Genomic DNA, 72,089 nt, shown 5'->3' on the forward strand with positions numbered 1-72,089 from the left:
ATCACTCTGCATCCTTCAATTCCTTGATGGTGGTACTAACCTCAGCAATACCCAGGGATGCACTATGCTTTCGGTTTACTGTTTTCCTAGGTAGAGGAATGCAGTGATTCTAAGTGTCATGTCTCACCATGATAGCTCTCATTGCACAAGTTATAACAACAATGTGGGGATTCTTCCAGGTATGGAGTATCCTATATAATAAAAGCCTAATATGCTAAGTGCCTGGTGGTCTGGTCAGCCATTCAACGAATCAAAGCATAATATGCTAATGATATGCTAAGGCCGCTCAATCACTCGCTATGGCATGCACTAATCACCAGGGGGCAGACACTTCGATTGGTAGGTTAGCTTGCTGCTGGGGTCCAGCTGATCAGGACTGAGTGAGACTGGCCAGACATACCCTGGAGCCCTCCCTCGGTCCCTTCCCAGCTAACCAACCTCCTATGTCTCTCCCCAGCCCCGATTGTGCACCTGTGGGGTCCCTTGACCTGGCCTGCACCCTCTCGCAATCTGGGACCCCTCGGGGGATGTCAGAGAGCTGGTTTCAGCCCAATCCCATAGGCCAGGCCAGGCCAAGGGATCTCACTGGTGCACGAATTCATGCACCAGGCCTCTGACTGGCTTATTTCACTTAGCATAATGCTCTCCAGGTCCCTCTATGCTGTCTCAAAGGGTAAGACATCCTTCTTTTTTTGCTGCTAGTAGGCTAATTTTGAAGTTGATAATTTTATTTTTTAAAAATAAATCTTTATTGTTCAGATTATTACAGTTGTCCCCCTTCTTTCCCCCCATAGCTCCCCTCCACCCAGTTCCCACCCCACCCTCTGCCCTTACCCCCCCACTGTCCTCATCCATAGGTGTACATTTTTTGTTGCCGGGTCATACACATGGAAAATGTAGCTATTTCCATCCGTGACGTGTCCCTGTGTTTGGACTCACAGGGACCGTCTCAGCCTCACAGGGGCAGTCTCAGCCTCGCAGGGGCCATCTCAGCCTTGCAGGGGCCGACTCAGCCTCACAGGGGCCGTCTCAGCCTCACAGGGACCGTCTCAGCCTCACAGGGGCCGGCGCAGCCTCACGGGGGCTGTTGCAGCCTCGTAAGGGGCGCCGCATCCCATGTTGGGGGTGAAGGTGAGAGACAGATGCTCCTCTCGCTGTCTCTCCTGCTGCTCCCTTGTGTATTGCCAATGCTGGAAGTTTCTGAGCGCAGTCTGCAGGTGCTGGACATCATGCTTTAACTGGTCAACACGAAGTTTGGCATTCTGTCTTTTGTTGGGCGGCTCCTTGCTGGACAAAATCTCCAGGCGTTCTTGGTGGCTGAATATCTGGTATGCTTGCTTGGATTTCATTTTCTACTAAGTGCAAAGACTGCTTGTCTGCCGTCTCCCAGCGTCCCATGTGAGACTGGATCTGGTGGACCTGCTTGTGCGTTTGCTGGTACAGTGGTTCCATGTCGCCGGCCCAGCCGAGTCTGGCTCCGGCTTCCTCCGAACCTGATTCTGCTTCTTGAGTGTGTCCCTTTTGTATGCGAGGAGTTGAAATCTACAGTTTGTTGAGTTAGGCTGCAAAAGCGCAGGTGGTTCTTTTTGTGCCACTGGCACAGCTTGGGCGGGGATGTAAATTGAGTAGAGAGGGGTCTCAGGGAATCACTGGGGCAGAGAAAACAGCAATAGCATCTCCGAGACTCCTCGCCTCTCCGCGACTCCACGTCTCCCCATCCCCGAGTGCTGGTGAGCACTCCGCAAGAAAGCCACCCTAGCTCTCCGACCCACTGCAAGGCTGTCCCGCCTCTCCCCGTAGGGGTCTGGGACCTCAGAATCCCGCCCCAAACAAGCTCAGTGGATTCGAGAGTTTGTAACCCCTTTTGATTGAAAAAAAACCGCGCATCCAGTTGCAGCCCACCTGGCGCGTGACTCCGTACCTCTGTTCTTGGTGCCTCTGCACATCCTACTCAGTCTCAATGCTCTTCTTTCTTTCCTTCCAGTTGTAGAACTTTCACTGGGCCAGCTTTCCCATGGTTCTGAATGATAGCTGTTTTAGCTTTCCCATGGTTCTGAATGATAGCTGTTTTGTCTTATAGTTGGTATTTTCAATGTTGTTGTGGGAGGCAGCACGCACAGGTCTGTACCTTACGCCACCATCTTGGTTCCTCTTAAGTTGATAATTTTATATGGCCCTTGAATGATGTTATACATACCCAAATGGCCCTTGGCAGAAAAAAGGTTCCCCACCCCTGGCACTATAAGACGGACCTGAGCTAAAATTCTATATGCTACTACTCTGACTGGAGGAGTGTGGCAACATTTTGGGTCTCATGGAAATAGTATTGGTTCAGAACCAGTGTTCAGAAATCCCTGAAAATTCTAATTATTTCCTTTTCCACAGTGCAAGTTTCCCTGGTAAGGCGATTTTTTCCCTTTGACAAATACTGGGAGAAATATTTACAGTATGTATTTTGGGGGGTAGAGTAGTGGGGCCCTTTCTCAAGGTGACCCAGTATCTCCTTCATTTGAGGGTTTCTTCATCTGTAAAACTGGCCCAAACCTGGAAATTGATTAAGAGCGCTCTACTTTTAAATTCAAGTTAGCTTTTTGTTTACTTAATCTAGAATTCTTCCACTTATACAGATCAAGTAAGAATATACTAGGCTGCTCATTTAGTTCACTTCTAAAAACACCAGGACATCCTGGCCCGGTGGTTCAGTTGGTTGGAGCACCATCCCATGCACCAAGAGGTCACTGGTTCAAATCCTGGACAGGGCACATGACCAGGTTGCAGGCTCAATTCCCAGGGGAGGGGGGGGAGGAAGGGCGTGCAGGTGGTGTCTGACCAATGATTCTCTCTCATCATTGATGTTTCTATCTCTCCCTCTCCCTGAAATCAATAAAAACATATTTTTTAAAAAATGATAAAACAGATAACACTTTTTTTTATTCTCAATAGGGAAATAGAGGGTAATTTGCACAAGAGCCACTTGTCCTGACCAAGATATCAAGGTTAAACACAGCTCAAACAACACTCTTTGAACCTGCTTTGGTTCTTCATCACAGTGCTTGTGCTTGAATGTGTACGCACCCCTATGTTCATAGCAGCATAATTCACCATAGCTAAGATATGGAAACAGCCTAAGTGCCCATCACTAGATGAGTGGATGAAAAAGCTGTGGTACGTCTATACCATGGAATACTATGCAGCGGTAAAAAAGAAGGGTCTCGTACCCTTTGAGACAGCAGGGAGGCACCTGGTGAGTATTATGCTAAGTGAAATAAGCCAGTCAGAGAAAGACAGGTATCACATGATCTCACTCATTTGTGGAATCTAAAGGGCAAAATAAACTGATGAACAAAATAGACCCAGAGACATGGAAGCATAGAACAGACTGGGGAATCTCAGAGGGAAGGCTGGGGGAGGGTGGGTGGGTGGGAAGGGACCAAGCAAAGAACCTGTATGCATATGTATACATAACCCATGGACACAGACAATAGGGTGGTGAAGGCCTGGGGCAGGGGTAGGTGGGAGTGGGCTAGAAGGGGTCAATGGGGGAAAATGGGGGACATAGGTAACACTTTCCACAATAAAGATTTTAAAAAAAAAACATAAAAAGGGCACAGCCTTCTGGTTTCCCTTCTACATGTAAGCTTGGAAAGCAGCCATCCTGTTCTTACACAAAAGAAAGATGAAAAATCAATTCTTATGTTTATCAGAAAATTGAGGTCACAAGGGCAAACCACTTCCCTGGAAATTGAAGAGACAGGCAAATACAGACCAATGCACCATCCCAGGAGCAGAAACTGCTCCTGGAGCCAGTGGCCGGTAGTAATACTTAGAATAATTGCTACAGATTTATCACGGATTAACAAGATAAAAAATCCTGGAAGCCCAGCCTTGGGGGAGGGGGGGGGTGACTTCCATTCTTTCCAGAGTTTCGTTCCAGAAACCCATCCAGGTTCTCATTGTAAAGACCATAGAAAAATGCCTGCATTGTTCCAGAGGGGAAGCAACGTGTTTTGATATATGGTCGAGTATTCCGTTCTTCATAACAAAGGCCTGCCTCTGAAGGAAATGATTTTACCAGAGCCTCATCTACCCGTGGGAGTGGAAGTATCCAACTTTAGCCCTGTTTAGCCTTCAAAGTGGGAGCATGATAATAGGAAACTCCGACCCCCCTTTATCCTTCCTGTTTCACTAAGTGGTAAAGAAAAGCTGAGAAGTGCTTGTGGAAGTCACGAACCAGGGGCAGAGGGTCACTAAAATGCTGAGGCCTAATCCTAGGACTATAGAGCACTTCCGCTCCCTGCACACCCGACCACCCTATCAACAGGTCTTCTCAGTGGTTGAGGGTCAACCTAGGAACCAGGAGGTCACGGTTCAATTCCCGGTCAGGGCACATGCTTGAGTTGTGGGCTCAATCCCCAGTGTGGGGCGTGCAGGAGGCAGACCATCAATGATTCTCTCTCATCATGGATGTTTCTATCTCTCTCTTCCTCTCTCTGAAATCAATACAAAAATATATTACAAAAATAGGTCTCCTATACCATAACAAAGGATTGCAGTTAAAAAAAATTGCAAGGCTTAGATCTTATTTTAAATGGAGATTTTGGGGAAACCCAACACCTAAAGCCACAGAAAGGGGGGGGGGGCGTTTAGCCTCTGACACCTACAGCTACAGAAAACCATAAATCTGGTCTGATTTCTAGCCTGATAAAACCAGACACTAAAGGTCTTAAAAGTCATGCAGTGAGCATCACAACCAGACTCTGACATAGCAAATATTTAGGGATTATCACGCTGAGAGTGAAAGAGAACTGTGGTTAAGACTGCTAATGGGAAAGCGGACAGCGCGCAAGAACAGATGGCTATAGTAAACCGAAAGAAGGAAACCGAGACTCAAAAGGACATCGTAGAAACAAAACAACTAACAAATTTACAAAGCCTTATGAGATGCTCTTTAGAAGAAGTAATGAATACGCAATAGAAACCGAGTAACAGATGATACAGTACCGATGAGCTCTCCCTGCTGACTACCCATGGCTCGACTGTGGCTTTAAAATTGAATACCTTCAGCCAAGTGTGTAAACTTATCCTATATACCGTAATAAAAGGGTTATATGCCAATTGTCTCCTCGACAGGGAGTTTGACCAGAGTTCGACCAGGGTTGGGCCGGCATGCCAACCACCTACAGCCCCTCCCCCGTCCCTCTCTGAAATCAATAAAAAAATATATTTAAAAAATTAAATCAATAAAAATACATTTAAAACAAAGAAGTGGTCAGAGGTTGACTGAGAGGAAGACCCAGCATAATTGAAAAATGATGGAAAGAGACTGAGATTAAGGAAGGGTAAGGAGGGCCAACAAAAAGTGCCAAAGCTGATGAAGGAGAGGAGGGGTGAGAGCTGGCACGAAGCAGGTAATGAATGACGGAGTGAAGAAGTGATAGGGAGGAAGAGAGAGGAAAGAGGGAGCGGGGGAATTGACCAGGAGCAGGAGCTCAGTTCTGTCAGAGACTGAAGACATGGGAGGAAAAGAGTGAACCTTGAACCTAGTAGGTGGAAATGGACATTGACCAAGAATGATGGAGACAGCCAGATGGTGATGGAAAATGATGAAACTTGACGGAGATGGTTGGATAGAGATGGAAATAATGGAGAATACAGGATGCGGGGTGTTGAGCTGTCACCAGCCTATGGTTGCTGACTGTGTGCATGGCCTGTGGGTGTGGGATCTCTTGGGGGTATCTTGGCTGAATCTTCACTCTTTTCCCATATATCCCTTTAGCCCCCCCCCCCGCCCCGCCCCGGCCCCAGCCTGAAGTTCCCACTCCAGGCCATCCCTCCGAACCTGACAGGGCAAAGCTGATGGACCATATCCCAACCCCCAGATAGGTCCCGCTACCACAGCTGTGGCAAGGGGTGGGGAGGCCTGTTCCAGAAAAGCTGCCTGAGAAGCCTGGTGTTCAGCTCCTACTGAAAATATTCTACCTGGAGTTGAGTCCCCAAGCCCCTCCAGCCCCAGCCCCCAGGCCAGAGCTCGGGATCGCAGTCTGGCTGGTGCAGGCCTCTCTGTGTTCTTCTCATACCCAAATTTCTGCTATCAGACTGGGTTCCTCTTGATTAGGTCCTCTGGGCTGCCCCTTTTACGTGCAACATAAATCTTTTCGTTTTTTAAAGCAAGGTTGGGGATAGAGAGTGCGGGGGTGCTATTCTTTGTTGTTGTTAATCCTCAGCGGAGGATACTTTTCTATTGATTTTTAGAGAGAGTGGAAGGGGGAGAGACACACAGAAACACCGGGGCGAGAGAGACGCATGAATTGGTTGCCTCCCGCACGCATCCCGAGCAGGGCCTGGGATCAAGCCTGCAATCGAGGTACGTGCCCTTGACAAGGAATCGAACCTGGGACCTTTCAGTCGGAGGGCCGATGCTCTATCCAGTGAGCCAAACCGGCTAGGGTCACATGCAAAATATATCTTTAGTTTGCACCCCACTGCCCCCAGATGTGGTGACTGACATAGGCTGTATAAGCACAGTTAGTTCAAAATCTGACCTGGGGAAAGTAGGGAGTCAAGAGGGGAGGGTGGCATAAGGTGTGCATAGGTGAGAAGGCAGTTGACTCAGGGTGGGCCAAGCCCTGGGCCAGGTTTTGCCTGAGGACTCCACATTCCAGTGGGAAGTTTCCAGATCACAAATAACTGAACCTGGGGCATGGCGGTAGGTCTGACACATTCTTCATTGGTTCAGAAGCCTTTGCAGAGAGAAGAGCTTTTTGACACAGACAATGGGGCGGTGAGGGCCTATGAGGGGGACAGGAGCGGGCTAGAAGAGGTTAATGGGGAAAAGAGGGGAACCTATGCAATACTTTCAACAATAAATTTTTTTAATATGAGCTACAAATTTTTCAAAATATATTTTTATTGATTTCAGGGAGGAAGGGAGAGGGAGAGAGATAGAAACATCAATGATGAGAGAGAATCATAGATTGGTTGCCTCCTGCACCCCCCCCCCACACACACACACTAGGGATCGAACCCGCAATCCAGGCATGTGCCCTGACCGGGCAGTCCGCAGGCCAGTGCTCTATCCACTTAGCAAAACCGTCCAGGGCAACAATAAAGATTTTTAAAATGGAGAGAGGAGCTTTTCCTGAAAAACTTACATTCTGGTGTTATTCCTAAGATGAACACTAGATGGCAGCACACAAGAGCTTGTTTATCCTGATGACCTCTACTCCGATGTTATTCCCAAACTGTACACCAGATGGCAGCAGAGAATAACCTTTTCTGGTCACTTGCACTCCGGTGTTATTTCCACAATGCACACTAGATGGCAGCAAAGAGCGTTTCCCTGCCTTAGGGGCTCTGCCCACTTGGCTTTCAAGTGAGAATCCAGATCCTTGGTATTAAGCTCACTTTGAAATAACTCTGCTTTAGGCTCGTCACATGCTTTATCTCACCTACTGTCCCCATGTCCCAGATGAGACAGAGGCAATTATTTACGTCCATTTTACAGGTATTTCATCTGAAGACTGATTCTAACAGTCTGAAGCCCAGAACTGAACCACAATGGCCAAGATGGGCCAGAAGAACATGCACACACAATATCGTGGACAAACAGAAGAATCCGAATAGTCTTTGCAGCTTTGGGTGGAATCTTGGTCATTGTTCTTGAATCTTGGTTGAATCTTGGTCATTGAATCCAATCTGCACATAACAGAATGGTTCAGCTTGCCATGCACTCGGGCTGGTTTATGGGGTGGGTCCAGGGCAGGCTGCTGGGGGCAGATCCAGACCCCTATAACAATGACTTCCCAACTTCTACACCCTGCCTGGCCTCTGGCCTTTTATTTATTCTTAAAATGTTTTTATTACTTCAGAGAGGAAGGGAGAAGGAGAGAGAGATAGAAACATCAATGATGAGAGAGAACCATTGATCGGCTGCCTCCTGCACGCCCCACACCGGGTATCGAACCCGCAACTCGGGCATGTGCCCTGACTGGGAATCGAACCGTGACCTCCTGGTTCATAGGTGGATGCTCAACCACTGAGCCACGCCCGCCGGGCAAGTTTTCTGGCCTTTTAAAATCTGTTCTTTGGTCCAGAACACTGGGCTGCTTCTACCCTTGATTCCTTCTGATGTTGCAACTGACAAGAGCTTCCTAGCTGCTCAGAAAGGAGTCTGGGGTGGAGGTTTCCTTATGGGGGAATGCCTGAGCCTCAGACAAACAGAGCTGAGCCCTAGCCAGTTTGGCTCAGTGGATAGAGTGATGGTCTGCGGACTGAAAGGTCCCAGGTTTGATTCTGGTCAGGGGCACATGTCTGGGTTGTGGGCTCAATCCCCAGTGTGGGACGGGTAGGAGGCAGCCGATCCCTGATGCTCTCGCATCATTGATGTTTCTATCTCTCTCTCCCTCTCCCTTCCTCCCTGAAATCAATAAAAAATATATTAAAACAAAACAAAACAAGAAACACAGAGCTGACTATTGGCCCTACCACCCACTAGCTGTGTGACCTTGGAAAGGCAGTCTCCTCACCTGGCACATGGTGGACAATGGGTTAGGGTTAGGGGTTAGGGTTAGGGTTAGGGTTAGGGTTCATAACATATACATTAATAAGAACTTAATTGGTTCTCCGTAGATGTTCAGAAAAGCACCAAAAGCCAACCAAATCCACCAAAAAATGGGATTTCCTTGACCCTAGAAGTTATCACCAGGATTTCAAGACTCATTCTCATGGCCTTCTTCAGACTGTCCCACATGGGGACAATCGCTCCCTCTCAGGGTGGCTGTGAAGATTCATGAAGTAGCGTGTGTTAGCTTCTGCCCAAATTTATTGAATTTATTGGGATGGCACTGGTTAACAAAATTATACAGGTTTTAGATGCACAATTCTACAACACATCAGCACTCACTCTCCCTTCTTAGTCCTTTATCTTTTATGGGGCCAGAGAAATACAAAATGTAGCAGTCTCCTTTTTTACACAATAAGCTCTTCTATTAGTGTCCAAATAGCCAAAGCCCTCCAAGTCCTCTTTTTTAAAATATATTTTTTTATTGATTTCAGAGAGGAAGGGAGAGGGAGATAGAAACATTAATGTTGAGAATCATTGATTGGCTGCCTCCTGCACACTCCCTACTGGGGATGGAGCCAGCAACCCCGGGCATGTGCCCTGACAGGGAATTGAACTGTGACCTCTTGGTTCATAAGAGGATGCTCAACCACTGAGCCTCGCCAGCCGGGCCTAACTCTTGCATCTGTGCTAGCTTTACCCTCAGGATAGTATTAAGCACAGCCTCTTGCTGGTCTATGCATGCCTGCTCCTCTTCAAAGACATGGTCCCTGTCTCAGCCCAGGCCAGCATCCCCTCTGCTTCCTGTCCCTCTCCCATCCAACCCCCACACTGTGACCAGTTTGATCTTTCTAAATTACGGATCTAATCCAGTCACTTCGTGTTTACTGTATAGGACTCCTAACAGGTCCCCCACTCCCCCAGCCTAAAGAATAAAGTCTCTATCAGCACAGCATTGAGACTCAGGCCAGTTTCTTCTCCTGGCCTCATTCCCATCATACCACCCAATTCAGTCGCCCACCCGGTCCCCGCTGTCAGCATTAACCTCTCTCTCTGGTTGGACGATTAGTAAGGGCTTTAACAGATGGAGGCGCCAGCATCAAGACTGAGCCTGCATGTGGGAACCTCAATAAAATATAGACTGCAGTGAATAATAAGGCATCTGTATTTGTCCATTAATTGTAACAATTCTATTAAAAAACCAGAAAGACAGGAGAGGTTAAAAGTGAAATAAGTCCTAGCTGGTTGCTCAATGGTTAGAGCACTGGCCCATGGACCAAAGGGTCCCGGGTTTGATTCTGGTCAAGGGCACATACCTCGGTTGCAGGCTCGCCCCTGGCCCTGGTCACGATGTGTGTGGGAGGCAACCAATCGATGTGTCTCTCTCACATCGATGTTTCTCTCTTTGTCTCGCCTCCTCCCTTCACGCTCTCTAAAAATCAATGGAAAATAGCCTTGCGTGAAGATTCACAACAATAAAACAATGACATAAGATGAACGTATGGAATCGAACTGGAAACCTAGAGGAAATGGGCGATTTCCTAGTAAAACTAAACACGAGGAAACTGGACCCTAAAATAAGGGCAATACGATCAGATGAATTCCACATCCAGGGCCCCCCCCCACCCCCCACCGCTGGTTCTCCTCTCACTGTTTTGGGGTTTCCCTCTCCCAGAATGGAGAGCAGGGACAGAACTGTTCAGCAGCTCCCCTAAGATTCAACCCCACACATGTCTTCATCTCCCCGAGCTGAGCCTGCCCAGTGAGAACATCGTACTGGAGGGAGTCTCATGGACCCCCCCCCCCCCTTTTTATTGAATTTATTGGGCTGACACTGGTTGACAAAATTATACCAGTTCCAGGTGCACAATTTCACATCTCGTCACCTGTACACTGCATTGGTGCTCACCACCCTAAGTCAAGTCTCCTTCCATCACCATTTATCCCCTCATACCCGCCTCTACCTCCCTCCGCTCCCCCTCCCCCTGGCAATCCCCACACTTGTTCGTGTCCATGGTTGTTTTCCTTTTGATGATTTCACCCAGATGTGGGATCTGATGAACAGAGTGAACTGACAAGCAAAACAGAGACAGGCTCACAGACAGAGAGCAGGCTGACAGCCGTGACGGCAGCGAGCTGGGTGGGGCGGGTGGAGGGATTGAGCACAAAGTCTCTGGGATTATTAATTCTGATATGTCAGCTCGGGCTTTTTTGATTGCTAGCAACCGGACACACTAACGAAAGTCAGAGAAATTCAGTGTTTAAAGAGGTAGCAATAAATGATGACTCGCAAGGGGTTAAGTTGAAGAGTGGGATAGGACCTGACAGGCCTGGGTTCTCACACTCTTGCAGTGGAACCTGGTCCCTCTCCAATCTCCATCCTACTAAGTGCCTTGGGGGGGGGGTGCTGTTCACAGGCACAGCCTCTCCCCCCACATGGAGAGTGTTCAGCAACGCTGGGCTGACCCCCACTCACTGGGAAGGGGTTCTCCTTCCCTTGGGATCCATGAAAAGTCACAGCTTTAAAATGCCAGTTGGGCCCAGTCAGGGTGGCTCAGTGGTTGAGTGTTGACCTATGAACCAGGAGGTCATGGTTCGATTCCCGGTCAGGGCACATGCCCGGGTTGTGAGCTCGATCCCCAGTGGGGGTGCGTGCAGGAGGCAGCCGATCCATGATTCTGTCTCATCAGTGATGTTTCTCTCTCTCCCTCCCTCTCTGAAATCAATTAAGAAAATATTTAAAAAAATTAAATGCCAGTTGGGTACTGAAATATCAGGGGAATCACTTTGTAAAGTATATGATTGTCTAACCACCACACTGTACACCTGAAACTAATACAAAATAAAACTGAATGAAAAAAATAAGTAAAAATAAGAATATCAAACATTCCCTTTGGCCAGGTTTGGGTCACATTCTCATCCTGGAACCTATCAGAGCACCCAGAGTATGGATTGGCTCGGTGTGGGTTCAGCCCTTTCGAACTGTTTAGACTGGAAGCAGGTGAGGAATTCCCACAGGAAAGCGGAGGTGCTGGATTTGGGCATGAGAACAGCTTGTGGGTTGAGAAAAGCAGATTCCACACCACCGATGGCCCACTGCGGAGGTATGGAATCTGAGGCCCAAGAAGGAAGGGGTTCACTTAGGGTCAGGAGCTCAGCCACCCATCTGGCTCTCTCTGTCCTCCCACAATGGCAAGAAGCAACTGCACTTGCTGAAAAGGCAACGTTGTTGTTCGTGGTACACTCAAAGCTTCTGTCTTTGGAAAAGAGATACATTAAAAATCACAACATATTTTGGATTCAGATGTTTTTAATAAACAGCAAGAATCCAAAATAATTTTGTACAATGTATCCTGACCAAAAGAAGGCTTTAACCTATCTGAATAGCCTTTCTCTGTGAGATCAAGGAATTAAATTGATATAGTGAAGGGCTATGGGAACAACTTGGTTTTCCTGGTCTGGTACCATGGCTCTTGCCAGAAGCTGGGAGCTTCATAGAAATTCCTCTCCCTGTACCCTATTAGGATTATGTTTTTCCAGTGAAATGAACGTGTGTGAGACCTGGAAAGCAGAAGGGAAGTGGAGGCTAATAGTCTGATGGTTATGGCGATCAGACATGAAGATGCTGAGGTGCCTGGTGTACCCCAGCTTTTTCTCAATTGCCTTCACTCCATATCCAGCTCATCCTCCTGATGACTGACCCCGTGACCCATTTGAGTGCAAGTCAGGTACTGGGCATCAGGTCTACTGAGGCTGTGGCTTCCACACACCTTTCCACGTCAATCTTCACAACCACTTTGGCAAATAGATACATAGCAATCCTCCGGTTTCTCAAGCTCCAAGCTGTCCACCACCGCCATGCTTAGCACAGTTCCTGATTCCTTGATGGCTCCCTCTAGGCCAGCGGTTCTCAACCTGTGGGTCGCGACCCCTTTGGCGGTCAAACAACCCTTTCACAGGGGTTGCCTAAGACCATCCTGCAAATCAGATATTTACATGACGATGCATAACAGTAGCAACATTACAGTTATGGAGTAGCAACGAAAATAATTTTATGGTTGGGGGTCACCACAACATGAGGAACTGTATTAAAGGGTCGCGGCATTAGGAAGGTTGAGAACCACTGCTCTAGACCTTTCCTTCAGTGTCACACACCTGTGTAAACTTGATTCCTGCATTAAGCCACTCATTTCCGTAACACTTGTCTTGGCTGTTTTCCCCATTGAATACGAACTGAATCACCACCGCCACTCACCCCCTTTATTCTTCTTGAAAAGATGGAAATGTCAGAAAGAGACCTGCTTCTGATGTAGAACATTGTGTGTGTGTCGGGGGGAGGGGGGGGTCTAAGGCTGCTGTTATTGTTGTTGCATCTATTTCCATCACCATACCCTGGGAAGCAACTCAATTCCGTCGTCAGTCTCAAGGTCAGGAAGGATAGGTACGCGCAGAGCTAAGCAGGGAGAAACCATTATCTGATGGAAGCCGTATCCATTCATTCTGAAGGAAACGTATGGATTGTGACCCTGTTTGACCTTGTGGCCAAGGGTTTGAGGTAGAGAGACATACTTGTAATCCCTGGGGTTCTTTTGTTATGTCTCAACCGTGGTCTCAGGATGATGGTTGTGGAGGCTGCATGGCCATTTCAGGATCTTTCATTGCTTTCAGTATGACCTACCATATTTTATTAATAAGTTCTTTGTGCCTTGGTTTTGTAGAAATTTGATAAACCCAAGACCATGCTATTGTTCTGTACTGAAAGGCTACAAGTCATACGTTTTATACATTTTTAAATTGATTTTAGAGAAACATTGACGTGAGAAACATTGATTGGTTGCCTCCTGCATGTGCCCTGACTGGGGATCGAACCCACAACCTGTGTATGTGCCCTGACCTGGAATCAAACCGACTACCTTTTGGTGAATGGGACGATGCTCCAACCAACTGAACCACACCAGCCAAGGTACAAGCCATACTTCTTAATGTATTTTCAGCATAAGTAAAATACCTTTATTCTGTAAACTATGGCAAATGTCATTGCAAGAAATGAGATTCCAGGAAGAAATTCTAACACAAGCAACTCATCAGATTACTCTGAAATTTTATTAATGCCTTCAGTTTGTGCATCATTCAAAACAAGATATGTGCTTTTAAAAGCATTCTTACACATAAACAGATCAAGGGACTGTTGAGGAATTTATCCCTAAAACATGCACATCAGTTCTTTTCAGTTGTGTACAAGAAAGGGAAGTAACTTGTAAGTCTTTTTCTTTGGATTAAAGACATTTGGAAGTTATTATTCAGGAATGCCAGCTGTTTTCCTGGAACAGATGTGTTTCCCAATAGGAAATGCTGATGTAATTAAAAGGCCTTAGTGTTGATAAACAGGACTGGAAAAACATTCGTGCTTTGTCTGATCACCAGGAAGACTTCCAGGGGCCCTAACGTACATGTCAAAGAAATGAATCCGGTAGCAGGAATCGAACGGTTTAGATTGAAAAACAGGTAGCGTGAGCCAGATTATGTGACATATATATATATTCAAGGCACATGACGAGGCTAAACAGGTGGCTGGGGTTTATTGACCAAATTTGTTCTTTTGTTGGGAAAATAATCAAATGTAATTTAATTTCCGTTTCCTGGCACTTTTTGATAAATGCAATTAGATCTTGGGCAGCAAATGTCCTTTCAGATACACATTCAAGGTGCATACCAGCTAACAGATGTCAGAGTAGCCAAAACAGTAGGACTCCAGTTTTCTCACAGTGCATTTCAATGAACGCCAAGCTGTCTTGTATTGTTTCTAGACCTCATCTTTCCTACTCTCATTTCACAAAAGGATTATTCAAAACGAGGTAGCTGAGGAACTGACGAAACCACAAAGGATGCCCAGACTGTTATTCAACAGCAAACCCTGGAGTTGACCGTTGACTATGTTCTGCTTGGGATTTTCCCAGACTGGCAAACAGTCCCCACGCTACCTCCCTTTGTCCAGCAAACATGCCAACATATTCGCCGTGATTCTCTTCTTCTTTGGCGTCCCTCCATGACGTATCCCATTAACGATACAGGTGCTCTAAATAGCAACTGAAGAAGAACATATAAACAACATAACCTTCAAAAACATTGACACTAGCCTCTTCTCAACTCAACTGTGATGGGGAAACAGAGAGGATCAGGCTCTGCGAGGTCTGTTAATGGTCAGAGCTTTCTTCTGGAAAGTGAATACTAGGAGGTCAAAGATGATTCCCTGTGCTTCTAATGGGCTAGCAAAAGGTTCCCCATCTGATGAGATAAAGTGTCTAATACTTCACCTGCCCGGGCTCCTAGAAGCAAGCAGCACCAGCAGTGTCATTACACTTGCCCAAATAACAATGAGTCTCCATGTATATCGTTTTGGAGCACCTAAAACCCTTCAAGAACAACAAAAACGAAGATGAGATGTTAGCAATACTATCTGTGTCTCGCACACTTCTGCGTGCGTGCACGAAACGCGCCTATAGTTACAGGAGCTAGCTCCCAGGACTGGTGCTTTCTGCCTTGGTGATAGCTCTGTGCAATTACAAACAAAAATATTTCTCTAAGGGGATGACAGTAGTTAACCAAAGAAAGAAACAAAAAGCCCATTAAGGCTACTGCTGCAATGAATGGCTCAATGTGAAGTGTATTGGAATAAATTGGTTGACAGGACAGAAATCAATCTGGATGCATAGAACAAGATTATCAACAGAAAAAGAAAGAGGAGGGTTCAAGAGACTGGCAGACACCATCTGTCAGTATGAAAAGGCTTAAGACGCGTGGAACTTTTAACTTCTTGTTCTTGCATGTCCTTGGTTAACTTGTCTTTATTTCTTCACGCAGTTTGGCCATGTAAACCCACCACAGAGAGGTGACACGATGATATAGATGAACACCTGGAGGGAGGAAGGAGGCAATTTTATTTTCTTGAATCTATCATAGGCTCCTAAATAATATATAAAACACTGGAAAGACCAACAAATACTTGTCCTATCAGAGTAGTAGTTATGCAATAATACAATACACTAATCTAGTATTTTCAAAGCTAGATGTTGAATTAAAACAATCTGTTCTGATATAATTCTCACCGAATTTTTAAAAAATGTTTTCATTGGTCTTTAGAGAGAGAGAAAGGGAGAGGGAGAGAGAGACAGAAACATCAACAAGAGAGCAACATCGATCAGCTGCCTCCTACACGCCCCATACTGGGGATCAAGCTTACAACCCGGATGGGTGCCCTGACCAGGAATCAAAGGGGTTCATAGGTCAACACTCAACCACTGAGCGACACCAGCTGGGCAATTCTCACTGATTTGAATTCCACTACGCTTTCTTCAGTGGGAGAGAAAGCAATGGGATTGTTTCTCTTTACCAGAAACTAGAAAGAATCCATTTATATAACCAACTCTTACTGATACATCATTAATAGTCATAGAGATCACAAATAATAATTCCCTCTAAGTATGATTTTACTATTAAGTACATCCTTAGTCTTACACACGGATCAGTTTTTCATTATTAGGATAAAAATGAAAAAGCATAAGTAATACATTTATATTACCTACGAGCAAGAATGTTGTTACTAACCTTTCAGTGGATAATGACACAATAATCACAATGACCAAATCAAAGGCAAGCTGATGATAAAAGAAAGCAAAAACACTAGCCCTCTTATAGATGTGTTCGCTCTTTAGAATACTGTAATTTGAAATCATGATATGTATATTTTTATCTAATTGGGGTGACACTGGTTCCCAAAATCATACAGGTTTTAAGTGTACATGCTTGCTCACGTTACTACATTCCAAAAAATAGATTTATTTTAGACATTAGGTCCACTGTATTAAATTAGTCATTTTGTTTGGCTTTAAATTACATTTTGAGACCTTTAAGTGACTGATTTAATTATTTACATGCTTGGGGAAAAAGTTGATAAATTCCCCCTCCCAAAAGTCATCAAAGTGTTTTGCCTTACTTCTCTACCAATGTTGGGGGGTGGTTTACAGAAAATTCTGGTTATTAATGAATAGAGTAAACCCCTCACATCATGTTCATTCACACACACACACACACACACACACACACATCAAGTTCCAACTTGATATAAAGTTGCTTGCCAGATGAAAATATAAGGACTTTTAAAGCTCAAGTACAATATGTTAGGTGAAAACACCTTTTGGCAAAGATTGGTATTGCATGTAGAGTACTGTTCTGCATGTAATAAGTAATCAATAACTATAATGTGAATTGAACAACAAACCAGCTTCATAAATTCATCTAAATTCCCAGAGCAAAGAAGAAGGAAGAAAAAAAAAGCCGAGGAGCCTAGAATGTGCCACCTGAGGATCCTGAGCAAGAAGACATTGAAGGCCATGACGTACCCGGCCGGCATGGCTCAGGGGTTGAGTGTTGAGCTATGAACCAGGAGGCCATGGTTTGATTCCTGGTCAGGGCACATGCCCAGGTTGCGGCTCGATCCCCAGTGTGGGGTGTGCAGGAGACAGCCAAACAAAGATTCTGTCTCATGACTGATGCTTCTCTCTCTCTCTCCCTCTCCCTTCCTCTCTGAAATCAATCAAAACATATTTTAAAAAAGAAATGAAATAAAAAATAGCTATATAATTTCTATAAAAATAAAAATCCCATTACATATAAACAACTATATCTCTGGGAGGTCAGTTTTATGTGTCAACTTGGGTAAGGTACAGTGCGTTGCTTTCTTCTGCACATGTGATTAAAACTCATAATCAGTTGACTTTCAGGCTGGTTATCCTACATAATCTGAACGAGCCTGACTCAATCAGCGAAAGGGCCTTCCGAGCAAAGCTGAGGTTTCCTTGATGAAGAAGGAATGCCGCCGGCGATTTACAGCTTGCTTCTTCCTGCGTCAGAGGGCCAGCCTGCCCTTCCTCACAGCCTGCCCGACAGATGTGGGACTTGCCCAGCTGGCGCCCACCGTCACGTAAGCTATGCAATTCCCCGCGCTATCGCTCTGATTATACATCCAGAGAAATCCCCGGATAGGATGCATTTGTGAACAAACAAGTTCCGTGAAAAACAAGTTAAACTTTTTCGTTCTTAGAAATTGACAACATGATTATAAAAAATAAATAAATCAGAGGTGGATAGCAGAATGAACAGAGCTAAAAGTAAATTTATTTTGTTGGAAGAGCTAGCAAAATGATTCTCCTGGAATGTAATGCAAAAAGGAGTTTAAATATACTAGAAAGGTTACTATACATGCAGGATAGTGCAAAGAGGTCCAATATCTGTTCACTTAGGGCTGCCAGTAGGAGAATGGCACATAGACTAATTTCTACTTATAGATAAGAGAACTACTAAATAAATATTAGGAAACTGAACTCATCATGCATTAAAAATACTACATAATAACCCCTTGGTATCAATCCCAGAAATAAAATAGTTAATTATAAATGCATTTATTACTGTAATTCAATACATTAATATTAAATGTAAATAGTTACATTATCAATTCATTGGGTAGAGAAATATCATTTCCTAAAATTAAATGCCTATTCCTGATCAAAAGTTTTAGCAGTCTAGAGATAAAACGAAAGTTCTTTAACTTGACAATAAAAATCCAACAAGTATTCATAGTAAATGTCACTCTTCTAAATTAAATATTAGAAGCATTTCATTTAAAACCAAGAACTAGCCTGGCAGTGGGTCAGTGGTTAAGCATCGACCTATGAACCAGGAGGTCACAGTTCAATTACCAGTCAGGGCACATACCTGGGTTGTGGGCTCGATCCCCAGTGTGGGGTATGCAGGAGGCAGCCGGTCAATGATTCTCTCTCACCATTGATGTTTCTCTCTCCCTCCCTTCCTCTCGGAAATCAATAAAAATATATTTAAAAAAATAAAATCACATGCAAAAAAAGACAAAAACTTACAATGGATACGATGATAATGATGACAGTAAGCTTGAGATTCTTCATACACATGGCTCGGGCAAGATTTCTGCTGGTTGTTCTGAAGGTAACAGACTAGAAAAAAACATGAATTGTTTGAACCCTGGCACTAACTATATGGTTGATTTGCAGCAATACCTCCAAAATGTTTACTTTCATTCATTGTTTTGTCCCAGTGTTCTTTACCCCTTCCCTCTCTTCCCCGGTAGAGACGGTCATTCATAATCATTAGTTCCCCAAAGCAGGACTCTGCCAGGTCTATGGTAAGCAGTATAAGCCCTCTTCACACCCCAGCAATGGGTTTCAAGTGAGTCATTACAGAACCCTGGGGTTTTTTATTCCTATATGGCGCCACCCTTCCTCCAATTACCACGTGCTTTGATGAAAAAACTGTTATCCTTCTAAGACCTACTGTTAACCAATGTTCCTGTAAAATAGCAAACAAAATATTTAAATAGCTCTTACTCTGTAACAGACACTGTCAGGCACTTTGCATACATTGCCTTATTTAAGCCTCAAAACATTGTGAAGCAGGTACATCTCCATTTTACAGATAATGACCGAGGCACAGTTAAGTAACTTTCCTAAGGTCACACAACCAGGAAGAGGCAGAGATGGGATTCAATCCTAGGGAGCTGGACTCTAGAGCTTGTGCTATTAAGTACTGCGATCCCGCGGCTGGTGAGCATGAACATGAGCGCTCACTGATCTGCTTCAAGGTGTAAACCTCCACTCTGCAGTTACATTTGTAATCATATATCCATCATCTCCCTCACAACCTTCATCCACTAACCAGATGGAGAACGCCAAGGCACACGTCACTGTAGCATAAGTAGGTCACGGGGACACACTGACTACTTTAAGGCTCAGTGGCCCTTCCCAATCCCTGCCTCTTGCTTGATATAAGGAAAGCTCAAGATGTCACAGTAGCCCAATCAGTGTGGCTCAGTGGTTGAGTGTTGACCTATGAACCAGGAGGTCACGGTTTGATTCCCGGTCAGGGCACATGCCTGGGTTGCGGGCTTGACCCCAGTGTGGGGCGTGGAGGAGGCAGCCGATTGATGATGTTTCTCTCTCTCTAAAAAAAATCAATAAAATATATTGATTAAAAAAATAAAGATGTCACAGTAAGCAAGAAAGTGACTGCAACTGTCCAGATTTCAGGATTCGTACTGGGTCTTAAGTGGCCTGAAAACGTCTTTTTTCATGTTTTATAAAACCTACAGAGAACAGATTGGTATGTGCAGTTGAGGTGCTAACTGATGTAGGCATCAATCCAAAGCTTGAAAAATTGTTTCTGTAAACTGAGGAGGTTTTCCAAACCGAAGCTTCCTTAGTGGCTATTAATGGTTGTGGCTCTTTTTCTATGCCTCATTGTTATCCTCGTAATCATAATGTAATCACATAAATAGGTCAGAACAAAACACACTACAGTATGGAATTTAAGACATTTCCCCTTTAAGTTAGCCATCAACCACTTCTGTACTTTACTTCCTGAAAAATACGATCATATCCTGTACTTACCGAATCCACGAGATTTTCTGTTTTATCTATCAATAGTTCCAATCTTTCTCCTCGCTGAGCTACCAGGTCTGAAAATGTCGGAAAAACGGAAAATAACATGTTTATATTAAAGACGTGCTATTTTTAATCTTTGCTTTAAGCCCAATCTGACTTTAATTATGGTTGGTCTGCTGGAGAGCTTACATTTACTAGAGAAGCACTTCTATGTTTAATTAATAAAATATATTAGTAAAGCTTATCAACTGAAGTGGGGGCTGGCGGGGTTTTTTTTCTGTAAAGGGGCCAGATCCTGAATATTTTAGGCTTTGTGGGCCAAACAGTCTCAGTCGCAATCACTCAACTCTGTCAGACAGGCAATATGTAAACAAATGGGCATGACTGTGTTCCAAGGAGACATTATGTGGAAAAATAGGCCAGATATGATCCATGGGATGTAGTTTCCAAACCCCTACATTAAGAGTATAATCTGAGAGTGAAAAAAGACACTGTTAAAGTGAGTGTTGGACACCGCGAGGACTGTGGTTTGAGGAGCTCCACAGACCCTCTCTCCAACAAAAGTCTGTATCTGGCAAAAATTATACAACAGCCCAGCTCAGTGGTTGAGTGTCAATCTATGAACCAGGAGGTCATGGTTCGATTCCCAGTCAGGACACATGCTGGGGTTGCAGACTCGATCCCCAGTGGGAGGGGGGGGGAGGGAGGAGGCAGCTGATCCATGATTCTGTCACCATGGATGTTTCTATCTCTCCCTCTTTCCCTTCCTCTCTGCAATCAATAAAAATATATTTAAAAACAAACAAACAACAACAACCATTTAAAGTCTCTGAGCCCTGGCTGGTGTGGCTCAGTTGGCTGGGCATCGTCTCAAGCACCAAAAGGTCGTTGGTTCGATTCCCATCAGGGCACATGCCCAGGTTGCAGGTCCTTGGTTGGTCAGAGTGCATACCAGAGGCAACTGATCAATGTTTCTCCCCCACATTGATGTTTCTCTCTCTTTATCCCTCTCCCTTCCTCTCTAAAACAAATAAAATATATTTAAAGTCTTTGAAAACTGTGACTGTCCTAAGGACATAACCAAATGAAGAAACATTTAGACAAGAAAAATCAACTAATTCTCGGTAAGAACAGTGAGAGTCTATGGCATTTAATCTATTACCTGCTCCATACGTCACTCAGCTCAGGGAGATGGAGGCTCTACTTCTGGCAAGTAAAGCCTGGGGATTGTCTTTCTCCTCAGGTCCCAGGCCAAGACTATACTCTCTCCCCAGGAGGGGGTAGTAGGGGCAAGTCACCACCCTTTCTCCTCCCACCCTGCCCCATCTAAGGCTTAATGATGCAGAAGCTCTACTCTGGCAAGGCATGTTAGAGAGGTCTAGGGCTCCAGTCCTCTACCTAGCCCCACCACACAGGGCAGAAGCTCTACCTCAGGTGGCAGGCCAAGAATACTGGACCTTGAGTGTCCCTGCCCCAACTCACTCCCAGGCTGGGAGAGGCAAGCCAAGAAGACCAGGGTTACCCAGGACTCCATAGACAGAGCAAGTGTGTCCCTCCAGAGAAGCAGTCACTGTCCTTCCCATTGATTTCAGAAAGGAAGGGAAAGGGAGAGAGAGATAGAAACATCAGCGATGAGAGAGAATCATGACCGGCTGCCTCCTGCATGTCCCCCACTGGGGATCGAGCCCGCAACCGGGGCATGGGCCCTTGACCAGAATCGAACCCAGGATCCTTCAGTCCGCAGGCCGACACTGTATCCACTGAGCCACACCAGCTAGGGCAAGAGCACAGGTTTTATTTGGAGCAGAGTGTGGGGAAGTGCAAGCCTAAGAGTGCTGTCAAAAACAATAGACATTTTAGCCTGGCCGGTGTGGCTCGGTGGTTGAGCATGGACCCATGAACCAGGTCATTGATTCCCAGTCAGGGCACATGCCCGGGTTGCAGGCTAGATCCCCAGTAGGGGGTGTGCAAGGAGGCAGCCGACCGATAATGATTTTCTCTCGTCATGGATGTTTCTATCTCTCCGTCCCTTTCCCTTCCTTTATAAAATCAATAAAGACATATTAAAAAAACAATAGAGATTTTGGAGGTAAGCAAGTAAGATGTCAGTGGTAGCATCATGAGAATCACAAGATAAACCACAGGCCAGGAGAAGTTTAACAGAGAGCTAAGAAAGAGACAGCTAAGAAGAACCATCTGAGGTAAGAAAAAATATCTAAGACAGCCCACAGAGACAAGGGAGCCCAAATCTAATTAGCTCAGACTGGAGACATTTAAGTCTAGGGAACTACTGGGAAAAAATAGAGCAATTAGCCTGCACTTCGTGAAGGTTAACAGCAGAGTGAGACACCAACAAAAGCAGACTAGCTAGAAGCATAACAGGAAGCCTGGCCAGTGTTGCTCAGTGGTTGACCGTCGACCTATGAACCAGAAGGTCACGGTTCAATTCCTGGTCGGGGCACATGCCCAGGTTGCAGGCTCGATCCCTAGTGCAGGGCGTGCAGGAGGCAGCTGATCCATGATTCTCTCTCATCATTGATGTTTCTATCTCTCCTTCCCCCTTCCTCTCTGAAATCAATAAAAGTATATTGAAAAAAAGAGGCATACCAGGGAGATTAAGAAAAGAGACAATCAAAACAGCCATGTCATTTCAGGGTGACTGTGTGTATGCCCAAGGTTGTTCCCTCGGAGAAGTGACATTAGAGGCTGAACACCATGGGAAAAACAAGACTTCAAACAGTAAAGCCCAGCACAATCGCTACACAAATAAACGAGCAAACCACAAACTCCGGGGTTTGGAAATCAGTATCCAGAGTTGCTGCAATATGTTATCTAAAGTGTCCAGTTTTCAACAAAAAATGGAGATAAGAAAACAAACAGGAAAGTGTGAGCCACAGACAGGAAAGAGAGCAGAGATTAGAAATGTACATTGGGGGGCTTAGCTGTGGGATTCAGGAATGGAATGAAATCAGAAATCAACAACAGAAGGAAAACATATGGGATGAGGTCAAAGCGGTGCACAGAAGGGAATTTATAGCAGGGAATATATAAGGAAATTAAACACCCACATTAAAGCGAAGATGTTAGAGACTGACTTGGGCCCCTCCCTCCACTAAATTCCTACACTGAAGCCTTGAAACCCTAACCACCACTAAGATGGTATTTGGGCATGGACCTTTGGGAGGTCATTAGGTTTAGATGAGAACGTGAGGTCTGTCTCTCTCTTTCTTCCTCTCCCTGCCTCCCCCCGCCCCCATTCAAGGACACCGTGACAAGGCAGCAATCTATAACCAGGAAGAGAGTTCTCAGCCAAGGGAAGGAAATAATACAGATCAGGGCAGACAAAATTAAATACAGAACAGAAAAACAATAGAGAAAACTAATTAAAACCAAAAGATTTTTTTTTTTTAAAAAAAATCAGCAACATTGACAAATCTGCAAAAACTAACCAAAGAGAAAAGAGGAAAGACTCAAATTACTAAAAGAATCACTATCAGCTTCACAGAAATTAGAGGGATCCTAAGAGAATACTATGAACAAGAGTATGTCAACACATTTGATACCTTAGACGAAACAGATAAATTCCTAGAAAGACACAAACCACCAAAACAGACTCGAGAGGAAGTAGATCTGAATCTGACCTACAACAAATTTAACACAGAACAGAGGCTGAATAAGTAATTTTTAAATTTTGCAACAAGAAGAGCCCAAATTTTCACAAACTCCTCCCAAAATAGAAGAGGAGGGAACACTTCGCAATTCATCCTAAGAGGCCAGTAATAGTCTGGCGTCAAAACCAGACAAGGACATCAGAAGAAAACAACAGATCAGTATCTCTTATGAACATAGACTTTAAAAAAATCTCCAATAAAATGCCAGCACATGAATCCAGCAATACATAAAAAGGCTTGTAGACCACGATACAGTGTCATTTATTTAAGAAATGCAAGGTTGATTTACTATCCCACATCAATGACTGCAATATACTGTATTCATAGAATAAGGGACAAAAACCGTATGATCATTTCAGTAGAGGCAAAGACGCACTTGACAAAATCCAACACCTTATCATTACAAATCACTCACCAAGCAGGAAATAGAAGGGGACTTGCTAAATCGGATAAAGGGCACCTAGTAGAGAACCACAGTTAACATCATACTTAATTGTGAAAGACTCCCTAAGATCAGGAATAGACAAGGATGTTTACTCTTGCCACTTTTTAAAAAAATAATTGTATTGATTTCAGAGAGGAATGGAGAGGGAAAGATAGAAACATCAATGATGAGAGAGAATCATTGATTGGCTGCCTCCTGCACACCCCCTACTGGGGGTCAAGCCCACAACCCAGGCATGTGCCCTGACCGGGAATTGAACCGTGACCTCCTGGTTCACAGGTTGATGCTCAACCACTGAGCCACACCAGCCAGGCAACTCTCGCCACTTTTATTCGACATTGTACTGGAGGTTCTAGAGTGGGCAACTGCATAGGAGAAAGAAAATGAAAGGCATCCAGATTATAAAGGGAGAATTAAACCTATCTTGATTTTCAGAATGTATGATCCTATATACACACAATCATAAGTAATCCACTAAATGCAGTAAAATGAGTTCTACAAAGCTGCATGATAGAAGATCAGCATATAAAAACCATAAGCAATGAACAATCCAAAAATGGAAGAGAAAAATTCCATTTACAATAGCATAAAAAAATACTTGAAAACAAGGCAAGAAGAATGTTAGAAAATACTATTAAAGAGAAATGATTCTGACACTTTGTCAAATGGTAAGGAAGACTTTATTCAAGACTCTAGCAGTAGGGGGTCAAGACTATCACAAAAGGGGAAAGATTGAGCTCAACTCTGAATATAAGCAGGACCAGTGGGCAGTGTGCTGTGATGGAATGGCACCTTGTCCAGGGGGGGTTCCCGCCTTGCACCCTGAGCTGCCAGGTTAGGTCCCAGGCACATGCAACCCTGACGTGGAATAAGTGGGTTGAAAAAGAATTTTACTTGTTTTTATTAATCTTTCTTAAATGTATGTGTAGCTCATGTTTATTTCAATGCTTGATATTCGAAGTGTTTGGGGTCTTTATTTAGAAGTTTGTTGATGATTTTGTGACCAAAATATGCCGTAGGAACTTATCTCTTGTTTATATCAATTAGCTTAAGGTAAAACTGGTTTCACTATACATTGTTTCTCTTAAAGTCACAGTTTCCGAGAACCTACTGACAACGTTAAGTGAGGACTTACTGTATGCCACTCAAAAATAAAAAAAATTAATTTGAAATGGACTAAAGACTTAACATTGGTGTTTGCAATATTTTTTAGACTACGACACCAAAACATAAGCCACCAAAGCAAAAGTCAACAAGTGGGGCTACAGCAAACTAAAAAGCTTCTGCACAGCAAAAAAAAAAACACCGCAACAAAATGAAAAGACGACTTACAGAATGGGAAAAACGTATTTACAAACCATATATCGGACAAGGGGTGTCCCAAAAATGTATACACACATTTTGAATAATTATAAAGGCAGCGTTTATTAAAATGCATTTCATTTTCAAAGTGGAGCTATCAGCTATTACAGTGTGTATACATTTTTTGGGACACCCGGTATATAAATAATTCCTATAACTCAGTAACAAAAACAAACAAACAAGCTGATTAAAAATGGACAGAGGAACTGAACAGATATTTTTCCAAAGACTTACAAATGGCCAACAAGTACATGAAAAGACACTCAACATCACTAATCATCAGGAACAAGCAAATCAAAACCACAGGGAGGGGCGGGGAGGCCACAGGTGGAGCCAGTCTGCTGCGTGGCCGCAGGCCGCCATGGGCTATCACCAGATTGATCAGCTGGAATGTGTTCAGGGCAGGCTCTGTGCCACCAGCCACGTCAGCCCCTCCTGGTCTCCCTCACGGCTAATCCCCAAGGCTCTGGGTCTCTGCTCTCCAGATCTCACCGCACCCTGCACAGCTCAAGGACAGGCAATGAAATCTGCAGATGCAAAGCAGTGTCAATAAAACCACCCTGGAGCCTGCAGAAAAGAAAAGAAAGAAAACGCGCATCTTTTGGAATGACGTCACCAAGAAGACAAGAGATACAAGCAAATGGGGGAAAAGGGAACCCTTTTGCTCTGTTGGGGGAAATGTAAATTGGTTCAGCCAGGTTTCTCAAACGATTAAAAATACCACCACCATGTGATTTAGCAATCCCACTTTGGGGTATACATTCAAAGGCAATAAAACAAAGGATTTTGAAGAGTTATCTGCACTCCCATGTTTACTGCAGCACTAATTCACAATAGCAGAGACATGAAAAACAACCGAAGTGTCCATTAATGGATGAATGATGGATGAATGGATAAAGAATATGTCACACACACACACACACACACACACACACACACACACACACACTTGAATGATGGATGAATGGATAAAGAATATGTCACACACACACACACACACACACACACACACTTGATTGATGGATGAATGGATAAAGAATATGTCACACACACACACACACACACACACACACACACTTGAATGATGGATGAATGGATAAAGAATATGTCACACACACACACACACACACACACACACACACTTGAATGATGGATGAATGGATAAAGAATATGTCACACACACACACACACACACACACACACACACTTGAATGATGGATGAATGGATAAAGAATATGTCACACACACACACACACACACACACACACACTTGAATGATGGATGAATGGATAAAGAATATGTCACACACACACACACACACACACACACACACTTGAATGATGGATGAATGGATAAAGAATATGTCACACACACACACACACACACACACACACACTTGAATGATGGATGAATGGATAAAGAATATGTCACACACACACACACACACACACACACTTGAATGATGGATGAATGGATAAAGAATATGTCACACACACACACACACACACACACACACTTGAATGATGGATGAATGGATAAAGAATATGTCACACACACACACACACACACACACACACTTGAATGATGGATGAATGGATAAAGAATATGTCACACACACACACACACACACACACACACACTTGAATGATGGATGAATGGATAAAGAATATGTCACACACACACACACACACACACACACACACTTGAATGATGGATTAATGGATAAAGAATATGTCACACACACACACACACACACTTGAATGATGGATGAATGGATAAAGAATATGTCACACACACACACACACACACACACACACACTTGAATGATGGATGAATGGATAAAGAATATGTCACACACACACACACACACACACACACACACACACTTGAATGATGGATGAATGGATAAAGAATATGTCACACACACACACACACACACACACACACACACAGGAATATTATTGAACCAAGGGAAAGAAGGAAATCCTGCCATTTGCAATAACAGGGGTGGATCTCGGGGCACTATGCTTAGTGAAATAAGCCAGCTTGAGAAAGACAAATATTGTATATTATTTATATATGGAATCTAAAAATGCCAAACTCGTAGAAACAGAGAGGAGAATGATGGTTACCAAGGGATGGGGGTTGGAGAAATTGGGGAGATGTTGTTAAGGGTACAAACTTGCAACGAGAAGGTGAATATGTTCTGGAGATCTAATGCACAGCCCACTCATTATAATCAACAACACTGTATTATATACTTCAAAATTGCTAAGAGACTAGATAGTGTTTCTCACCACAGAAAGTACTTTATGTGACAGAGATTAGCTACAGCTAAGGTGGTAATCACTGCAATATATAAATGTATCAAATCAATATGTTGTACCCCTTAAACTCACAGGATTTTGTATGTAAATTATATCTCAATAATGAAAAAAGAGGAGTGAGGGGATGGTCAGTGCATGGAAAATTACTAGGAAGTGAAACCAAGGGAAGGGAATCTTGCTAAACTGGCCTAAAGCATCTCTGTAAAGGGCAGGCCAAAGATTTACACATCAAAGGTAGGGGATGAGGAACTTTGGTCAGCTATCAAGGGTGATCAGATATCAAGGGTAGGGGATTGACTTAACAGGATTCTTTGCTAAAACTGGCTTAGGCAGGCCAAGGACAGGGCCCAAGGATGAAGCCTGGTCAAACAGAGGGCTCAGAGGAGCCTGTGTAACCTTTGGTCAAGCATAGTCTTTGTCACGTAAGACTTGTACACGGCAAACTACAGAACATCTTTAAAAAAAACTTCAAGAAGACCTAAATAAATGAAAAGGCATCTCATGTTCATGGATCAGAAGTTTAATATCCTGAAGCTGGCAATATTACCCAAATTGACCTACAGATTCAACACGAGCCCTATCAAAATCCCAGCTATTTTGGTTTCAGAAAAACTGACAAGCCTACCTTAAAATTCTCATGGAAATGATACTCAGGCTAGCCAAAGAGATCTTCAAAAAGAACAAAGTTGGAAGACTCATACTTCCTGATTTTAAAACTTACTACAAATCTACAATAATCATGATAGTGTGGTACTGGCCTAAGGATAGACACATAGTATTGGCACAGAACCAAGAGTCCAGGAAAACCATACATTTTGGCAAGGATGTGAAGAAACTGGAATGTGCATGCACTGCTACTTACTGGGAATGGACAATGGGGCAGCTATTTTAGGCAGGTCTGGCCTTATTTAACATGTGAAACATGCCAGGGGAGGAGGGTGGGGGCTGGGTGGAGGTGGGCAAAGGGGGGGAATGGGAGACATCTGTAATAGTGTCAACTATAAAAAAATTTTTAAGAATTAAATAAAAGCAAAAAATGTTAAACATGGAGGTCCCATGAAACCTAGTAATTCTACTCCTAGGTATATATCCAAGAGAAATGAAAATATATGCTCACACAAAAAGTTGTATACCAACGTTCATAGAAGCACTATTCATAACCAAAAAGCAGAAACCACCCAAATGTCCATCAACTAATAGATAAATAAAATGTATCAATACAATGGAATATTCAGCCATAACAAGGAATGAAGTACTGATGCATGCTAACCTCAAAATCATCATGGTAAGTGAAAAAAGCCACGATACAAAAGACCACATGTTACATGATTCCATTTATATGAAATGTCCAGAAAAGGCAAATCTATATAGACCAGCGGTTCTCAACCTGTGGGTCGCGACCCCTTTGGGGGTCGAACGACCCTTTCACAGGGGTCGCCTAAGACCACCAGAAAACACATATGTAATTACATATTGTTTTTGTGATTAATCACTATGCTTTAATTATGTTCAATTTGTAACAATGAAAATACATCCTGCATATCAGATATTTACATTATGATTCATAACAGTAGCAAAATTACAGTTATGAAGTAGCAACGAAAATTATTTTATGGTTGGGGGTCACCACAACATGAGGAACTGTATGAAAGGGTCACGGCATTAGGAAGGTTGAGAACCACTGATATAGACAGACAGGAGGTTAACTGCTGCTTAGGTCTGGAGTTTGAGGGGACTGTAAGTGGGTATAGGATTTCTTTTGGGGGGGTGATGAAAATGTTCTAAAATTGATTGTGGTGATGGTTGCACAACTCTGATTATAGTAAAAACCATTGGACTGAATACGTTAAATGGGTGAATTGTATGGTATGTGAATTGTATCTCAATGGCGCTGTTAAAAAATCAAAGGAAAATGTTTAGAAATGGTTTTGCTACATTTTTAATTTGTTGTTTCTGTTATTCTAAAAATAAACATTTAAAAGGAGTTGATTAAAAAGCTTCATTTTCTAGAAACATGCATCTGTAATCTATATATATAAAACCCTAAGCGACCTGTCAACCATTCGACCAGCTGATCATTTGACTGGTCGCTATAACGTGCACTGACCCCCAGGGGACAAATGCTCAACGCAGGAGCTGCCTCCTGGTGGTCAGTGCACTCCCACAGCGGGCGTGGCTGCAGTGGTGCGAGTGTCTCCTGCCTCCGCAGCAGCGCTACTGAGCTGCGATGGCTGCAGGCACAGGGGGGCTGGGATGAGCAGGAGTGGCACAGCGCCTGGCTCAGGCTGGGGCTCCTCCCTGGCCGCCTGCCACTTCACGCACTACTACATCCTTCGGGGGATGTTGGACTGCCAACATCCGACAGTCTGACATCCCTCAAGGAGTCCCGGACTGCGAGAGGGCACAGACCCCTCTGGTGCACGAATGCATGCACTGGGCCTCTAGTAAATAATATTATAGTTGGCTGCTTCCACTTTCAGGTAAAATAAATACATTCGTTGACAAAAAAAAAGAGGAACAGAGGAAGCTATTTTTTCAAAAGGTTCTCTAGACTGCATCTAGACATATAATTAAAATTAAAATCAATGAAAGGACATCACTTCAAATACCCAAGAGACATACACATCCAGAACCGCAAAAAATGTTTTTGCCTTTTGACTATTAATCCCATTCCTGGGAATTGAGCTTAAGAAAATCATAATAGCCACAAAACCATTTCTAACAGAACTATTATAACACAAACATCTAAATCAGTGCTACCTAAGAGTGTCTGCTGCTGTTTTAAGTCTCTAAGCAAACTGTTCAGTCTCACTGAGATTTTCACAGTGACACATTCTCAATGAAGGGAGCACATCATTGAATTACAGAACCAAAGTGTAAAAAATAAAGACATGACTGGTAACCTATGATATAACTCAATGAAATGCTGTATGAACATAAAGTAGACTAACAACAGCCAACAGTCACTCAGCTCTCGCTATGTGCCCGGAACTGTACAAAGTGACTTACATACATTACCTCTTTTTTTCCAGGTATCTTTAGGTTCTATTATCTTTTTTTGCAGATTAGTAAATAAAGCTCAGAGAGGCTAAAGGACTGATCAAGGACTAACAGCAAGTAGGACGTGAAATCAGGCATGTATGACTCCAAATCTTGATCACTGTATTATACTGCCTCCATGAAATGGAATATAAACTGTGATTACAACTAAGTATACATGTGGATAAAAAGTTAAAGGAAGAAAAATGGAAAGAAATCTTAGGATGGTGAGACCAAGAATAAATTTTTAAATGCCTTTTTTTGCCCAGCCAGTGTGGCTCAGTGGTTGAGCGTTGACCTATGAACCAGGAGGTCACGGTTCAACTCCCGGTCATGGCACATGCCTGGGTTTGGGGCTCAATCCCCTGTGGGGGGCATCCAGGAGGCAGCTGATCAATGATTCTCTCTCATCACTGATGTTCCTATCTCTCTCTCGCTCTCTCTCCCTTCCTCTCTGAAATCAATAAAAAATCTATTTTTTAAAAAAGAGCTACAAACCTTCTAAGGAGGTTAAATAGTTATACTTTAAAGTATCTACTGATAATATCAGCTATCTGTGTATCTCCAGTCAAAACTGATTAAATTATGCTAAATCCTTGAACTGTTGTGAGGGTGTAGGAAATAGGTCTTGCTAAGTAAACTAACAAATTTAGATTATAGAACAATCATAACTACTAAAAAGAAACCATTCAAACAGTAGACAGTATCACAGGCAAGTAATCTCTGTATTTCAGCTGACAATTAGCTTCCAGTAGTAAGAATAAAGAAGTTTGGTTTCAGTCTCTCTAGACTAGAATTATTTGACCCTAATCAAGTAATCTATTATCATTTTTGCCCACATTCACGTGGACTGTGTCATGAAACATACCTATGTTTCTGACCATGATTCCTTTCAGCTCATCCACTTGGGCTTGGGTCTCCATCACTTTGTCTAGGCCCTTGTTTTCAGAATGATGCTTCTATAAGAAAATAATATTGATTTTATGGTACCCAGACATTATTTATAATAGGAAAACAAAAAGAAGAGGAATGACAATGAAAGTACTATAAAATTATGTGTCTATTGATATAAAAAACATGTCAATTCATTTAAACATTGTTACCAGACCTAGGAAAAATCCTACATAATAAAAGGCTAATATGCAAATTGTCCCCTTGACCAGGAGTTCCACTGGGCATTCAACCAGGGGGAATTCCACCAGGGGGCAGGGCCAGCCAGCCAGCCAACTGCTCGTGGCCCCTCCCCCCGGTCGGCCCCCCCCCAATTGGACCCCCAACCCCAATCAGGGCGGGCCAGCTGGACCCCACCCATGAATGAATTTGTGCACCAGGCCTCTAGTATAAACATAAAAATGTTACCAAATGAAATATGTGTTATAGTATAAAAATGCCACCTTACTCTAAATGAATTAAAGCTAAATGTATTATAATATATCAAATATACATCTGAGACTCTTGGAACAGAAGTAGGGGGTTCAGACTAGGAAGAAAGAAGAACAGAAGACTATAGTTGAGGCAAGGGGGACAGGACAGGGAAAGGATACACTAAATTGTTCCCCACTACTTGGGTATGATGAGATAGGAGATGGCCCAGCTTCTAGGCATCTGTTGTTATACTGTTGGGATCAAGTTATGCATCCTATTTTGATTGGCTTTTTATAGGAGCTAGAAATGTAAGATACTGATAACAGTATACATTTTGAAATTATCCATAGCGAACAATTATTGAGTGCTTGATATACAATATTCCAGTCACTTAACTGTGCTAAATGCTGAAAGTAGGGGGTATTATTTAATTTGCTCAAAAACTCTATGATGAAGACGCTATCATTATTATAGCCATTTACAGGTAACTATTCAGAGGGTCACACACAGAACTGGAGCTAATGACAACCACCTAAGTTGAAAGTTTGCTGCCAGCTTCCCTTGTTTACTTTTGTCTGTGCATTAGTATGTTTTCTGTTGGTGACATTTTACATAATTTCACATATATGAATGTTTCCTAGTGGGAAGCCTAAAACAAATCAACTGATTGAATAATAAAGATTTATAACTATTTAAAGGAACTTCATCCCTAGAGCAATGCATATTTAGAAGTATAATACTCAAAAAGAGCATTAAAGCCTGGCTGGCGTGGCTCAGTGGCTGAGCGTCCACCTATGAACCAGGAGTCTTTGGTCAGTCCCCAGTAAGGGCACATGCCCGGGTTGTGGGCTCGATCCCCAATGTGGGCAGTGTAGGAGGCAGCCAATCAGTGATTCTCTCTCATCATTGATGTTTCTATCTCTCTCTTCCTCTATAAAATCAATAAAAAATATTTTTAAAAGCCTCACATTGAGCAAAACAAGAAAAAGAGTACATAATATATTGTTCCATGTATAGGAAATAGAAAAGACAAAACTATAGTGAAAGAAAATAGAGCAGTGTTGCCTGAGGCAGAGTGAGGGAGAGGACTGACTGCAAAGGGGCGGTGAGGGAACTTTTAGAAGTTTTTCTATCGGAAAAGGGTGCTATTTCCCAGGTGTATACATATGTAAAACGTCACTGAGCCCACAATTAGGCATGCCTACAGATAAACAGACTTTCAAAGGACTGCTCTGAGTTTTTCAAAAATTAAATTTGTCTCATCGGGTGGTAGAAAGTCACTGAATAGGGTGAGGGGCCATTTGGCATGTTGAATGGATTTATGCGTTATGTGTAGTTTAAGTAGATGATCTTTAATGGCCTTCTCAATCCTGAGATACTCTATTATTAACAGAGAATATCACCAACTATTAGCTTTCTACCCTAAAATGACCCCTTTTTGTGAGAGAAATTGTATTATGGTGGCATATAATAACATAATCAGAAAACTGTATTGCAGGTCAGGGTCCTCTATATTCACGGTGCTTTGAGGTAATAAAGGTATGAATAAAAATACTAATCGTGAGAAAGATCTTACCAGCTGTGCAGCCAAGACACTTGAGAACTCACTATTCATGGCATAAGGCAACGCTGTCTGCGCTCTTGAACCATAGGTAGTCTGGAACCGCTTCTTTATCTCATTCAGAAAATTAAAGGCCCGGGAACGTTCAAAATCCTGAAGAGAGACCAACACAGAGTTCAAAAGTAAACAAAAGATGACATAGATGATTAACAACCATAAGAACAGCTAACATTTACTGAGCAATGATTCCATGAGGAAGAACTAACACTGACCTCATTTTACAGATAAGGAAACAAAGTCTCGGGAAAGGTAACTAACTAGCCAAAGGTCAGATAACTGGTAAATGAATGAGCCGAGAGTCCACTCCAAACATGTTTGATTACTGCCAAGTGAAGATAACAGGAACTAGGTGAGCTTCTTGAGAGCAGGAATTGGGGTTTACTTCCTCCATATCTTTCACAGGATCTTTTAGATGGCCCAGCTCAAGGTGTTTAATAAACCCATAATAACAGTACAGTCATTCATAACAAAGATAACACTACTAAGATAAACTTTGAATTGATTTTTTTTTCTAATAGTGGTGATACATTTGAAAAGATCAAATGATGTCCTCTTGTCTAGTCCCAGCTAGTCAAAAAGTATTTATATAATATATAAAGACTTACACACACACACACACAGACACACACACACACACACACACACACACAATCATAGCTCAATAAATGTAAGACTTAGCTCTGAGAAATTTAGTGATATTTCTCATCTACCCCAAGTCCTTTTACACCTGTCATTTCAGATACAGCTGGATTTTTCAAAATAATTTTTAAAAGTACTGTGAGACCAGGGATAAAAGTCACTGTGGTGACCACTGTGGCTGACACTTATCTCCACTTCACCAGTTGATTAATCTAAGCCCAGGGTTCTTACACTGGGGTCAGTGGTCCCAATTCAAGGGGCCTATGTACTTAGATAGAAAAAAAAAAGACACTGTTATTTTCACCAATCTTTAACTTATATTTCAATTTTGAATGTAGGGAACAAACCAGAGTAGTATCATTAGATGGTACCTGCCACCAACAGAAATCTTTTTTTTCCATATACTATCAGTTCTAAACATCTCCAAATATTGTTATAATAATAAAATTATCATTATTAGTTGTTAGACCCATGGCTAGATTTTGTTAATGAATTCATAAAGAAGCACATACCTTAAAACCTGTGAATACTGTCTTTCAATATTCTTGGTTTATAGTCATGTACTTTATTTCATATTTTAAAACATTCTGGGCGGGGCCCATGAATGTCAGAGGGGATCTGTGACACAATAAAAGCTAACACTCATGTCAATTCCATACCTCTGGTCAGTGATAAATTTATAAATAAGTATGTAGCCTAGTCCTAGCCAATGCTGCATGAAAGGAAGTCTGCTTTGAAAGCAGGGGGAGGGGAGAATGTGCTTTTGGGAAAAGCTTCCTCATTCCTACAATAAGAGACTGGAGAAAACCTAGTCCCCAGCCTCTGGGAACAAATAAGTAAGCGTGTGGCTACATGCAGGCATAGGGGGGATGGGGACTGTGTCTAGGGAGGAGCTGACACTAAGTCAGACAAAGGACCTTGAGAACATCAAGTTACTGAGCACAGAATTTACAAATACTCAAAAGCAACCTGCCAATGTGAACTACAGCCGATCACAGTGTCTTGTGATTTTCCCAAAGTTCACATACATTACAAAAAAATTCACTATTAATTGGAGGGATGAAATAATTTAATTTACTATTTCACATAAATTTTGAGAATATTTGACACCAAAGAGTCATAATTATGAACACCAATTCTCACTATACAATAGGATAAATGTAGAAGTTGCAAGGAGTTAAGCTAAAACTCTACCAGAACCAAGCTGATTTGCATATAACCAGATATCAACTCTGCTTGTCATTTGCTGCTTGCTCTATATGATAAATGTAAAGTATACAAAAAAATTTCCAGCTATGGACAGTTATATCCATGTCACCTTTACCCACCATAGATATAGATAATTAAGACTAAGAAATGACTCTATTAACAGTACACACAATTAAATAGCAATATGTCCTCAAGTTACTTACATCATCAGTAATACAAAGGTATATAATCCTGTCTTGGCAGATGTAATGAAACAAGTAACTGTAGGATAAAAGATATAAAAGTTATGTGGTTATGAGTAATATCTCTTTCTCTTTTGTCTTTTTCTATGTATAAGCAAAATCGTACTGCTAATGTGACCATATTATTTACAAATACTGTCTATTCTCTCTCTTTCCCTCCCTTATGCATACCTGTTTCTCTCAAGTCAAACTGATAGGAACAAACAAGAAACTAAAGAATGTCTCTACTCGCCCGGCCGGCGTGGCTCAGTGGTTGAGCATCGACCTATGAACCAGGAGATCATGGTTCGATTCCTGGTCAGGGCACATGCCCAGGTTGCAGCTCCATCCCCAGTGTGGGAAGTGCAGGAGGCAGCCGATCAATGATTCTCTCTCATCACTAATGTTTCTATCTCTCTCCCTCTCCCTCCTCTCTGAAATCAATAAAAATATATTTAAAAAATAGAATGTCTCTACTCTAACTATATAGCACAACAGGGTGCACATTTATCCATTAAAATTATAGCTGCACAAGCATAATTAGACTCTTAAGGCTTGGACAAGAGATGACATCTTAGGAGGGACATGTAATTAAGGTTAACCCCCAATGAGCAATATGGTCTTCTTTGTTGCCTTCTCCTAAGATCTCAAAGCAAACACTTTCTTCTCCCAAATACTCAATGATAACATTTGCTTGGTATCTGCTTTGAAGTCAGTTGCTGGGCTGGGTGATGAGTAAACTCTTCAGTCCCTGCCTTCACAGAGATCACTGAAGGGAGTGACAGAGTGGCATGGTTTAGGTAGGATGAGGAGTTAAAGTTCAGCAGATGGTGCTCTGGGGACACAGAGGAGGTACCTAAGAGAGTTTGGCTAAGGGTAACAGGAAGGATGTCCTGGAATAAGTAAGAGATGGCGAGGTGAAGGGCGAGCGAAGTGTTCCCGAGTGAGAGACCAACAAGCATTAAGGGCCTGGAGCACATCATGAGTCTAGGAAACTAAAATGTGTTCATCTGACTGGAGTATAGAGTGTAAGGAAAAAATCAATGGACTGTACAGGTGAGGCTAGAGAAGGGAGCAAATACCAGGTTACACAAGACTTTAAAACCTCACTATGCATTATCCTAAGAACAGTGAACAAGGGGAGAGTGTGATTAGATTTGCAATATAAAAGGATGTTTGGGCCCTGACCAGTGTGGCTCAAACCAGGGGGATGGTGGCCCCGACCAGGGGGATGGTGGCACATCCCCCTGGATCCCCAGTAGGGGGCGTGCAGGAGGCAGCTCATTGATGTTCTTTTTCTCATCCATGTTTCTATCTCTCTCCTTCTCCCTTCCCCCCTCTCTAAAATCAACAAAAACATATATATATATTTTTAAAAAGGATGCTTTGCCTAGTGTGGAGAACTAACAGAAAGGAGGACCAGACAGATTCCCCTGCAGTAGAGCAGGTGAGAAACAATGAAGGAAATAAACTAAAGTACTATAGGCGGAAGAAGGGACAGAGAAGAAACAGAACAGAATCTGGTGATTGGCTATTGGAGGTGAGGCAGAGGGATTACTCAGCTTTGCCACCTAGATTTCTACCTTGGGCAAGTGGATAGACAGAAGTATCTGTTGAGTTATATTATTTTTAAAAATATATTTTTATTGATTTCAGAGAGGAATGGAGAAAGAGAGAAACATCAATGATGAAAGAGAATCATTGATCAGCTGCCTCCTGCACATCCCACACTGGGAATTGAGCTTACAACTTGGGCCTGTGCCCTGACCAGGAATCAAACTGTGACCTCCTGGTTCATAGGCCGATGCTCAACCACTGAGCCACACCGGCCAGGCTGGAGTTATATTATTAATGTTCACATAGAGGCTTCATATGAATTACCCGGAGGTATGGGAAGTCAGGCAAAATGTCTTCCTCCACTGCCTTCCACATTGCCCTACCCAGTGGCTCTGAAACATCTGCTAGTGGTAACCACTTCCTTTTTCTGGAAAGTGCTTTCTCTCTACTAGATTTCCTTGACAGCAGGCTGGCCTAGTTTATGTGGCCGTCTCTTTCCTTCTCTGTTGATGTTTTCCAGCAGCCTCAGCCCCTGCTTTCCTCACACACGCTCCCTGAAGGGCAGCACCCACTCTCATGTTTTGTTGTTGATGTTTGTTTTCGGCTACAGCAATTGTGATGGCTACTCCTAAATCGGACCTCTCTGCCGAGTTCTAGCTCTGCATACGCTACTGTCCACTAGACATATCCAACCGGATGTCCAAAATGGAAGTCATCCTTTTCCCTACAAAATGTATTTCTCCTAAATCACACTTGGGAGTAACTTGGTGCAAAGATAACAAAAGGAAATGAGGGATGGTTCTTGCTATCAAGGGGACAGAGACAAAAGATAAAGATTGTAATTATAATATAGTAAGTATTACAATGTGAATAAACCCAGGATTCTACGGAGACGCACAAAAAGGGGGTACCTGACCCTAGCTAGTTTGGCTCAGTAGATAGAGCGTCGGCCTGTGGACTGAAGGGTCCCGGGTTCAATATGGGTCAAGGGCACCTGCCTGGGTTGTGGCTCGATCCCCAGTAGGGGGTGTGCAGGAGGCAGCCGAACAATGATTCTCTCTCACCATTGATGTTTCTATCTCTCTCTCCTCCCTTCCTCTCTGAAATCAATAAAAAGGGGGGGGGGCACCTGGCCTGGCTTGGAGTTCAGGGGTTTCTAGAAGAAGCTGGGTGGAAGGGCAAAGGGTGGGAATGAGGGACATCTGTAATACTGTCAACAATAAAAAAAAAATGAAGACAGCCTGGCTGGTGTGGGTCAGTGGTTGGGCATCAACCTATGAACCAGGAGGTCGAAGTTCCATTCCCGGTCAGGGCACATGCCCAGGTTGTGGGTTCAATCCCCAGTGGGGGCCGTGCAGGAGGCAGCTGATCAATGATTCTCTCTCATCATTGATGTTTCTCTCCCTCCCTCTCCCTTCCTCTCAGAAATCAATAAAAATATATTTTAAAAAATATTACATATCTTATCTGTATCAAGTTTCACATATCCTAGAGCTCTATAACAAAGTCATTTTTACATCTCACATTTCCTTTTCTTTCTTGAAAATATTAAATCACTTCAAATGATAGAATAAAATAATTATAAGTTAAATTTATAATTAATAGAAATTGACATGTTCTAAGCTGGTAAAGGTTACTGTTCTGTCAGCTTATTCAAATGATCTGCTAAGAAGTTTCTTTCCTAGTTTTATGCTGTCCTGACTACAATAATAGAATTCACTTCTTTCACCCTTCACCCAGGCAGCACAGAACTCACCTGCCATGTGAGTATGTTAGTTTGTTGTTTTCAGAAGGAATCTTAGCCAGAATCTGCTCCGTCACCTCCAGGAAGTTTCCTCCGCACCAAGCATGTTTGGCAAGGATGGTAGTTCCTCTGGCCACAACAGCAAAAAGAATGGCCATGGTTTTAACCTATCAAAGGGAAAAAAGGCTTAGAATATTTCTTTGATATTATCTTTCAAAAGTAACTTAATATCATTTATCAACATCTGCCTGAAGACAGTATTGACCAAGACATTATAACATTAAATGTAACAGACTTAATTACAGGCTTAACAAGAGCGTCAACCTATGAACCAGGAGGTCATGGTTTGATTCCTGGTCAGGGCACATGCCTGTGTTGCAGGCTCGATCCCTAGTAGGGGATGTGCAAGAGGCAGCCGATCAATGACTCTCTTTCATCACTGATGTCTCTCTCTCTCTCCCTTCCTCTCTGAAATCAGTAAAAATATATTTGAAAAGGATCACCATCTTGTATAAGCTTACAACCTAAACCATGCTGATATGCATACATATATAGATGCTAGAGGCCCAGTGCAGGAGATTTGTGCACTTGGGGGTCCCTCAGGCTGGCTTGTGCCCTCTCACAGTCCGGGAGCCCTCAGGGGATGTCCGACTAACAGCTTAGGGGAGCAGGCCTAAGCCATCAGTTGGACAATTTGCATATTAGCCTTTTATTATATAGGACTAGAGGCCCAGGGCACAAAAATTTGTGCACTCGGGGGAGGGGGGGGGTCCCTCAGCCTGGCCTGTGCCCTCTAGCAGTCTGGGACCCCTTGGGAGATAACGACCTGCTGGCTTAGGCCTGCTCCCGGGTGGCAGAGGGCAGGCCCAATCCCTAGGTGCAGCCCCTGGTCGGGCTCAGAGCAGGGCCGATTGGGGAGCTGGGGCACCGCCCCGTCATGCACAGAGCAGGGCGGATCGGGAGGTTGCGATGCCACCCTCAGTCACGCTCAGGGTAGGGCCGATCAGGGGGTTGGGGCGCCGCCACTCTCACACTCAGGGCAGGGCTGATGGGGAGGTTATGGCTCTACCCCGTCACACACAGAGCAGGGCCCGTGGGGGGGGGGGTTGGGGCGCTGCACCCTGTCACACACTGAGCAGGGCCGATCAAGGGGTTGGGGCGCCGCATCCTGTTACACACAGAGCCGCAGGGTGATCAGGGGGTTGGGGAGCTCCCCGCTATCAGGCACAGAGCAGGGCTGATCAGGGGGTTGGGGCGCCTTCCCCTGTCACGAACAGAGCAGGGCAGATAGGGAGGTTGTGGCCCCGCCCCCTGTCACACACAGAGCCGCAGGGTGATCAGGGGGTTTGGGCGCTGCCCCCTGTCACGCTGATCCCAGTGCCGGGAGGCCTCACGGCTCTGCTGATCTCGGTGCTGGGAGGCATATTACCCTTTTACTATATAGGATAGAGGCCTGGTGCATGGGTGGGGGCCAGGTGGTTTGCCCTGAAGGGTGTCCTGGATCAGGGTGGGGGTCCCCACTGGGGTGCCTGGCCAGCCTGGATGAGGGGATGATGGCTGTTTGCAGCTGGTCACACACCCTTCAAGGTGGGGGTCCTCACTGGGGTGCCTGGCCAGTCTGGGTGAGGGGCTGAGGGCTGTTTTCAGGCTGGCGGGTGACTGAAGCTCCCAACCGCCCCTTTTTTTTTTTTTTTTTTTTTTAATTCTGGGCCAGCTTTAGCTCTGGCTCCAGCTCTGAGGCCTCTGCTGCTGAAAGCAGGTATCTGGTTTGTTTGGGTTCTATAATCGAAACACTGTATCAACTCCAGCTCTGAGATCCCGGCTGGGTGAAAGTAGGTTTCTGGGGTTTTGTTTAGCTTCTATGTTTGTAACAATGTTTCAACCTGCAAGCTCAGAGGTCGGCAAGGCAGGCGGGGAACGTTGGAGTCCTCCGTCACTGAAGCAAGCAAGCCTCATGTTAGCTTCAAGCTGCCTGGCTGCCAGCCGCCATCTTGGCTGGCAGCTAATTTGCATATTGCCCTGATTCGCCAATGGGAAGGGTAGCGGAGGTATGGCTAATTACCATGTTTCTCTTTTATTAGATAGGGTAGGATACCAAATAATACATATATGCAAATAATACATATATGTATGTGTGTATACAAAGTGATGTATATGTGATGCACACACATATACCTTACATTGATGGACAGGTTGCATTTGTAAATTATACAGCACAAATTCATATCACCCTTTAAAAAGCGATGACCACAGATATCAAAGGGACATAAAGATGTCTTCATCCTTTAATGCAATAATATCATCCTGAAAATTTATCCTTGGGAAGTAGTTCAACAGAAGTTAGACTCTAGATTCCTAAAGATACCTATTAACAATAATAACCCATATTGTAAAACTTTAGACAATAAAGAGAAATAATAGCCCATATTTATTAGGTGCTTACTATGTGCTAGGCACCATTTTAAGCATTTTACCAATATTAGCTCATTTAGCCCTCACATCAATGAAATTATGCACTATTATGAAACGTACATTAAAATGAAGAAACTGAACTATAGATGACTTAGATAATTTGCCCAAAATTACAGAGCTAGGAAGTGATAAGAGTTGGGATTTAAATCCAGGCACTATGGCTCTAAAAGCCACAATCTTATCCCCTATACTAGTAGGTATACTGCCTCTATTAGAAAGGCATTAATTACCCATAACAGAAACAAAGTGAAAACAAGCAACATTTCATAGGAGAGGAGTGCTTCTTTAAATTATCCTTCAGAAACAAAGCATTTCTAAAACAATGCAGCATGCGTTTAAGATTATTTTTCTCATATTGATGACTTTGTAGCACTGCTTTCCTCCATGACAGCCCAGTTTGTCTTATCTAATGCTATACACTTATAAAAAGGGATGCAAAAAAATGCCTTCCTAGTCTTCAACTAACTCTTCAACCTAATGCTGTTTGTTATGTTCAGTTTCATCCCATAAGCCAGTGCTTCTCACACTGCAGTGAATGAGTCATCTTAGGTGGCAGAGTAAGCGTCACTTGTTAAAATTTCATATTCTTGGCAGTATCCCCTGCAATTCTGATTCAGTAGGCCTGATGTGGGGCCTCGAATATGTGTCTCATACAAGCCTGCCTGGATGCAGGTGATTCATACAGCCGCATTTTGTGAAACACAGCAACAGATATAAAGTGCTTGACGTCAGGGCCGACCCCCTGATTCCTTCTCGGAATCCTAGCCCCAAAGGATAGCACACAGACAGAGATGCTCTTCTGTCTCTTGAACTTAACTCTTCTCATTCCACTCTCTAAATGAGGGTGTTCCCCAGAGTTATGTCCTCAGGCATCTTCTTTCTGGATTTCTCCTTATAATATGGAGCAAGTTATAATGTCTCAATCACTTTTCATGTTATATCCCTCAATTCTCAAAACCTCAATTGGCCCTAGCCCATTTGGCTCAGTGGATAGAGCGCCGGCCCGTGGACTGATGGGTCCCGGGTTCAATTCTGGTCAAGGGCACATACCTCTCTGGCAGGCTCAACCTCTAGCCCTGGCCGGGGAGCATGTGGGAGGCAACCAATGGATATGTCTCTCTTACATCAATGTATCTCTTTCTGTATCACTCCCCGTCCCTTCCACTCTTTCTAAAAATCACTGGAGAAATATCCTTGGGAGAGAATTAACAACAGGAAAATAAATAAAAATTAAAGCAGTGTTTCTGGGGGAAAAAAGTTAAAAAAAAATAAAAATCTCAACTGACCCTGTAACATTCTCCAAATATTACTCCATTTTAAAAATCATCATCTACACACTCTCTATGCTTCTATACCTCCTTTGAACTCTCCAACTTACTATATTCTGGCTTTTGTCCTCAACACTCCATAAAACCGTGCTTGCTAAGATCACCAACTGCCTCTCTGTTGCAAAATTTAGTGGTAACTTCTCTATTCTCACTTCACTTGACCTCCCAGAACAGTCAACACCGTGGACTAAACCCTCTTTCTTGAAATTCTCCTACATGTCTGGTTCTCCTGTCATCTTGCTAGTCCTCCTCCTCTAGTTTACCTCTAAATGTTGAATTTCCACAGGGATTGGTTCTGCACTCTTATCCCTAGATGAGCTGACCTAGACCTGCCATTTATTTGCTGAAGACACATTGCCTGCAAGAAACAAAACAGTTCTGGCTGGTGTGGCTCAGTTCGTTGAGCGTTGTCCCATACACCAAAAGGTGGCAGTTGGATTCCCAATCAGGGTGCATACCTAGGTTGCGGGTTTGATCTAAGGTCGAGGCGTGTGCGGGGAGCGGGCGGGGGAGGGGGCAACCAATCAATGTTTCTCTCTCTCTCTAAAAAAAATTTTTTTTAAGAAACAAAACAAAGCAGAAAAAAGCAAAGGCACACCAAAATTGAGGGAAAACCAAAGATAAAACCCAAGATGCAACAAATAGCTGAGGGAAAGGTAGATGAACAGGGATCCACAAAGAAGACTGGGGCCCGGTCCATGTGGTTCAGTGGTTAGGCATCAACCTATGCACCAGGAGGTCCTGGTTTGATTCCTGGTCAGGCACGTGGCTGGATTATGGGCTCGGTCCTCAGTGTGGGACATGCAGGAAGCAGTCGATCAATGATTCTCTCCCATCATTGATGTTTCTACCTCTCTCTCCCTCTCTGAAATACATACATACATACACATACATACATACGTACATACAACTAGGAAAATGAAAGGAAAGTCAGAAGAGCGTGGTGGCCTGGAAGCCAAAGGGAAAGAAAGCTTCAAGAAGGACAAGTGTCAGCTCCTAGCTGTGTTCACTGATGCACAGTATGATGTCTCTAAAACAGTCACTGAACTTTTATAACGAAGGAGGTCACTGGTTAGGGTCAAAGAGATACGCCATGGAGTGGAACAAAAACACAAAGAGAAACAGAGATGAAGAATCATATGGTTCCTGACACACAGAGACGGAAAAGTAGCAGCCTCAGTCCCTTAGCCGCTGGAAGAACACTGAGTTTGGCAACTATACAAAAACATCCAGTGTCTTAGTGGACCCTAAGTCCATTATGAACTGACATGAGGTAATTGCTTAAAAAGCATATGTAATCTTAAATTACATTTAGAGACAGGGTATCTTGATCTCTTTAAGTACTACTGCCATTGTACTCTGTGGTAGTCAGAACACAAGTGGAATACTGAGTTCAGTTCTGGGTATAGTATTTCAAGATTGCACGGAAGGGCAACAGTATGGGCGAGAGACCTGGAGATTGTATCACTTAAGAATGGCCAGAGGAACTAGAAATCTTTCACAAGAAAAAGAGAAGACTTAGAGCAGTGGATCTCAACCTTCCTGATGCCGCGACCCTTTAATACCGTTCCTCATGTTGTGGTGACCCCCAACCATAAAATTATTTTCGTTGCTACTTCATAACTGTAATTTTGCTACTGTGATGAATCGTCATGTAAATATCTGATATGCAGGATGTATTTTCATTGTTACAAATTGAACATAATTAAACCATAGTGATTAATCACAAAGACAATATGTAATTATATATGTGTTTTCCGATGGTCTTAGGCGACCCCTGTGAAAGGGTCGTTCGACCCCCAAAGGGGTCGCGACCCACAGGTTGAGAACCACTGACTTAGAGGGACTATGACAGCAGTCTTCGAGTTGATATAAAGTACAGTCACTTAGAACAGGGTGCGTTACTCGGATTATTAACTAAGTACAATGGATATCAGTTACAGGGAAGCAGTGTTTTATTCAATAAAAGCAGTCCTCAATTTAAAAATGCCTGACTGCTAAACACTGAGTACATAGCAACAAACTTTACTTTCCTCTCACATGTCACTAATAGGAATTTCTTACTCTCTCCTATACTGCTAAAAATCCCACCTATCACCCGGCCAGTGTGGCTTAGTAGTTGAGCGTTGACCTATGAACCAGGAGTTCACGGTTTGATTCCCAATCAGGGCACATGCCCAGGTTGCGGGCTCAATCCCCAGTGTGGGGCGTGCAAAAGGCAGCCAATCCATGATTCTCTCTCATCATTGATGTTTCTGTCTCTCTCCCTCTCCCTTCCTCTCTGAAATCAATAAAAATAAATTTTTTAAAAAAAACCCACCTATCATCCAGTCTCACCTGCCCCCACTGTAATCCCTTGCAATATAACCCGTAATGTCTGAATGAGTATTGGGATCATAGAAACAACTGTGACAGGAATAATACTGAATTTGAAATCAGAAAACCTGGCTCTGCTAATTATCAGCAGTTAGTGAATGTTCAATACACCATAGAGTGCTATTCAAATATATTTAAGAAGAAAAAAAATGAAAAGATAAGCCAGAGAGAGAAAAGAAGAAAAAAGAGATAATCCTATATAATAAAAGCCTAATATGCAAATTGACCGGATAGCAGAACAACCGGTGGAATGACCAGTCACTATGATATGCACTGAACACTAGGGAGCAGATGTTCAATGCAGGAGCTGCTCCCAGCCCGTAGGCCCCAGGCCAGCCAAGACGGGTGCCAGTGACCAACTCCCCCCCCCCCACCAATCGCCCCACAGAGGGAGGCAACCAGTGGTGGTGGTGGGGGGTGGGGCTGACGAGCAGGGTGTGCCAGGCTGACCAAGGTGGGTGCCAGCAGGGGCCCCCCACTCGCCCCACTGGTTGCTCCACAGATCAGCCCTGATCGCGGGCCAGGCCTAGGGACCCTACCCATGCACGGATTTCGTGCACCAGGCCTCTAGTGGAATATAAAGGAAAGCCCTGTCTCACCATTCTTCCCTGTTCTCTTATTCTCTGCTTGCTTAGTCCCACAGCCATCATCCCAATTCTACTCCATTCCTGCTAAGAATTGTGTATGAGTTTCCTGTGGACCATTTAAAAAAGTGCAGAAAGTATTAAGGCTTAAAACAATTTCAGAAGCCTAAAATCAAGATGCTGGCAGGGCCATGCTCCCTCTGAAATCTGTAGGAGAAAATCCTTCCTTGTCTCTTCCTAGCCTCTGATGCTTTGCTGGCAACCCATGGCGGCAGCTGAAGCACTTCAGTCTCCGCCTCCATAGTCAAACCGTCCATGTTTTCACATAGCATTCTCTGTGTATCTTCTCTCCTTACAAGGATACCTACTCCAGCCAGGCCCGCATGGCTCAGTGGTTGAGCATCGACCTATGAACCAGGAGGTCACGGTTCAGTCCTGGTCAGGACACATGACTGGGCTGCGGGCTTGATCCCCCATGTGGGGCGTGCAGGAGGCAGCCGATCAATGATTCTCTGTCATCATCAATGTTTCTCTCTCTCCCTCTCCCTTCCTCTCTGAAATCAATACAAATATATCTTTTAAAAAGGATACATACTCCAGTATGACCTCATGTTAACTTACAGCTTAATTACTATAACTTCAAAGACCCTACTTCCAAATGAGATCACATTCACAGGTACCAGGGGTCAGGATTCAACATATCTTCGTCGAGGACACAATAAACCCCCACCTTAGAGATTAACCGTTCCCTCCAAATCACTTCTACTCTCCCTTCCACATATGCACATCACCCAAACTTGCCTCCCTTTCCTCTCCAAAACCTCTATTCATCTCTTTCCTTAGTTATGTAAGAGTCCTTACAGCGGTGGGTGAGAAGTGCAACCTCCCATAGTTTGGAGTTAGAACAGGACTGTTTCTACAGCCTAGAAGTTTCCAAGGAAAGGACATTTTTGTTCCAGTTGCTACGATTCCCCCCAAAAGAAAAAATATATGCTATGGGGAAATCCAAATGAGAAATCTCGATGCAGTTTTGTTTGTTTGTTTTTTGTAGAAGAATTATTATAAATTGTGGTGAAAGTCTTTAAGTCCATTAAAATAAAGGTTAAATAAGATGCTACTGGTTGGCATACCAATAAAAACATCACAAGTAGCATTGTTTATAGAGGAAACTGCATCCAGAGTGTCAAACAATAATCTTGCAAAGGAACCTGAGGAATATATGTATTTGTAAGTAAGGGACCACCTATATTTGTAAAAAAATTGCTAACAAAATAGCACAGCAATGATGCAAATGCTCCTCCTCCATGGAGGCATCTTTAAGAGGAGGCTGAAGAGTTTCAGATAACTGATGAGGAGAAAAAGCCATCTCAGTGTTTCTCACACTCCAGTCTATGTGTTCTGAGAAATTTTGAAATTCTGTATATTTATTTTGATAAAATTTAAAAATGTATGCCCTAGCCAGTTTGGCTCAGTGGATAGAATGTTGGCCCATGAACTGAAGGGTCCTGGGTTCAATTCTGGTCAAGGGCACATACTTGGGCTGCAGGCTCAATCCCTGGCCCTGGTCAGGGTGCATGCGGGAGGCAACCAATCAATGTCTCTCTCTACTATCAATGTTTCTCTGTCTCTCCCTTCCACTCTCTCTAAAAAAATCAACAGAAAAATATCCTTGGGTGAGGATTAAAAAAAAAAATTAAGCCTGGCCAGTGTGGCTCAGTGGTTGAGTGTCGACCTTTGAATCAGGAGGTTGAAGTTCGATTCTCAGTCAGGGGACATGCCCGGGTTGCAGGTTTGATCCCCAGTGTGGGGCATGCAGGAGCCAACGGATTGATGATTCTCTCTCATCATTGATGTATGTCTCTCTCTCCCTCTCTGAAATCAATAAAAAATATTTTTTAAAAATTTAAAGATGTATATGAATATTCTGGATCATTGACTTGTATACCTTATAAATGAGTGATGGCACACAACGCAGTGCCCCATTTGCATTATGAGGTCCCTAAAATGACAATGCTTAATTTTTAATGCAATGGAAGCATGTCTGGCAGCTCTTAGGTTGGCATATCCTAAAATCATAACAATCATAACTCAAGCACTCTTGAATTTCTGTTGTGCTTTTACAATCAGTTATAAAGATGAAATGTATCTTTCACAGTAACAATTTACAATGGAAAGATATCTGCACTGAAAAAACTTAAGAATTGAGACTTTCCGCTGACATTCGGAAAATGACAATGTGGCAGAATAACAAGGACAGGTATGTTTTCTCAGGCTAAGGAGAAAATACTATAATACTCCAAGATGTGCTTGTACAAAGTGGAAACCAAATGGTACAATAATGTGCTATATAATAAAGGCTGTCCACCTGTCCAAATAGAAAAAAAGGGGGAAGGATTAACTCATTACATATCACATGGTAATGATTAACCCAAAATAAAAAGTATTCTATATCATTATTTATATTATTGCAAGGGGATTGATCTATTATGGAATGGTCCACATTTGATTAATGAGAAGGTTTAGGGCTATGTCTAATGGCCTCATATAAAGAAGGTCTTGTGTAAGTTAAGTAATATGAATTGGATCAAGTAGTTTTTCTATTTCAATTCAACACGTATGTTCTGAAGGTTTACTATGTGGCAGTCAATGTAGTAGACACAATATGAAGACCACTAAAAAAAAGACCTCTACACTCAAGGGAGGCATAGTACAATGGGGAAGACAGACAAATCAATGCAATAAAATGTAATCTACTAATAAAAGAGAAAGATGCAAATTGACTGTACCTCTGTGACACCCACCAGCCAATCAGGAGTGAGTATGCAAATTAACCCAACAAAGATGGTAGGTTAATTTGCATACATAGCTGCTGAGCGGCCAGGGGTGGGGCAGGACGCTTGCATCCGCCATGACGACGACGCAGGCATTCCGCACAGCCCTAGCCGCTCTGGGCCTCTGGCCAGCATGGGAAGGTGGAAAGGCAGTGCTGGCAGCCAAGGGAAGGAAGGCCCATTCTTGCACGAATCTTCGTGCATCAGGCCTCTACTGGTAATATAAGAATGTACACAACTGTTCAGGAGATTTCTTAAAAATCTGTGTTTATCACACCTTGACTAAGAAAAAAAGAATGCAGGTGTCAACCTACGTATTAGGAAATTTCTCAGTACACTGTTACAACTATTTCTCTTTGAGAGGGAGGTCAAATTGTCTATTTTATCTTCACTAGGTTCTCAGTGTTCAGCACAGTGCCTGGCATATACTATTCCCTGAAGTATTTTGGACACTAAGCATGATTTGGTTTTAAATATATTATATCCCTAGCTGGTTTGGCTCAGTGGATAGAGTGTCGGCCTGAGGACTGAAGGGTCCCAAGTTCAATTCCAGTCAAGGGCATGTACCTCAGTTGCAGGCTCAATCCCTGGCCCCATCCAGTCCAGGTGCCTGGGAGGCAACCAATCGATGTGTCTCTCTCCGATCAATGTTTCTCTCTCTCTGTCTCTCCTCATCCCTTCCACTCTCTCTAAAAATCAATGGGAGCCCTGGCCTCTTTGGCTCAATGGATAGAGCATCGGCCTGTGAACTGAAGGGTCGCAGACTCGATTCCAGTCAAGGGCACATGCCCGGGTTGTGGGATCAATCCCCAGTGTGGGGTGTGCAGGAGGCAGCTGATCAATGATTCTCTCTCATCATTGATGTTTCTCTCTCTCTCTCCCTCTTCCTTACTCTCTGAAATCAATAAAAATATATTATATAAAAAATCAATGGGAAAAAATAAATATACTATAAATGATAGATAACTTTATTAGTAGGATCTGACAAAAAGAATGTTTCAGTTGCCAACTATCTCCCTAAGTAAGATAAAGCAATTGATCTGAGAATAATCCACCCCCCAACTCTTTCGTCTGGGTCTGAGGCGGAAACAAACCAACGACAGATAAACCACCAATTCTGATGTAATAACCTTGGAGGAGACAGAAGAGTGAAGAACAGACGTTGATATGAGAGAGGAAAAGAAGAAATGTTTATGAAAAGCCTTAAGTCTAGTCATAGCTCAAGACTGTTCTTGTTGGTATTATAAATATTCTTTTTGGGTGATGCTCTTAGACCCAACCCAATCGCTCTGACTTTCTCAGAACAGTAGCCTACCCTGTCAAGTCAACCACTTGTTTTATGTTACACTGACTACCACTGCCACCATATAACATGATCTTAATTATTCTTCTTTGTTCCCAAACATGTAAGCTACTGAGAGTAGCGATTCCTATGTTTTGTTTCCAGCTATATCCCTTGCACTTAGAAGAGTGTCTAACACAGAATAGCTGTTCAAGAAGTGCTCTCAGACACAGCTATTCAAAGGGAAAGGATGTCCCAAACATGACAGTATCCTCTGGGATCATGGATGGGACAATGGAGGTACAGGTAGTTGAGAAAAATTAATAAGACAGAAAAGGGTTTGACAACTGACTGGGGTGTTTTGAGAGAGGGAGATGTAAAGCATGTACCAGAGGAGCTATTACATGGTCAGTGTTTGTTAAATATTGGCCAATAATAACAACATCATACATGTCTGATGTTGAGAAAACAGTGGGTGGAAATAAGAGTTCCCAACCGAACTGAGGAAGAAGAGTGTCAACACTGCGGGGTGGAGGACGGGCTCGCGGAGGGCTAGAGACCCACCTAGGAGCCCAGGATGAGGATGAGAAGCAGAAAGTGACGTGAGAAAACCAAGGGCGTCAAGGGGAGTTTTCAGAAAACTCAAGAGATGTCGAGAGATTCAATGCCAGCTTAATTAAACTTGTCATCTGTCCCCCTGCTGTATGTGACGCATTCTGACACTCTTTATCTCGCGGCCTTTTCAGTGGCGTTAACACTCACTTCGCCAAAACTGTACCCGGCTGACAAAACTGTCGACGACAGAGAAACCCAAGTCACCCTAGCACTGCCTCCTCTTTCTACGCCGGCACGTCCGGGTCCACATCTCTGCCCTCCCTCCGCTGTCGCTCCCCGCCTTCCGCCGAGCGCCCCGCTCCGTTTACCTGTCCGGACGCCCCCTGAGAGCGCGCGGGCTCCGGACGGTGGGGCGCAGTTCAGCGGAGGGTCTTTAACTCCCGGCTCCCAGAGAAGGCTGGGACCGGACGCCGCCAGCTTCCGGGTACGGAGCCCCGCCCGCGCGCGGCCTCTTGGGAATGTGAGTGCTCCTCCAATAGGAGCGGGTGGAGGGGTGGGGCCTGTGCGTTCCCAGCCGCCGCACTTCCCAGGAGCCACACTGCATTCTGGGAGTGGTAGTGCGGACTGGGTTATAGCCCTGGTCTGTCACATGTTCAGTCAATAACTTGCTTAAAGGACGTCAAGCACTATTTCTCCAGGAAAACGAGAGGCTGCGGTGTCACAAAACGTCTACCAGCATTGAGTGGGCGGGATAAATGAAGAGCCAAGCTTGTCCCACCAACTGCCTGCTTAGTCTCAACAGGTAATGTACATACATATAAAGTAGAATTCATTTGGCAGGGACTCCCTCTAATTTACCCACAAAATTTCCTAACCTCTTTGGAACCTTCTGGTGAGGACCTGCTTCCTTTATCCCATTCTTTTGCAATAACAGCTACTGCTGCTACTACTACTCTACTTAAAATTTTTTAAATTGATTTCAGAGAGGAAGGGAGAGGGAGAGAGAGATGGAAACATCAATGATGAGAGAGAATGGGATTGAGCCCACAACCTGGGAATCTAACTGGGACCTCCCGGTTCATAGGTCAATGCTCAACCACTGAGCCACCCCCTGGCTGGGCACTATTACTCTACTTTGATCTAAGCTCCCCCATCTGCTTTTACATCCCCATTCCCTTTTGCCAACTCTGAGTCTAGAGACTCTAGCTCCACTGATGAATCCTTTTGTCTCCTGACTTTTCAATGGTTCCTTGCTAATTCGCTTTTTCTTATCAACACTTAAAGGCTGTAAAAGTTTCTCTCATCTAAAATATTCCTCAACCCAGACCCTCCAAACCCCTTACACACACAGACTTAAACTTGTGGTCTTTCTCCCACCTCTCCTTTCTAGTCAAAATTCTCAAAACAAGTAGACACTTTTCAACCATTATCATAGCTCGATTCTGCAGGACTTTGCATAGATTATTCCCTCCTCCTTGAAATCTTAGCTCCAGCTGCTTTAACAAAATACCGCAGATCCGAAGGCTTAAACAACAGAAATTTATTCCTCACAGTTTGGGAGGCTAGGAAGTTTCAGACAAGGTGCTAGTATGGTCACGTTCTGATGAGGACCTGCTTCCCAGCTTGCAGACTGCTGTATTCTTGCTGTATCCTCACAAGGCAGAGAGATATCCTCACTTACACATCTATTACAAGGGCACTAATCCCATTCATGAGGGCTCCACCCTCATGATCTAATTACCTTCAAAGGCCCCACCTCTAAATACCATCACTTGATAATTTGGGCTCAAATATATAAATTTTGATGGGGAGCACAAACATTTACTTCATAGCACCATCTAGTCGCTTAGCTCTTTCTAAGATGTTGCATTCCCCTGGTTTCTCTCTCACTTCTGTGGCAGTTTCTCATTTTCTTTGAAATGTTCATGTTCCATAGGACCCTGCCCTAGACTCTTTTCTTTTCTTACTCTTCACACTTTTTTGGGTGATCTTAACTATTACCATTGCTTTAGTTGTCAGTATGCTGATTATTTCCACATATAGGAAGACCAGACAGAACTCCTGTGGGACTGAAATATCTAATGACAGCTAGGCATCTCTTTCAGGCACCTAAAACTTAATAGTATTCAGTTGGCCTAATACATGTCTACTCTCCCCTCTCCCATAACCTGCTCCTCCTCCTCTAATCCCATTCTAGTGATTAGCACAACCATGCAATCAGTTGCCCACACTAGGAAACTGGGTATCATTTTACCCCTCACTGTTCACTTCCAATAACCAAGTCATTAATTCTATTTCCTAAATATTTTACTTTCAAGCTTCAGTTTTCTTATCTTTATAATGTGGTTGAGTGTCGACCTATGAACAGGAGGTCATGGTTCTATTCCCGGTCAGGGCACATGTCCAGGTTTCGGGCTCCATCCCCAGTGTGGGGCATGCAGGAGGCAGCCAATCAATGATTCTCTCTCATCATTGATGTTTCTATCTCTCTCTCCCTCTCCCTTCCTGTCTTCAATCAATAAAAATATATTTTAAAAACAAATAAATAAAATGAGGAAAATAATGGTGTCTATGTTCAAGGATTATTGAAATGCTTAATAAGCAGTCATGCCAGGCAGAGGGTAAGCACTCAAGGATAAGTATTTATTAAACAAGCATTGTGCTCGTCATTAGTTCTCCTTCATTAGATCTTAATAATGATAGCCAGCATTTACTTTTATGTAGTTTATATTTAGCGATAAATAAAAGGGGGGAAAACAAAAAATGGTGAGATAGTTTGTGCAAGTTACCCCCACTCCATTCCTCAGTATTTTTCCAAGCATGACACAATAGAGTACTGATTACGAGGCACTATGCACATGGTTCTACTCAAACGTGTACAGGATATACTATATCTTAGTTATTGTTACCAGCTCTGGATGAGCTATCAAGAAACAAAAGTACATTCGGAGAATCATGACTAAAATGATCTGGACACTAGAAATCAGAATTAATGTCACTGTGCCTATTGTATCTTCTTCACCACCCACTCTTCTCACTTGAGATTACATCTAAAACAAAATCTCTTCACTTCAAAATCCTACTTAAAACTTTCATTGCCTCCCTGTTATATAGGGGATAAAGTCCAAGATGAAGGCTTCCATGAACTGACCTCTCTCGATCTCTCCTGCTTTATATTCTGCTTCTCTCACCAACACATCCTGTGTTCAAGTTTGCTCCTGTATTATGGTATTCACTCATCCATCCATTCATCCATCCATTCATACATTCCTTCAACAAATGTATACTAAGTACCTACTGTGAGCCAGCCTTGTTCTGGACACTGGAGATAAACGGTGAATGAGAAAGACAATGTCCTTGCCTATATAGAGTTAGCACCTCATTACCATGCTCTTCCATGCCTCAGTGCCTTTGCACATGCTGTCTCCCCTGTCTAAATCTTATTTATTCTTCAAGACCTAGCTCAAATATCACATCTTCATTTTCTAGCAAAGTATATGCTTCTTTTCTCAACTTTATCCACCCTCTGCAAAGGCTTACTTTTCATATTAATATTAGTTTTTATTAAATACCGATTATTTGAGAGACAGCATAATATCTTAGAAAGAGAATGAGCTTTAGAGCCTAAATTATTCCACATTGTCTCCTAAAGTAATATCATCTATGTTCTAAAACTTGTATATCTATCATAAGCCTTTATATTGGGAAATCAGAGAAGGTCTCTCTGAGGTGGGGGGGCATTTAAGTTGAAACCTGAATGTCAAGGAAGAATAAGCCACAAGAAGATGAGAGGGATCAGAAATAAAGCCAGCATGACTGATGGTAGTGGAAGTAAGGGGAGAATGGTAGGAGAGGAGATCACACTAGCCTTGTTTCTGCTCCTCAAATATGTCAAGCTCCTCCCTATCTTATGATCTTTGCACCAGTTCTCTCTTCTTGGAGTTCTGTTCCCTCTCATCTTCTTGTGGCCAGAAGGTCTTGCAAGGCTATGAAAGCTAGGATAATACGTTTGGGTTTTATTCTAAGTGTAATGGGAAATAATTAGAGAGGTTCAAGCAAAGGAGTGATATGATCTGATATCTGGGTTTAAAAATTATCAGGCTTTATTTAGCATGCCGATACATTGCCTATTCTGGCAATAATTAATGTGTACAGCTTTCAAGATATGTTAGTTAATTTCCAAGAAAAAATGCTTCTGGATATGTACACTAAAGTATATGTGGAATCGTTCAAATAGGTGACTTTATAATTTTACAATTTAGAAGTTCTGTTACCATATCATCAAGTTACTAAAGAATAGAAACTCTTTCTTTATAATCCATGATTTTAGATAGCTTGAGTTTGTGGAGTCAAAGTTTCAATTTCCATTTTAGTTCCTGCAGCTACCAAACCTGGAATTAAATAACTGATGGTTTACTTTAGATAACCTAATCCAGTCTCCTCATTGTACACATGAGAAATTTTCTGGTCTTGACAAAGATTAAAAAGCAGAGAAGAAATGTAACCTGGATTACAAACCAGCTCACATGTACCAGATGCTCTAGAAATGTCTGTTGGGCTAAAATAAGATATATATACTACACAGAGCTCTAGTCATATGTGGGATACCCTGGTTTCACATTCTGCTTACCATGATCGGATCTCGTTGTGTTCTTTTATGGTCCACAGACAAATCTAGTGACTGTTGCTTTGGCATAAATATCATTGACATTGAATAAATAATGGATAAATGAGTACCCTGGAAAAAAATTATTGACATTATTGCAGTTCTCCACTGATCACCAGTGCTGCTTATACTTCTTTCTCCTGGATATTTGGACTTGGGCAACTTTTCTTCCTCTCTTCAAAGCTTGAAACAGACTTACATCAAGAATGCATGTTCGACCGGCCATTGTGGCTCAGTGGTTGAGCACTGACCTATGAACCAGGAGGTCACAGTTTGATTCCTGGTCAGGCACATGCCCGGATTGTGGGCTCAATCCCTTGTGTGGGGTGTGCAGGAGGCAGCCGATCAATGATTCTCTTTCATCATTGATGTTTCTATCTCTCTCTCCCTCTCCCTTCCTCTCTGAAGTCAATAAAAAGAAAAAGAATGCGTGTTCTCCTTTGAAATTCACAATCAGCAGAGGGAGCTAACACGTTATCAATATATATAAAATCATTGACATTTGAGTATGAGACAGTTTGTTTCTCTTTGCAGCTCATTCCAGTCACAGTCATCACATATCCTGCTCTGTTCATCTAAGCCATCAGTGGTTCTAACACCAGCCTTGGGAAAGCAATTGTGGATTACTTCAGAGTTGTCTGTCCCACATAGCAATGACATTTTTCATCATTTCAAAACATACCATTTCTTTATATCTTCAATAAAACAATACTTCTCATACTAAACCAAGCACTTACAACATCCAACTTTTTAAATTTATTACATCTCAGTCTAATGGCTACACATAGCCATGATGCTAGTAGGCAACCCCCCCCCCACAAAAATACAAAGTAAAAACCCCACAGACTTGTTTTAATTTAAACCTCCAGTGTCTGTGTGCAGCTATCCTATATAATAAAAGGCTAATATGCAAATTGACCAAACAGCAGAATGACCGGTTGCTATGACACACACTGACCACCAGGGGGCAGATGCTCAATGCAGGAGCTGCCCCTGGTGATCAGTGTGTTCCCACAGGGGGAGTGCCACTCAGCCAGAAGCTGGGTTCACACTGGCGAGCACAGTGGCGGTGGTGGAAAGCCTCTCTCCGCCTCCGCTGCAGGCAGGCAGTAAGGAGCAAGGGGTCCCATACTGTGAGAGACATGCTGGCAGGCAGACATCCCCCAAGGGGTCCTGGACTGCAAGAGGGTGCAAGCTGGGCTGAGGACCCCCCCACACACACACGAATTTCATGCATCGGACCTCTAGTCAGTAATAGAATGTTCACATTCTGGTAAGCCACTTTTCTCTCTAATTGCAGGAGGCATTTCCCAAACAAACTGCCAGACGTCAGTGCATTTTTCCCTTTATATACACAAAGGAAAGTTGTATATATAAAGGCAGTTTTCAAATTTCCATATAAGTGATTCTAATTTCTTGCTCCTCTTAGCACTGTAACAAAGGAAAGCTGATGACCCGTTTCTCCATATATATTTATTTTCCCCCAGGACAACGTTTTCCTGTCAGAGTGTGCCTCTGGTTTTGTAGCAGATTATAGAGGTACATAGATGTGCCTCCATGGGAGTATCTTTTCAGATTTGGCCTCCCATTTTCAAGATGATATCCAGCAAACAAGAGTTGTTGTAGATGCTTCCCTTCTAGGTGAAGTGACATGATATTGTGATGATGCTGCAAGTAAAGACTTGAGAGATCAACTCCCATCTGGAGAGCAATTTCCTTAGCTTTTTCTAAAACCCAATGAGCATCCAGATATAGAAATATCTGCTCTGATCTAGCAAAATTATTCAAGTGTTTTATTTCCTAAGTTGGCATATTTTGATCCTCTCATTCTGTTATAAATGTTACCTCCCTTGACTGCTTGACTTTTTTCTTAGCTTTAAAGAAACATACAGAATATTCATAAGGAGATTCCAAATTTTGTGACCATTTCACTTTTTTTCCCCTTTTCTTTCTTATCCACTAACTTCTAGTCCTAGAGAAATTGGGGCTCGCTATATTTTCTCCTTACTGGTACAGCTTAGACTGGATGGAGTGAAACAGAAAAGGCCTGCTTCACGGAACAGGAACATTTTTGGCTCAGTGAATAGAGGGTTAGCTAGAGCATCAGCCCACGACTGAAGGGTCCCGGATTCAATTCTGGTCAAGAGCACGTACCTCAGTTGCAGGCTCAATCCCCAGCCCCCTGGGGCGGGAATGGAAGGCGACCAATCGATGTGTCTCTCTCACATCATGTTTCTCTCTCTGTCTCTCCTCCCCCCTTCTACTCTCTCTGAAATCAATGGAAAAACACCCTCGGGTGAGGATTAACAAAAAATAAAATAAAATAAAATAAAACAAAACAAAATAAAATAAAATAAAAGGACCAAGGGCAAGCCCGAGGTGTGGTGCAGCAGATGGAAGTGCAGTACTAATAAGGCAACTCATTTTTAAAAATTTTGAGGTTTCTAAAGCAAAGGCAATCTCAAATTATAAAAAGGGCTAATTTGAATTATCTTAATCACCGAGTTAAAAGCAAGAGATAGTAATGACTTTGAGGTAGATATTACTGCTATCAGCAAGTGATTAGGTTTAAGTTATAAACATGATGAAATGGAGGGCAAGAAAGCACTGATTTGACATTATCTTGCTTTAAAATTCTGATGGAATATTAAAGTCCAGTTCAAAGTTCTCAGCTTAAAAGCCAGGCATGTCCCATCTGTTGGCTCACTTCTAATTTGTTGTAAAAGCTCCACATTCTTATGGGATAGCAAACCACAAAGAACTGGTATCTCTGTGAAGAGGCCTGTAACTTGGCATTTTTTTCCACTTTGGCTCATTCCCAGTTGTTTAGGATTTTGACTCCTCATGCATTCAGCATTTAACCAATTATTTGTTGGTGGAAGGGGCTGGGATTGTTTCTCCACACAGAAATGGACGTTTGTCATCAATCACTTTTATAATTAGAGAACATCCAGGACACATAGCCCTATCTTCCCCATTCTCCAACTTTCTTCATGAGAATGCAGATGCTCACATAAGTTATCCTCGCATGTGCAGTTGTAGACTTCTCTGAGACATGATCATATAGCAAGTCCATGATTCCCACCTTAGAATACATCAAAGATGTTCTCACCTTTGAGTTTTTACATCAGCCATTCACTCAGCACTGAACACTGAACCTCCAGATCTGTGCATATGTCTTGTCATTCAGGTCCCTGTTTATACTGCCCATTTTCAGAGGGACTTTCCCTGTCCACTGATCACTATACATTCTCCTGTTTTATTTTATTGTTAATCCTCACTTGATACTTTTCCACTGATTTTTTTTTAGAGAGAGTGGAAGAGAGAGGGAAAGAGAGAAAAATATCCATGTGAGAGAAACACACTGATTGGTTGCCTCCTGTACGCGCCCTGAACCAGGGCCGGGGCCAGTGAGGAGCCTGCAACCGAGGTGTACCCTTGACCAGAATCAAATCCTGGACCCTTTGGCCCACAGGCCCATGCTCTATCCACTGAGCAAAACCGGCTAGGGCTCCTATTTTATTTTCTTTACAACATGTATGATAATCAAAATAATTGTTCTTGTTTACTTGCTTATTGTCTGTCTGTCCCATTACATTTTATTCAATAGTGGAAAATATAAGTCCTATGAGGGCCAGAACCTTATTGCTCCTGTTCACCTTTCTTTCTCAAGGTGGCACAGAGTGGTTACTCAGTTAGAGTTTGTTAAAAGAATGCATACTAATGAGAAGGGCTAACACTTCTCTGGTACCAAAAGTATTCTAAGATAAACATATATTACTGCATTTAATCATCGCTGTAATGGTGTAAAGACATTATTATCATCAGCCTCCTTTGCCTGGATCTGTGCTTCCTGACCCAGTCCCTCTTGCATACATTTCAGAAGCACCTTAAGAAGGAACACGAGGAGTGGTGGGCAATCAGTGTTGGTTTGCTAAATCTAACAGTTCCAGACCCATACGCAAACTGTTTGCTTCCTTACTCCTCCTCCATTTCCATTCCTGCCTCCTGGACCACATTTCCTTGAAAGCTGATGATTAGCATTAAGAAGACACCAAGATTGGCGGGGGTAAGGGGGTGTTTAAGGAGAGCCAACCTTTCACAGCAAAATGGTTGGAAGACAGTGAGTCAATGCTAGCGAATGGTGAAGTATTTCTGAGTACACAGTCCCCAGGGCCACACAGAGCTTGAATTGGGGGTCGGGATAGTGTCAGAGAACAGGGACCAGGCAGGCCAGGTGGTCACTGCTGGAGGCAGCTGCTCTGTGGCTGGAGGGATGGGGCAGAGTGCCCTCCCTGTAGTTTTCTTCCCTCCGGTGGACTGGGGACTCCAGGACGGCTCTCCTTAGATATTGTGGCCACTGAATGTGAGCTCGTGACCTGGGTTCCGGAGAGAGGTGGAAAATGGACTGAAACTATGGTCTTCTTCAGGAGGCATGGGGATGTAACAGTCATCATGTAGACCAGGTCAACTTTGGTTTTCTTTTGTCTCATTCATTGTTCCTTGGGGGAAAAAAACAACAACAAACCAGTGTGGACGGGGTTTCATCTCCCTCCCCACTGGTCTTGAGATTCACTTGGAGCACATCTATGAAAGAAAGGAGGCTGGGGTTTAAATGATGGGTCAAAACCACGGATGGAGTTCACCTCTAAGTCTTATACAGTAAGGCTCAAAGGGGTTGCTCTAAATCACCCTGCAGTTAGAGGCTGCAGGGCTGGGTCTACAAGCTGAGATGGCTGCTCCCTAGACCCTTGCTCTTCCTAATGCATCTCAAGGCTTTCTAAAATTCCCACTACAGCCTTCAATTTTATTTCAAATCGGTGGCCACAGTGGTTCCCTGTAAGGAAAAGAATAAAAGCTTCAGATAGCGCGCATGTAAAGGTAATGATTTTCATGTTATGTCTTAGAGCATTTGAAAGCTGTTCGTCAAATAGTTCCAGAGACATAGAAGCGTGGAACAGAGAGCAGAATCTCAGAGGGAAGGCGGGAGTGGGTGGGAAGAGATCAACCAAAGAACTTGTATGCATATATGCATAACCCATGGGCATAGGCAATATGGTGGTGAAGGCCTGGGGTGGGGGTGGGGTGGGAGGTGGGCTAGAAGAGGTCAATGGGGGAGGTAGGAGGACATATGTAATACTTTCAATAGTAAAGATTAAAAAAAGAAAGCTGTTCGTCATATGTCACACAAAGGAAACCAAAGAATACATATTTTTAATTTGTCCATTTTACTCCCTTCTGGAAAGTAATTTCAAAGTGTTTTTGAAGCTCTGTATAAAAGTAACAAATTCATTCACATCCTATGGTTCACAAGATCACTAGGATACACTATTGCCCAACTCTATATTGACGGTTACTACATCTTCACACAGGTATGCAGACCATTGACTTTGTTGAGAGGTGGAAATACCTTTTCATAAGAAGACAGCAAGTTTCTAAGTATAACAGAAAGCCATATAGAAATTTAAAAGAATTGAAGCAACATACAGACTAAACATTTATTGAAACCTGCTGAACTGGGTGACTACAAACAAGGATAAAACCATGTGTTCACAATCTGGGTGGAGGTGTAAAGCAGAAAAATACGTATGCATGGCACAGTGATCATTGATATGATAGATATTTTATGTCAAGTAGGCAGAGGAAAGAAAGGAAACACATTCCCCTCTATTTCTTGAATATATATGTATTGAGTGTCTGATATGTCCAAGATACTAATACAACAGTACATAAAACACTGCATTTGTTGAGTTTCTACTTAATGTCAGGCAAGTATTCTTATCTTCTGTTTTTCAAATATATATATATATATATATATATATATATATATATATATATTTGTCTCAGTTACTATTCCAACTCTGAATAATATCATCTTGCGATATATCTCTTGAAATTTCAGCAGCAACTAGAACTTTATAAATAATCCAAAGACATCTCCTTATGCAGATATATAAAAGGACATGGTGAAAGATAGTGACAAAACTTAGGTTTAAAGCAGTGGTTCTCAACCTGTGGGTTGCGACCCCTTTGGGGGTTGAACGACCCTTTCACAGGGGTCGCCTAAGACCATCGGAAAACACATATACAATTACATATTGTTTTTGTGATTAATCACTATGCTTTAATTATGTTCAATGTGTAACAATGAAAATACATCCTGCATATCAGATATTTACATTATGATTCATAACAGTAGCAAAATTACAGTTATGAAGTAGCAGCGAAAATAATTTTATGGTTGGGGGTCACCACAACATGAGGAACTGTATTAAAGGGTCGCAGCATTAGGAAGGTTGAGAACCACTGGTTTAAAGGGATAAAGTACCCTGTAAAAGGTTAATAACAAAGCTGAAATTCAAATCCAATGTCTATTTTGACTTCAGAGTCCCCTATATACCTTTATACAATGCAGCTTCACAGCTGACTTCACAGTCAAATTGTGTCTTAAAGGATGAGTGGGGCAGGAATGTAATAGAGAAAAAGGTTACTGCTTATGTAGTAAGTCCCACACAAGGAACCACTTTTTTTCAGTCAGGAAGGTAACATGTTTCAATTGCCCAGATGTATTGAGTTAGACATACAATTATAGCCTGCCAAATTAGAAAGACCAACATTCTGGGTTTTTAAAAAATATATTTTTTTATTGATTTCAGAGAAGAAGGGAGAGGGAGAGAGAGATAGAAACATCAATGACGAAAGAGAATAATTTATCAGCTGCCTCCTGCATGCCCCATACTGGGGATCGAGCCGGAAACCAGGGTATATGGCCTGACTAGGAATCGAACCGTGACCTCCTGGTTCATAAGTTGATGCTTAACCACTGAGCCATGCTGGCCAGCCTAGGATTTTTTTTAGAAGTTATCCCCATGACTTTAATTTTAAGTACCTGCAATTACACAGAGAAATTCAGTTCAACAAACTTTTACTGAGGCATCATGTGCCAAGAGAAGTATGCTAAGTACTAGAGACACATGCTCTCAAGGAACTCAAATAATATATGTAATTGAGTCATTAAAAACACGCAAGTGTAAGAGTCATTGTGTCCTGGATTTTGTTACACCTCCAGTTTCAATGCAACTCATATGACTCCACCTTTCTGACTCTCATCTGTAAAATTATGAGGTCGTACTAGCTGATTTTTTAGAAAAATTTTTATGATGTGACTGTATTGGAATCTGGCAAAAAGTTTTCTTTAAGTGATTGCTTTTCTCTTTAAAGTTTTGCTGCATTTTATTGTTTGGTACTTGATAGTGAGCAATAACACTATTATCCTTTGCTTTCTCTTGGTTGGCAGGTGCTGGCAGTTGATACAGATAGAAATTGCATGCATTTGTATTGCCCAAAGAGGACCATACCCTAAGGAACTCTCTCATATGATCATGGAGAAGTGAGTTTAAATGTCCATCCACCAAGAGTTTGGTGGTTTCCTTCCAGAACAATTGGATTAAGACATTGATTCCTTAACACCACTATATGGATGGGCTACATCAGAATCACCTGGCGGTGTTAGCTGTTAACATAGATTCCTGGCCTACAAAGTCACAATTTTTAGGGTGGAAGATGAGGATCCGTATTTATAGCAAGAGACCCAGGCAACACTGATAAGAAAATACTGTAAAAGCAGCAGCTATAAAACCTATTTACTTAATGCCCCAATCTCAGAATAGGATCAGATATAATCCTAAACTGGAATCAGATTTTTCAATTTGCAGGAGTGCCTACCAGAGTTAACAACACAAACTGTCAGAATGTTATTTATTAGATATAAACTAAATCTTTGATTCTGTAGTTTCAAGTTCATTTACTGTCCCTCGTAACTGGTACCCTATAATTCTGGACTTAATGACTATGATATAGGCCTAATTTCAGTCACCAGTTTATAAAACCAGTGCAAACAAAATCTGTCACTGGACAGATACTATAAGCCTCATTGTTTTCAACCATTATTCAAAACCTATTTTCATTAGATATGTCATAAAAGTTTTGTATACAAGTAATGCATGATCAGTAATAAGAAATCAGAAAATGCAAGTAGATAATAAGGAAAGTATAAAAATCAACCTTAATCCTGTCATTTAGGGTATATATTTTTATAAGACTTTATATATGCACTAGAGGCCCGGTGCACGAATTTGTGCATGGGTGGGGTTGGCCGGCCTGCCCCCATCAGGCGATCAGGCACAGCTGGCTGGGGGTAGGGGCCACAGGTGATTTGGTGGGCTGGCCCCACCCCCGATTGGAGTGGGGGGGCCAATTGGGGGTGGGGCTGGCCAGGGGGAGGGGCTGCGGGCAGTTGGCCAGCTGGCCCCACTCCCTGGTCGAACTCCCAGTCCAGGGGACAATTTGCATATTAGCCTTTTATTATATAGGATTATTATATAGGATGTACAGACAAGTATATGTATGTGTATGTGTGTATATAAAATTACTTTAAATATTTTTCTGAATGCTTATAATTTGAGGTTGTATAGTGCCGGGGTCCAACCCCAGCGGGTCCAGGGGTCCCCAAAGGTGTGGACGGAGTCGGCGAAGAAGGAATGACACAGAGACAGCGTTCAGTTGATCAGCAGCCTAGCCAGGATCTCCAGCCAGGATCTCCAGCCAAGTTCTGGTCTGGATCTCCAGAGAGGTTCTGCTTAGGATCTCCAGCTAGGTTCTGTGTCCATGTTCTCTTGCTAGGTTCTCCAGGTTCTCCAGCCAGGTTCTGTAGCCATGTTCCCTCGCTAGGTTCTCCAGCCAGGTTCTGTCCAGGTTCTCCAGCCAGGTTCAGTCACCAGGTTCTAGTCAGGTTCTTTTGTCAATTTCTGTAGTCAGGTTCAGTCCAGGATCTTTTGCCATGTTCTCTCCAGCAAAGTTCTTCTGTCTGTAGGTTCTGTGTGGGTTCTGTCTTCTAAGTTCTGTGTGTAGGTTCTGTCTCTCTTGGTTCTGCCTTCTTAGTTCTGTGTTCTAAGTTCTGTGTTCTTACATCTGTATTTATACCAGTTGATTCCAATCCTATCAATCTCTATTCCAAAGGTTAGGGCGTTTCTTATCTCCATTCCAGGGAGTAAAGATTATGTAGCTTAAGCATGATTGTTCATAGTTAAAAGTGATTAATTACCCGCCTGGCACTTAGTTAAGAGGTTTTATTCCCTCCCTAACTTCAGGGGAAAATCCCTACCTGGGGAAACAACCTTTCTCAGAGAGGTGACCTTGGTTAAAACACATAGTGCCAAGAAGGTGAGCAAACATATTAAGAACAGTATGCCATATATGTCAGGTCCCTTGAAACAGCAAGGATGGACCGGCTCCCGGCAGTATAGGAAAACAAAGTTCATTATACCATGGGAAAGGTCCCTAATAAATTGATCACTTATAAAATTAGTCCTCTTCAAACATCCCTCCCTGCTAAGCAATAGCAACTCTACTCTCCATCACATCATTAGTCCTTTGTCAACTATTGAATGCTAACAATGCAAAAATTGCAAATAATTGCAAGGTAAAATTATAAATCTTGCAAAAGATACAGGATTTCATAAAGTTGAAAGTAGTGGTGGATAACTGCTTCAACACACCAAAGTCACTGACACATGAATTAGATCAGTTACCAACTGAAGTGAAGAAAATTTACATGGATTGATAAGGGATGGGTATTTTGATATCAAATTAATGAGGGGTCTTTAGAAGAAACAGTGAGTTGTTCAAATGTTTTGGCAAAAATAACCCTTTTTTATGCTAGGAGAATCACAAATGAGGTGTATCATGCAATACTTTTATTGGAGAAATGCCTCAAGTCCCTCAAACAATTCTTATTTCATTCTTTGTCCATTCTAAAAATGAGTGAATAGTCACAGAGATGTAAAGTACAGCACAGAGAATATAGTCAATAATATCATAATAATTATGAGTGGGGCCAGGTGGGTACTTGAGACAGAAAGTTCACAATTTTCAAACCACTATGCTGTACATCTGAGACTAATACAGAATCCATAGTGAATGTAAACTGTAATTGAAACAAATATATAATACAAGTAAATAAAACCAGGTTTGTCTTAATTAGACATTATGTTCTTTGCATTGTAAAATGCCACCTTCTTTTCTAATTATATCCATTTAGAATGTGTGTATGAAAATTAAATATGCCTGTTTATTTAACCAGATCTATCAGTAGCTTTTAACAAAATTGACCTGTCCTTCTTTGCAGTTCTTTCCAACCTTGGTTTCCAGTAAGCTACATTTTCCTGGTTTTCCCTCTATTTATATGGTTACATCCCAGTCCCCTTTTCTAGACCTTTCCCCTCTATCTGACTCTTCAATGTTGAAGTTACTCAGGACTTTTCCTGGGCTCTTTTCTTTTTAATTCTACACACCTTTCCTAAGAAATATCATCCACTCTTATGACTTCAACTATGATTGATAGTTTGATGATTCTCACATTTATATCTCCAGCATACACCATTTTTGTAAGATCAAGAGTATATCTGGAAACACCAATCAGAAAGGATATAGGCACCCCTATGTTCATAGCAGCACAATTCACCATAGCTAAGATTTGGAAACAGCCTACATGCCCATCAGCAGATGAGTGGATTAGAAAACTGTGGTACATCTACACAATGGAATACTACACTGTGGTGAAAAAGAAGGAATTCTTACCATTTGCAACAGCATGGATGGAACTGGAGAGCATTATGCTAAGCTAAATAAGTCACTCAGAGAAAGATAAATATCACATGATCTCACTCATTTATGGAATATAATGAACAACATAAACTGAAGAACAAAAACAGATCCAGAGACAGAGAAGCATCGATCAGACCGTCAAACCTCAGAGGGAAGGTAGGGGAGGGCGGGGATAAAAGGGAGAGATCAACCAAAGGACCTGTATGCATGCACATAAGCCTAACTAATGGACACAGACAACAGGGAGGTAGGGGCATGAGTGGGGGTGGGGGGGCAATGGGGGGATAAGGACACATATGTAATATCTTAATCAATAAAGAATAAAAAAGAGTATATCTAACTTCATACTCTACATCATAGCTAACTCAAGTCCAACATGTTCAAAATTGAACTAATTATCTTTTCTCCCGTTAAATATGCTTATCTTCAGGGGTTCTCAAACCCAACACATAGTAATACATGTATCAACTGCTCAAGCCATATGCTTATGAATTAATCTTCTCTTCTCCTTCTTCTTCACCCAATATACACAGTGAATCAAAAAGTCTTGTCAATTCTACTTTCTTAAAAATCTCTCTAATTGTTTAGTTTTACTACCTCTCCACAACCATAACTTACTAACCACAAAGCTATTAACAATGCCTATTGCACTGCTCCAATGGCTTCTTAACTAGTTTCATCATAAAACCTTTTGTGTTCACTCCAATATTTTCTCCACATAGCAAAGAGTGAGATTTTAAGTGCAAATTTGATTATTTCATTGTCTCAATCTCATTTCTCTTTTAGCTCCCTAATTAGTAAATCAACTTTCTTAACATTGTCAGGTTCCTGCCTACTCCTCTTCTATCCCATATTCTACTCCCTCCCCCACTTTATTCCAGATATACTGGTCATCTCTCTTTTCCTTAAACATACCATGTGTTATTCTGCTGAGGCATTTGCCCATGTTGGCTTATCAGACCAACCCCCTTAATATAGCTTACTGCTGCTCATTCTTTAGATATCTTAACTATCACCTTTGATTCTGATACCTTGGAAACTAGATTATGTTCTTCATTATACAATTCTATAGTACTCAGTGCTCTGACCACTAATAATTATTTAATTACATGTTTCTTCTGCTGCTAAAATATAAACGTTGTGAGGGAGGGAGTAGTGATTGTGTTGTTAATTGTTGTGTCCTCACTACCTGGCATATTGTAAAACTGTTGGAAATAAATTACATGTATCAATATACTGCAGTCTATTCCACTGATAAACAAAAATGAGTTTCAGATTATTGCTCATCATAGTCATCAATGTCATTACTCCAAAAATCTTAACATGTAAAATTGAGAGATATATGTATTTCAATCATGTCTATGACTTAGACCTATACTTCATTCTCTATTGCAATCCTATTTTAAAATGGATCTGAGCTGTTGACTCGAAAATTTTAATTTGTATTATATACTGCTTGAAAGTCATGCATTATTCATTCAATGTCAAAATGCCCAGAAGTACTTTTAATTCTTTTTATTTCCTACTGTGATTTTTCAAATCCTGCTGGGTCAGGCGGTGTTGACTCATCTTAGAAAATACACTCATTTGACTTCATTATTTGACTTTCAAATAAGAGTTCCTTATATTACAAAAAAAGAAACATTTTCTTTTCTCTCTTAGATACAAAACCAAGAGCCAACTATATGTTGTCTAAAAGAGATTCACTTTATTATAAAGGCACAGATAAGTTAAAAGGAAATATGTGGCAAATGGTATACAATACAAAAAACAATGCAAAAAAAAGCTGGAGTGCTTATATTAATATATAAAATAGATTTCAGAATAAGAAATATTATCAAAAGTAAAGACAGACATTTCATAATGATAAAGAGGTCAATTCTTTAGGAAGACATAGCAATCCTAAATGTGTATAAACCTAACAGAAATTGAATATACATGAAGCAAAAACTGACAGAAATGAAAGACAACATAGATAAACATGGTTACAGTTAGATTTTTCAACATACTTTTCTCAGTAATTGCTAGAACAAGTAGACAGAACATCAATAAGGATATAAAAAAGATTTGAAGAACTGGATCAACGAACATGACTTACTTGGCATTTATAGAAAACGCCAATCAACAACAGCAAAATACACATTCTTTTCAACTGTACATGGAGCACTCACCAAAACAGGTATATTTGGGGCCATAAAGCAAGTGTCAATAAATTTAAAAGAAATGAAATCCTACAAAATATGTTTCTCTGACGACAGTACAATTAAATTAGGAATCTATAAGATACCTCAAAAAAAATCCCCAAATATTTGGAACTAATATGGGTTAGAGAAATCATAAGTTAAATCAAAATATATTTTTCACTGAATGGAAATGAAAACATGGATACTAAAATTTTTGTGTTGTAGCTAAAAAAGTACTCAAGGGAAACACACTGTATTAAGTGTTTACTATATTAGAAAGGAAGGAAGTATTCAAATCAACAATCCAAGCTTCTATCTTGATAACTAGAAATAGAAGAGCAACTTCAACCCAAAGGTGGAAGGAAGAAAATAAAGAAAGGGAGTCAATGAAATTGAAAACAGAAAAACAATAGAGAAAAATCAGTGAAACCAAGAGCTAGTTATTTGAAAAGATTTATTAGTTTTAACTAATAAGATCAAGAAAAACAAGGGAGAAGAAACAAATGATAAATATCAGGAATTAAAGAGGGAATGTCACTACAGATCCTTCATATATTAAAAGGATAATATAATAAGGAAATATTGTGAACAACTTTATGCCTAGAGATTTTACAACTTATATGAAATTAACAAACTCCATGAAAAATCAAAATTTTGAAATTGACTATAAAAAGGAAAATCTGAATATGTTATATTTTATAAAGACATTGAATTCATAATTTAAAACATCACAGAACCAGATGGCTTCACTGATTAATTCTGTGAAACATTTAAGGAAGAAATAATATCAATCTTACACAAACTCTTTCAGAAATTTGTATTCCATTGTATGGATATAGCATAATTTATTTATTCATCTGGGATGGAAACTTTGGTTATTCCCAGGTTAAGGCTACTATGAATAAAGCTGATATAAATATTCTAATACAAGTCTTTTTATAGAAATATGTTTGTATTTGTTGCATAAGTACGCAGGGGTGGCATTACAGGGTTTTATGTAAAGTATATATTTAGCTTTATAAGAAACTGCTGAACTGTTTTCCACAGTGGTTGTACCATTTAATGTTCTGACTAATAAGATGTGAGTTTCAGTTTCTCCACATCCTTACCAATATGGGTTATTGTTACATCCTTTAATTTTGGCCATTCTAGTGGATATATAGTAGTATCACATTGTGATTTTATTCGTATTTCCTGATGACTAGTTTTGTAGAAAATCTTTTATAAAATTTCTGTTCTAATTTTTGGCCAATGTTTCTGCAGGTTGTTTTCCATTATTATTATTATTATTATTATTATTATTATTAACTTTGAGAATTCTTTGCATACTTTTTAAAAAAATGTATTTTATTGATTTTAGAGAGAGGAAGGCAGAGGGATAGAGAAACATTATCAATCATCAGCTGCCTCCTGCACGCCCCCTACTGAGGGTTGAGCCCACAACCTGGGCTTGTGCCCTAACTGGGAATAGAACCTTGTCTTCCTGGTTTGTGGGATGATGCTCAACCATACTGGTTGGGCTCTTTGCATACTCTTGACCCAAGTTCTTTGTCAGATATCTGTTTTGCAAACCTTTCACACAATCTGTGACTTGTCTTTTTATTTTAACAGAATATTTTAAAGAAGAAAAAGTTTACATTTTTATGAGGTCCAGTTTATCAGTGTTTTTTTTCTTTTCTGCCTCATGCTTTACAATTGAATGCTAAGAAGTCTTTACTTACCCCAAGATTGAAAATATTTTCTCATTTTTTTTCTGTTGTCCATTTCAAATGAATTTTTGTGTGGTGTGAGGTAAGTGTTAAGTTTATTTTCTTTCTTTTTCTTGCATACAGATATCCAGTTGTTCTAGCACTACCTGATATAAAGATTATCTTTTCTCCATTTAATTATCTTGGCACCTTGATCAAAGATCAGTTGACCATAACTGTGTGGGTCTATTTCTGGATGCTCTATTCTGTTCCATTGACCTATATGACTATCTTTTGCCAACACCAAATTATTCTGATTTCTGCATCCTTTTAGTTAAGTATTGGAATCAGGTAGTATAAGTACTCCCACTTTGTTATTTTATTATTTTTATTTTTTTAATAATTCTTTATTGTTAAAAGTATTACATATACCCCTTTTCCCCCCTCACCTCCTCCACCACTTGGTTACTTTAGAAATTTTTTTGGCATTTAGATCTTTGCATTTCTATACAAAATTTAGTATCAGCTTGTAAATATCTTTTAAAATACCCTGTTGGGATATCCATGAGCTTGACTTGAATCTATGAATTACTATGAGAGTTGACACCTTGACAGAACTGGGTTTTCCAACCTGTGATATGGTGTATTTCTCCATTTAAGTTTTCTTCAATTTTTGTCAATAAGTTTTAAATGTACAGGTCTGCACATCTTTTATTAAATGTAACTTTAAGTAATTCATGTTTTTGGATGCTATTTTACTTTTTATGTCAATATCCAATTGCTACTTTCTAGTTTACAGAAATACAATTGACTTTTGTATGTTGATCTTCTATCTTGAGACCTTGCTTACTTGTGTATTTCATAGCTCTTTTTGAGATTTAGAAAGACTTTCCATGTACATAGTAATCTCACTTGCGAGTAAAGATAGTATTGTTTTTTCCTTTCCAATCTTTATGTCTTTTATTTCTTATACTGACCTTATTGCAATGGCTAGGACCCACATATAATGTCAAAAAGAAATGGCAAGAGTGGACATCCTTGCCTTGTTCTCAATCTTAAAAGTACCATAGGGCTTTTCTGATAGATGCCTTTTATCAGGTTAAGAAAGTACCTTTCCATTTCTTTTTGCTGACAGTTTTTAAAAACAAACAAACAAAAAAACAGGATTTATTCTTGCCCTAGCCGGTTTGGCTCAGTGAATAAACCATCAGCCCATGAACTGAAGGGTCTCAGGTTCGATTCCAGTCAAGGGCAGGTACCTCAGTTGCAGGCACAACCAATTGATGTGTCTCTCTCACATCGATGTTTCTCTCTCTCTCCGTCTCTCCCCCTCCCACTCTCTCTAAAAATCAATGGAAAAATATCCTCGTGTGAGAATTAACAACAACAACAAAATAAAATCATGATTTAGTTTTGATTTTTTTTCAAATGAATTTTCTGTATCTATTAAAATGATCATATGGTTTTTCTCTTTTATCCTGTTGACATGATGAATTACAACAATTTATTTTCAAATGTTAATACAACCTTGAATTCTCAGAATAAACTCCACTTGTTTGTGATGCATTCATTATCCTCATATACATTGCTCGATCCAATTTCCATAATATTTCTTTAAGTACTTTTGTATCTTTGTTCATAAGGGATGTTGCTCTGTAGCTTTCCTTCGGATAAATCTAACACCCAGGATGGTAGAATCCAAGGGAAAGATTTGAAGAGGAGATATATATTTTGTATTATCAGCATATATACAGGGTGGAGCAAAGTAGGTTTACAGTTGTGAGCATGTGAAACAGTTTATTCTTGTATTATTATTTATTAATTATTGTATTATTTTCCATACGAACAACGGTAGAACTACGTTTGCCCCATCCAGTAAAATATTTAACACTACAAGTCTAGTTGAGGGAGGGGAGAATTGTAGATAGAGAAGAGATCCAAGGATATAGTCCCAATGTTTGGAAGAATCAGCTGAAACTTACCTTGAAGGGCCAGAGAAACAAAATAACTCTGAATTCAGTGACCCTGATAAAAGAGGAAACTATGGGTTCTTTAAAAGTCAGAACTTGATAATCAAAGGGTCTGTAAAGGCCTACCGACATGAGCTCAGGTGTGCTGGTGTGGCCTTCCTATTTCTGAGTGAGAGTAGGCTAAGATGTCCCCTGGTTGAGGAAAATATCTGTCTTCTGGCTTCAGAGGAGAACTTTGCTAATTCTGAGGATGGGGTTAAC

General features: G+C 42.0%; 1 protein-coding gene across 3 annotated transcripts; it reads right to left on the reverse strand.

Moving 5' to 3' along the window:
• Window positions 1-13,631: 13,631 nt before the first annotated feature.
• VAMP7 (vesicle associated membrane protein 7) lies at window positions 13,632-51,174 on the reverse strand. 3 transcript variants are annotated; one of them, XM_036304899.1, is made up of 8 exons: window positions 51,025-51,174; window positions 39,241-39,395; window positions 35,910-35,967; window positions 33,814-33,951; window positions 31,741-31,831; window positions 20,035-20,102; window positions 18,493-18,585; window positions 13,632-15,474 (listed from the first exon to the last, which is right to left on the reverse strand). In XM_036304899.1, exons 2-8 carry the CDS (start codon window positions 39,384-39,386, stop codon window positions 15,406-15,408), a joined length of 663 nt encoding a protein of 220 aa, XP_036160792.1. In that variant the 5' UTR covers window positions 39,387-39,395; window positions 51,025-51,174; the 3' UTR covers window positions 13,632-15,405. The 3 variants fall into 3 exon arrangements, with proteins under 3 accessions (XP_036160792.1, XP_036160793.1, XP_036160794.1); XM_036304900.1 differs by lacking the exon at window positions 20,035-20,102; XM_036304901.1 differs by lacking the exons at window positions 13,632-15,474; window positions 18,493-18,585; window positions 20,035-20,102 and adding an exon at window positions 25,768-26,073.
• Window positions 51,175-72,089: the final 20,915 nt, after the last annotated feature.

The sequence above is a fragment of the Myotis myotis genome, unplaced genomic scaffold (assembly GCF_014108235.1).
Source record: "Myotis myotis isolate mMyoMyo1 unplaced genomic scaffold, mMyoMyo1.p scaffold_m19_p_4, whole genome shotgun sequence".
In the NCBI taxonomy this organism is placed as follows: domain Eukaryota; kingdom Metazoa; phylum Chordata; class Mammalia; order Chiroptera; family Vespertilionidae; genus Myotis; species Myotis myotis.

What these genes read in the sequence shown, in the direction of transcription:
- VAMP7 (XM_036304899.1), bottom strand. Translation starts at nt 39,386, where the DNA reads ATGGCCATTCTTTTTGCTGTTGTGGCCAGAGGAACTACCATCCTTGCC. An exon ending in ACCTTTGTATTACTGATGAT is followed by an intron (nt 33,952 to 35,909) that starts GTAAGTAACTTG and finishes GTCTCTCTTCAG; the next exon opens with GATTTTGAACGTTCCCGGGC. An exon ending in AATCATGGTCAGAAACATAG is followed by an intron (nt 20,103 to 31,740) that starts GTATGTTTCATG and finishes CGACATTTTCAG; the next exon opens with ACCTGGTAGCTCAGCGAGGA.